At 40.7% G+C, this 57,714-nt stretch overlaps 4 protein-coding genes across 6 annotated transcripts; 3 read left to right on the top strand and 1 right to left on the bottom strand.

Moving 5' to 3' along the window:
* The first annotated feature begins 1,455 nt into the window (after positions 1-1,455).
* On the top strand, positions 1,456-7,556 carry LOC125378660 (heparanase-like). 2 transcript variants are annotated; one of them, XM_048394567.1, is made up of 10 exons: positions 1,456-1,528; positions 2,268-2,398; positions 3,698-3,871; positions 4,086-4,257; positions 4,631-4,681; positions 4,820-5,020; positions 6,030-6,144; positions 6,483-6,595; positions 6,950-7,090; positions 7,348-7,556. In XM_048394567.1, exons 1-10 carry the CDS (start codon positions 1,515-1,517, stop codon positions 7,499-7,501), a joined length of 1,266 nt encoding a protein of 421 aa, XP_048250524.1. In that variant the 5' UTR covers positions 1,456-1,514; the 3' UTR covers positions 7,502-7,556. The 2 variants fall into 2 exon arrangements, with proteins under 2 accessions (XP_048250524.1, XP_048250523.1); XM_048394566.1 differs by lacking the exon at positions 1,456-1,528 and adding an exon at positions 1,748-2,130.
* A 3,342-nt stretch (positions 7,557-10,898) lies between these two features.
* On the top strand, positions 10,899-17,226 carry LOC125378668 (heparanase-like). Of its 2 annotated transcripts, XM_048394591.1 has the most exons (10): positions 10,900-11,176; positions 11,325-11,455; positions 11,986-12,159; positions 12,363-12,534; positions 12,783-12,833; positions 13,116-13,316; positions 14,266-14,380; positions 15,863-15,975; positions 16,502-16,642; positions 17,016-17,226. In XM_048394591.1, exons 1-10 carry the CDS (start codon positions 10,992-10,994, stop codon positions 17,167-17,169), a joined length of 1,437 nt encoding a protein of 478 aa, XP_048250548.1. In that variant the 5' UTR covers positions 10,900-10,991; the 3' UTR covers positions 17,170-17,226. The 2 variants fall into 2 exon arrangements, with proteins under 2 accessions (XP_048250549.1, XP_048250548.1); XM_048394592.1 differs by lacking the exons at positions 15,863-15,975; positions 16,502-16,642; positions 17,016-17,226 and adding an exon at positions 15,650-15,838 and having other exon boundaries at positions 10,899-11,176.
* Positions 17,227-22,044: 4,818 nt separating this feature from the next.
* LOC125378748 (heparanase-like) lies at positions 22,045-41,443 on the top strand. The gene is made up of 10 exons (XM_048394707.1): positions 22,045-22,162; positions 22,388-22,567; positions 26,058-26,231; positions 26,492-26,663; positions 26,938-26,988; positions 27,145-27,345; positions 28,274-28,388; positions 40,470-40,582; positions 40,812-40,952; positions 41,273-41,443. Exons 1-10 carry the CDS (start codon positions 22,045-22,047, stop codon positions 41,424-41,426), a joined length of 1,419 nt encoding a protein of 472 aa, XP_048250664.1. The 3' UTR covers positions 41,427-41,443.
* A 2,945-nt stretch (positions 41,444-44,388) lies between these two features.
* Positions 44,389-52,281, bottom strand: LOC125378666 (heparanase-like). The gene is made up of 11 exons (XM_048394579.1): positions 52,221-52,281; positions 50,256-50,469; positions 49,651-49,781; positions 48,664-48,837; positions 48,261-48,432; positions 47,628-47,678; positions 47,069-47,269; positions 46,724-46,838; positions 45,467-45,582; positions 44,952-45,092; positions 44,389-44,629 (listed from the first exon to the last, which is right to left on the bottom strand). Exons 2-11 carry the CDS (start codon positions 50,444-50,446, stop codon positions 44,470-44,472), a joined length of 1,452 nt encoding a protein of 483 aa, XP_048250536.1. The 5' UTR covers positions 50,447-50,469; positions 52,221-52,281; the 3' UTR covers positions 44,389-44,469.
* Positions 52,282-57,714: the final 5,433 nt, after the last annotated feature.

The following is a 57,714-nucleotide window of genomic DNA, read 5'->3' as shown; positions in this document are numbered from 1 at the left end:
CGTGTAAAATGGTCATGGATAAAATATTGTTGATACATTCGGCATAAGTCATATGCCACTTTACTAGTTGACATGGTTTTGTTTGTTTATAGATTCACATCATGGCATCATTATATGAAATTATTCAGAAGGTACGCTTTAATTAGAAAAACATATCAAAACCCCTGATGTCTGTGACGAAACCATGAAAACGAATCATAATTTTTTAATTTTTTTTAAAAACAACAACAACAAGAGTGTACAACGTTCTGAATCGTGAAATAACATGAACGTAAAATTCAACCTCAGAAAAAAACAGTAGTTCGTCTAAACTAAGAAACTTAATTGATAAAATATTGTTGATACATTCTGGATACAGCAATTGTCACTTAACTAGTCGACATGTTTTTTTGTTTTTTTAATATGTGCATCGACATCATGGAAAATTATTAGGACTGCATACTATAATTATTAAGATAGACATTTCGATGCCCATGATGCCGGTAACGAGCCGAATTCAATAAGAAAACATTGTTCAATGTAAAAAGTTATTACTTCACGACTAAAAGTGACGTCGTAAAGTGAGTAATATATATTTTAGTTTGTTCGCTTAAAGCAGATTTAACAATATTCCACCTCTATGATGGCTTCTTGTTAATAATGCAGTTTGGATCTGACCCTCCAGCGAATGATATCATGAGCAACCATCCATGCAATTGGGATTGGGTTGCAATCAACCATGTCACCGAACCTGACCACGCGATCCATTTAGTAGCTTCTTTCGACCAACATAGGTTGCTTGGGACCTATTCGAATCCAGAGTCCGCACGGAGCGTACTTTCGACCAACATAGGTTGCTTGGGACCTATTCGAATCCAGAGTCCGCACGGAGCGTACTTTCGACCAACATAGGTTGCTTAGGACCTATTCGAATCCAGAGTCCGCACGGAGCGTACTTTCGACCAACATTGGTGTTAACACACAAAACAGCATCACAAATATTAAATATGTATCTTTCGAACAGTAAGATAAGGTATGCACACAATTACTGACCATGCGGCTCTTTACAATATAACATTCAATAAAAAAAGGTGATAGTTATGTCATGGCTTCATTGTTCTGTTGATTGTGAATGTTGTATACAAATATATACAATGATAAATGGTCGCATGTTGTTTTTTTTAAACCTGAATATGTTTAATTATGAAGACATTGTCATTTCTTCACCTTTTCAAGGCAGTATCATTGTACACTGTCAAACTTGATAAACTGGTACAATTAGCATAATACATAGGTTCATTACGTTATGTCAGATATATCTGGGTCCATAAAAGCATTTTATTATACTTTAAAAAAATCCATCATCGTACTGAAATAAGCAAGTTGTTTTATCTGTTCTGGCTTATCAGAGCTTTGCCATTGACACGAGGTCAGTCATTCACATTAAATGTTATACTTCTTTATATAGGTACTAACATGCAGTGCTGAGGACGCCATGACTGTGAGACGTGTGCTTGTTATACTCTGATCATTGCATGATTAATGTACAGTGAGTCAGTCTGTTCCGTTAGTGCAAGTAAATGTGATCTTATCTATTCAATTATATTCTTTTCAGCTACACATTTTATTTGACTAATATAAAATCTACAACATTCAACGATCGCCAGATATGCATGTACAATCCTTTATCATGTCATTTAAATAAGCTGAAATATCTTCATTTCAATATCGTCGTCTTTGAAGGTATAATAATGGAAACTCAAACTGATAAACTTGTGGAATGAGAAGACCAATGCAGCAATTAACATTAATTTACTCCCTTGTAAGACATATTTCTCATTTTAACTTCATTTTGCCATCCTCGAGAAAAGAACGCAGCTGTTTCTGGCATTCCTGGCTTATCAGAGTCAGTGCCCCAGATCAAAGGTCTTATTTCTATATCTCCATTTACTTTACTGCTGACACCATGACTGTGACACGTGTGCTCGTTATACTCTGCTCCTTACATGTGCAATGTACAGTGGGCCAGTCTGTTTCTGTCACTGTTGCTACAGACAAGGAAATAGCAACGATAGATGACCATTTCGTTGGAGTGACATTTGATTCCCAAATGCTACCAATATCTATTAATTGGATGGGGCTAGATTTCGGGTGAGTGTATCATTTCCTTATGTGTTTCAGTGTAACACTATTTTACATAAATATGATTAATAATCTTTCAAATTTGAACTAAAACAACTCTTTTTAGTTTGTGAGAATACATGTTATTGTAAGACTTGTTTTTCTAGTTCACCTAAAGTGCAGACGCTTGCGAAAGCATTGTCTCCGTGCTACTTGAGGATAGGAGGAACACCTGGAGACTTCATGACCTTTGACCCAACGGGTCATGGGGGTACAAGTCCAGACTCCACTTATACTGGTATGATTCTAGGCAGTGATGATCGAAGTTTATTCAATGCCACAATAGTCAAAACTAAATATTGTTGAACTGGTTCATAGCTGTCATTATTTCATAACGGTTGAGCTGGCAGGGATAATTACGATGACAGAATTGATTGAAAAGCTTGGCATGTTTACATGACATACACGTGACTCCTGGTTTGAAAGTATTCAATACCACAAGAATCATAACTGAATAATGTTGAATTGGTTCAAGACGTTTAATATTTCAAAGCGAACCTATTGCCTTCATTTAAACCGTGTGTTATTTTCCCTGAAGGAATAGAGCGCCTGTGAAAGTGTAATGTGGTTACAATATCACTGACACTTTCAATAGGGTACAGACAACTGCAACGTTCAAACCCATATATGTACATGTCAGCAATTAATTCTGCAATGCATTTCCTCACATGAATACACTAGAAAGATAAATAGATATAAATTTCGCGCAAGTGGGTTCTGGTTCTATTTGTATCGGGAATATACATGGTATTTAGCAAACGTTTGCGTGCTATGTTTGATTTATGTTTAAAACCGCACTCAGCAATATTCCAGCTTTATATACTGTGTTAATAATCGAGTCTGAACCAGACATTCAAGTGACTGACATCATGAGCATCAATCTACGCCATCAGGGTAAGATGACATGCACTAAGCCAGCGAGCCTGACCACCCGGTCCCGTTATTTGCCTCTAAGACAGGCATAGTCGCCTTTTATGGCAAGCATGGGTTGAAGACCTAACCTGGATCATCACGGGTTCGCGAGCTAATTAAGTACATAGTTTGTAATATCTTAGTACACACAAGTGTGTTAACCTGTTCGTCATATAATGTCATCATACATCTATCATCGTAATGCGTATTCTCATCTCTGTTCCAAAACAAGTGTTCCTGGAATGTGTGCATTGATACGATATTACATCATTTAGCCAGTGATTAGTTTGTCGGATGGTGCCAACTGGCAGTTAACATGTTTTCAGAGACTGGTGGACTATTATTTTGATAATGATTACAAACACGTTAGCAGTCTGTTCTTACGTGGTCTTGGTGGTGGTACGTACGTTAACCGATGTCTTTCCAACTGTCCTACATAATGATTTGACTTCTCTGGGACTGTAATTTATATATTGGGCGATGCCATGTTTTTTTTGTAAACACCGAAAGTAGCCCTTACGTGCAATTCTTCTCTTCGCATATTTATCCGGGCATAGCTATCCCTTGGCTTCATCATGCCGCGAACGGACACATTGTATGGTACATTTGGTTGATTATTTTTGAGGTGCTGAATGGGACAAACTTAATAACTTTCTGGAGACTGTGGGTTGGGACTTGGTGTTTGGCCTCAACGTGCTGAAGCGGAAAGACGGACAGTGGGACCCTGACAACGCCAAAGAACTGATGACCTATAGCAATGCCAGAAACTACAAGATACCCGCATTTGAACTCGGAAATGGTAGTGAACAGGGAAAGAGTTGTAATGCTCGAACAGCATAACATCTATCTATTTCACATTCTATTTCTCCAAGTGACAATATAACTTGTTTAAATCCCGTGCCATAAGAGTACATTGCAAATCTTAAATTGTACGTTGAAAATATCAAACTGTGTAGTTCAATGGGGAAAAAATGACATTCGTAATTCTGTACTCTACTTCGTTTGGTCTCTAGAACCTTCATATTTTCCCGAACCCTTCACCGATACAATATCTGGAGCACAGCTTGGGAGAGATTTTGCCCATCTTAGGGAAATACTCAAGTCTACTACTGGGTTCGAATCCACCCTGGTGATTGGACCAGACGTTACAGGTATCACAGGGAAGAAATCATTGGTGTTCCGAGAGTAAGTGGAAGTGAACGTGACAGCAATGTCAAGATTGGTAACAGCAACAAGAGCGTTGTTATTTGAATGTAAATGAAAACGTCAAAATCCTTCCATATTCATAAGAAATCTCTGCTACCAGCAGATTCGATTGTACGATTCCGACTATATCATGACCATGTGTTTATGAATCACTGTCAATTATGTCTCATAAGCATAGATAAATGTTCCCAATTGCTTTGTTACAGCAATATGTTAAATCAGATATTTTCAATATTTTGAAGTGTCTCTGACACTATCTCATTTCCTAAAATAAGAGTCACTGACAATACCCAATGTATAAAACAATTATAAAACGGCTCTGATTCTTGGATTTATTTTTACTGTTTTACAGTTTCTTCAAAGGAGAAGGAAGCAAAGCAGTTGATAGGATAACATTCCACCAGTGAGTCTTGAACTGGAATCATTCTCTATCCAATTATGTTCATTCCATCACTTACTTTTAAGTTCACTTTTTTATATGACTGTTTCTTAATCAGTATAGTGGAGACACTTTGTGGTCAGAAATCAATTTACTGTGCAGGTACTACGCCTACAAATCATTTGGTACACCGGACGCCTGTACAGACCCCAAGGTGATGGACAGTCTGATATCTGACATAGAAACCGCGCGTAACGTCACCACCCCCTCCAACCCCGACACGCCCCTTTGGCTTGGGGAGACATCGACATTCTATGGCGGGGGAACTCCTGGTGTATCTGACAGATATGTCGCAGGATTTTTGTGAGTATTGCCTGTCTTTTCAAGGTATCTTTTCTTTAACTTATAACGATTATATTGCATGAGTGAGTGTGTATGGTTTTACGATTCTCCTAGCACTATCCCATATCTCGGGTGGGGAGGGGGGGCTACAAGCAATTTACCCATGTGTGGAATCAGACCTGGGTCTACAGCGAGCTTTATCCACGAGTCTACCCAATCGCCTCGTTTGTTATAGATGAATGTTTTGTTATGATACAGTTAGATATAGTCCAGACATAGTGAAGCGGACTGTACATAAACTAGTCAGGCCAACCAGAGCTTGACAACACGGTTGGTTGGCAGGTTGGCTGTTTAACGCCGAGCTCAGCACTATTCCATATGACGGCGGTCTGTAAATAATCGAGTCTGGACCTGACAATCCAGTGATTAATATCATGAGCATCGATCCGCGCTTTTGGGATCGATGACATGCATCAACCAAGTCAGCGAGCCTCACCACCCGATCCCGTTATTCGCCTCTTACGACAAGCACAGTCGGCTTTTACGGCAAGCATGTGTTGTTGAAGATCTATTCTACCCCGGATCTTCACGGGTCTTGACTTCATGGACAATCAGGGTATGATGCCACACAATCAGCTGGACCCTGCATGGTAACCACCTGATCCTTATTCATATCGGGTTCTTATGCCGAGCATATCCCACAGAGGAATGTACTTGGCACATGCATCTCACGACCATACTGGAACTGGAGCAGAAGCAGCAAATAAACACAAAAATACTGATGACACTTGTCAGCTGTTGAGAAGTTATATTGTCTCGTCTTGTGTAAGCTGGTCTGGGAGTGTGTAGGTCGCAGGTATGATGCCTCTGGCTACATGACCATATATGTTGTAAAACCTGCTGGAATGAATGAATGTGAAACCGTACCTCGAAGCCATGGGTCGTCTACTGAACGTAAAATCAACGCCACCCTGTTACAGTATATGGACTAACCTTGATCTACGCCTACCTCAATGAAATGCTATTTCAGATGGTTAGACAAGCTCGGGATTGCTTCACGGATGGGACTTAAGGGTGTTTTAAGGCAGTCTTACTATGGAAAAAATTATTCTCTCATCGAGATGAACTCGTTTGAACCTTATCCGGTAAGTTCAAATAATATCTTATCTTTTGATCTAAAATTCATATTTTCTGTTCCTTAATCTGTATCTGTGTCTGATTCGAACTGTGAAGAACTCGTTGGATATCGTGAAAGTTTCAAAATGACTCATATCCCTACTCTTTAAGCGCATACATGTGAGTGATACACTGGATTTAATTGGAACCGTACAATCGACTCTGCTTTTAGAAGAGATTTCTTACGAAAAAGGTTTTGTTGCTTTTATTTGATGCGAGACCTTTTTCGTTCACAATCATTCATATCTATATTAAGCATACATGTGTGTATATGTATGTCCTTTGTGTGACAATGGCTACATTCCAGGACTACTGGCTGACTTTGCTCTACAAGAGACTGGTTGGGAATAAAGTGTTATCTGTGCAGACCAACTCAACCAACAGTTTCAGGGTCTACGCCCACTGTGCCAATCAGAACAGGTACACCGTTGGAATGTGTTACGTGGAACAGTCAGAGACGAGTACCGACTTTTTAAGCGCTCTCTTTTTACTTCTTTGAATGGCATTTAGAAGTTGTAGTACTAAGTATGGATAAGAATTTATGGATGAACAACTTCTTTATTACAATTAAGAGCGACGTTTTGGCGTAGGTTCTAATACCGTTATCAAGCATTCTTATCCTTACTTACTTCCATTTTACATTTTAACCGTCAACTTCTAGAACATAGATGTCTGCTTTGTAGTCACACATTTCCGTGACGTACTGGAATTTAATGACGTCTGATGTGTCTATATTAATCCTTGTGTCTCACACTTTCCCATATGTTTACATAGCGTATACAACTACAAGCCGGGAAGTGTTGTAGTCTACATCATCAACGTCAACATCTACACCACCGTCGTCACCTTCCCACAATTCCAAAAGAATATGGATCTCTTCTGGCTCAGACCAGAGTTCATTGACCTTACTTCAAGGCAAGTATGGGATACATGATCATTAATATGCTGTAGAGACTAATATGTAGCAGAACACCAATACTTCATGACAAAGGCTAATATATATGCAACGACTTTGCCGTCATATAACGTGCTACCTACTTAAACGTGACCTGTAATGTCACATACATTTCTATCGAACATCAAACTGACTGATGTGTTATCGGTGCTTTAGTCTGCGTCTTATTGGCACAAGAGGAAGCATTGATTCCAAGATACTAACGTTGTAATTTCAGGAATGTGACACTAAATGGTAAACGACTGGATTATGTGAACAACACCATCCCCGACATGCCCCCTCAAAAGGCCTATGGCGGGCTCCTCATGCTACCAGCAAGGACCTTCGGGTTTGCCGTGTTCCCTGATGCGGATGTTGATATCTGCAAATGATGCTGACGGTACTTATTGTAATGTGTTCGACATTAAACTAATATTACATTGCAAATATTTGCTTTCCTATCTTGTTAGAATGCTATACCTAGTCGTGTAACGTTCCTGTATATAATAGGCTGAGAGCATCGAAATTATCAAACATTGTTTCGGTGTTCTTATTGACAGAATGCCTATATATGTCAAAAGTATTTAGTAGTTGATTAGTTTCCAAATGAGGTTCAACCCAAGATGGAGGTTGAAAAGAGTGAGTGAGTGAGTATGGTTTTACGCCGCTTTTAACAAAATTCCAGCAATATCGCGTCGGGGGACACCAGAAATGGGCCTCACACAATGACAAGAAAGAGAATCATTCAAACCCTTAATATAACACTCTGGTGCCATCACATTAACATTAGATAACAATACACATCGCAGCTGTATCCGGTTAAGTATCAAGCTACAATAACAACAGATACTTTATCAATAAAATAATAACAGTCTGTTAAAGACGTAGGTCGAATGATCGCGTGGGTGGTCCAGGCGTGTTAGTGACAGATCTACCCTTGCTTACACTTTCAGGTTCGGGATTATATGATTCCAAATATGATGAAGAGGGCTGCTCCAAGCGTGCATGAAAGAATGCTCGTATAGAGTCAGATACTGATCTTAAAACGATGGACTTATTTAACACAAAATGCTAATCTGGTTTTAGCAAAAGCCTGATAAAAGGTATGGTTAATACAAGAATATCATTTTGAACACCATGGATCCTTTGTGTCACCTCTCTCCTGTTTTAAACAGGTGAGTCACCCTGATGATCTAGACATTTTCGACCTCCTCGAAACTGATGGAACATTCTCAATGCATTGGATTTGCGTTTTATAACACGTTTCTTAAAGAAGTTAACCCACATGGGAACCCTGAGTAGATAAGAATGTGTCCTCAGCACTACATTGCTGGTCGTAAGAGACCAGCGAATTGGGCTACCCGTTTGCCGTTGGTTGCGGCCCTTTGTTGATGGAGGACGGGATTCTGATGGTTGAGGGCACTGGAGCCAGGGAGAGGTGTCCCTTTTGCAAAACACATCACTTCCACCCTTACTTTACCTAGATTGGTGGTAATATTGGCCCGATTCTATCAATCAATCTTTATTTCTGGAGTAAAACACCCTTGTAGTCCTGGTGTTTGTAGTCAGATTCCACTTCAACACCGTCCTTGTTGACACTCCTTGGTGGGTGGGGAGTAGGGTTGTTGAATAAACTTCCTTTCATTACGGCTACATGACAGTTCATTGGTTCTCGTACAAAATCAAAGAAACGACGTATTGATACTGCTGTTTCTTCTGATGAGAAATCTATACTCAGTGTTGACTATTGGCCACGATTTCTGGTTGTTGAAGGCGTTGATGGAGAACCCCCCAACATTAACCCCTTCATCATTTCCAAGTCTATTCAGGGAATATGTGGTGCTGTCAAGAATGTTACTCGTCTCCGATCAGGTTCACTACTTGTGGAGTGTGCAAAGAGACAACAATCTCTAAATCTTCTCCAAGCGCATTATGTCGCAAATACTGAAATTTATGTCGAGGCGTTGTACGCCTTTAAGACATGTCAAAAGAGGAACCTTAAGTTGTAACATCTGTGAAGCAATTTATGAAAAAAAGATGGTGATAATCTTATTAAAACCCAAACTTACCTTTTTACATTTGCTTTAACAAAACTTCCTTCATCAATCAACTGGTTATATACCAAATCCACTCTGTCGTTTTAAATGTCAGCAATTCGCACATGGGGCTAAGTCCTGTCATAACTCATAATTTGTTCCCGCTGCAGTAAGCAGCATGACTGCACAGATAACAAACTGCAGCGGTGACCACATCTCGTCATCAAAATCATGCCCCTCTTTTGTGACACAGACAAATATCCTAAACCAGCCATTTCTGCTGCCAATATCAATCTTCAATATATAGCTCTAGCTCAGCATTTGTCATCTCGTCCATGGCAGTTGGTACAGATACAGGTTGACCTGTCATGAGCTAAACTTAAGAAATCTGAAACAAATCAATTGATTTATCAACAAGAATATAATCAATTAAGACACACTGATACTTACAAATGTATATTTACAGATGGATCCAAGTATGGTGACGCAGTTGCCAACGTCATCGTCATTGGATCCATGACTATATCATGAAGATAACCAGCTAACTGTTCCATGTTTATGGCCGAGTCAAAGGCAATCTTGACAGCACTAGAATATCAAACAATCAAACCATAAACAGTTCAATGTATTGTCAGACTCTCTATCCCGTCTTCAGGCAATTAAGAATCAGTCTTGCAAACATCCACTTTTATTAACAATTATTGAATTGTATAATGATCTTGTAACTGGCCAATACGACATTGTCTTTGGTTGGTTACCAAGCCGTGTTGGAATCATTGGTAACACAATGGCCGATGCTGCTGCAAAAGCAGCACTCAACAAATCTGATCTGATCTTTGAGTCTGCGAATGAGCTGGCTCGCATCAAATTAGGCTTCAGCAAACGCAGAAGATATAGAAGGATTATTCTTCTGATATTGACTCAGGAGGTAACGCCCTGGACACTGAGCGAAAACATTTTAACAGAAAGTCATCGAAAGATTTCCATTTCATTTCTAAGCCTAGTTGCCATTGTGCCAAAAGGTGAGAGCCAAAGAATAATAATTAAGCTTTCATTCTGTATACGCAGCTCAAGATGGAAGGCTTGCGCCTCCTGAGAGATTTGACTTCGATGTCAAAGAAGCATATCAATATTGTCTGAAACCTGAAGGATTATCTCCACTTTCACTGGGATGGTGTTTTTTACCAATTCTCGTGCATTCCATTCCGACAAGGTCCGGTCGGCCTCCTTGGTCTAATCGTAGAGCGTCCGCCCTGAGAGCGGAAGGTCCGGGGTTCGATCCCCGATCGCGTCATACCAAAAGACGTTAAAAGATGGTACTTGTTGTTACCCTGTCTGGCGCTCGACATTAAGGGGCTAAAACAAGGACAGGTTGGCTCAGAGTCAGTATACTGTGTCTGAGTGGGGTATTCATGTTAAACTGCGGCATGGTATCTCAGTGAGCTAGTACTAAAAATCGGCATCAGTCCAGACTAGTACAAGCAGCCACACACATACATACACGTGCATGCACGTCGCTATATAAGTGCAATAATCTTGGACGCGACGTTAAATCCCATTTCACCTCACCTCACCTCTGACGAGGTCCTGTTACTCGATAACGTCACGAAACAACCAAAACCAGCAGTCAGTCCAGGAATTCGAATAACGTATCGATAAGAAACTTATTCCTGGGCGACATTATTTGCCTTACAGAATCGTCCAACTTCAAATTTTTCCTTCACCAAGGTCGTAAACTAGTTGTTTTATCACTTCTGGCTAATCAGTAAAATGGCCTTGACTCGACATCAGTGATCCAGATTAAAGGTGATATTCATTTATCTGCATTTACTTTACCGCTGACACCATGTATGTGAGACGTTTGCTCGTTATTCTGTGTTCCTGGTTTGTGCAATGTACACTGAGTCAGTCTGTATCTGTCACTGTTGCTACAGACAAGGAAATAGGATCGATAGATGACCATTTCGTTGGAGTGACCTTTGATTCATCCATGCTTCCAATATCAATTGATTGGAAAGGACTTGATTTCGCGTGAGTGTACTATTCAAATAATGATAAATAGATTGTATTTGCTTCAGGTAACAGTATAATACATGAATATGGTGCAAATTATTTGAAGTTTTAAATAGCAACGCAACTATTTCCAGTTTCTGATGAATATACTTTATCTTAAAACTAGATCGCATAAAGTGCAAACACTTGCTAAAGCATTGTATCCGTGCTACCTGAGGATAGGAGGAACACCTGGAGACTTCATGACCTTTGACCCAACGGGTCATGGGGGAACAAGTGCAAACTCCACTTATACTGGTATGTTTATATGACTTATATATGTGACGTCAAATGCTGTTTTTGTTTTTGTTTGTTTGTTGTTTGTTTGTTTCTGTGGTTTTTTTTGGTTTTTTTTGTTGGTTTTGTCTTGTTTTGTTTTGTTGGTTTGTTGTTGTTTTTTGTTGGTTTGTTGTTGTTTTTTAGGGGGGGGGGGGGGGGGGAGAGCTGTACTCAATACCATGACAATCATAACTGAATAAGGTTCAACTGGTTAAAAAAGTCAAACGGTTTGAGCTGACAAGGACTTACATAGTCCGTTACAATTACAATTCGGTGAAGCCTGGTGGTAAAATTCCCATTCAATGATTCACAACGTAATATGTTTACAATCTTGACTTTATCTGCTGTGAAATCATCATACGCAAGCTCCTGTTTAAAAACGTGTTGTAATTTAAAATCCTTATACACAGCGACACAAATCAATCAATCAATTAAAATAACTGTTTACTATTTGCATAAATAAATATTACTTTCGTTGGAAGTACATGCTTCTTCTTTTTATCTTTGAGGTGCTATGTGGGACAATCTCAATGACTTTTTGAGGATCGTGGGGTGGGAATTGGTGTTTGGTCTCAACGTGTTGAAGCGGAAAGACGGACAGTGGGACCCTGAAAACGCCAAAGAACTGATGAGCTATAGCAATGCCAGGAACTACACGATACCGGCCTTTGAACTCGGAAATGGTAGTGTATAGTTATATAGGTCATAATTATACAGCCAAGCATTCTTGTAGACGATATACTTTTTTCCTGGCTTCTTCATCTGCGTGTGTTACTAAAACATATCGTGCTTGACTCAAAGTCAGCTATGGGTGCTTTATGAATTCATGTGTTTCGAATTCATGAGTCATTTCCTTGATTCAGTACTCTACTTGGTTGTTCTCTAGAACCTGCATATTTTCCCGAACCCTTCACCGATACAATATCTGGAGCACAGCTTGGGCGAGATTTTGTCCATCTTAGGGAAATAGTCAAGTCTACACCTGGCTTTGAATCCACCCTGGTGATTGGACCAGACGTAACAGCTATCTCAGGGCCAAAATCGATATTGTTTAAAACGTAAGTAGAAAAATACAAAACATATCTTCTCGTAATCAGCGCAATTGGTATAAGGGCCTTTATGACAACAGATGAAAGCAGCATTATTGTGATAAATAATTACTGATTACAGCAATATGGTATACTGATTTTACAGTAAAACTGACACCATGTATGCAGATACTTCCTTATGCCCGATGTTCTCGGTATGGATGAACCAGTATAAATAGAAGAGTCGTATTGTTAGATTCACATGTATTCCCTTACAGTTTCTTTAAAGGGGACGGACGAAAAGCGCTTGACAGGATAACTTTCCACCAGTGAGTAAGCTATTATAATTTTCTTATTTATATATTCAATTAAGTTTCATTTGACAACAGATACTATTAATCAGTAATGAACATTGAGATGCTTTGTAAAGGAGATATTTAATAATTTGTGCCAGGTTACATCCGTGGTCTAGTAGATGGAGTGCCTGCCCAGAGAGCAGAAATTCTGTGGTTTGATCCTCGGTTCTATCATGCTGCCCACGTTATCCTTGTATGTGACGTTAAACCACAGTTCACCTACTCTCACCTAATTTGGAATTATTGAATGTCTAGTTACTACGGCTTCGAAGGCAATGCTAAAGTGGACACCTTTATCGACCCCAAAGTGATGGACAGTCTCATCAGTTTCATTGACATTGTACGCAACGTCACCACCTCCGCCAACCCCGACACTCCCTTGTGGCTCGGGGAGACGTCTTCTTTCTCTGGAGGCGGAGCGCCTGGACTGTCGGATAGATATGTGGCCGGCTTTCTGTGAGTATTTGTCAAGAATGTCTACTATAGGTTAGCATTTCGTTTCTTATAACTCACAACAATGTCTGGTGAACAAATGTTACGTACACATGGAATTCATATACAGTAAACTACGTTTATAACGAACTGGCGGATTTAACGAACAGGTTTTTGGGCCAGGCCATTTGCTGTATATATGCTGTTTTATAACGAACTACGGTTATAACTGTGATCTATTTTTGTGTATTGGCCCTCAACTTCATATGAATTCTGTTGCAATTTTTTGGGACATGTGTATGCTTTGATACCTAATTAATTCAAAATCTGTTTCAAATAATTGTAAATCCCAATCGCGTAATCATCTGACGTTGCCTTTTCATATTTACAAACTTTGTTACCAAACGGTACATTTAATGTTCTCAGAAAACCCTTTGAAGAGAACAACTGAAACAATTCAATCTACACTTCTTTGGTGCACTTCTTTGATGTGTTTTTTTAATGTACATGCGATTGATAAGTGTTCCTTTAGTACACACACAATTGTTAAGAACCCTTACCATGAAAGATGAGTTAAAAAAAGAAGTGATATATTTGAAACTGGAGAACACACTCTTAACAGTGAACGGTTCATTTTCATAAACCTACAATTACTCGAAGTTCTCTCAGCCGAAATTTGTTTTGAACTTTGTAAGTTGCATGTGTGATAATTCAGATTAAAGGTTTAACAACTTTCGTGTGTCACAAGAGCCGCCACCAATATATGCAGTTGTACCTCGACATCGTTCGTTGATCATAGCATTATTATGGTCTCGGTAGTTGAGTATTTAAAGGCCACAGTGATGTATCTGGAATGCTGCAAATTGGAGTGTAATACATCACCTTTAGAGAGGTATACTGCTGAATCGAAATCAAAACGTGACTGTATTACTTTTACACCAACATGTACATTGTAATGATGTGAATATTTCAGATGGTTAGACAAGCTCGGTATTGCTTCACGGATCGGACTCAAAGGGGTTTTAAGGCAATCATTCTATGGACAAAATTATTCTCTCATTGAGATGAACACGTTTGAACCCTACCCGGTAGGTACATATAATATCTTATCAACATCGCACAATGTGTTTCTTTCGGGAATGTGTTGTGAACCACATTGTCAATTATACCAACTGTTTTCATTTACCTGGAACATTTTACTGTGTGAAGCGTTAAACAGGCAGCTAATACTGGAGAAACCGTGGAATATCAGCAAGAACAGAAAACACTAGATTACCTCGAGACCACAACTATTCGACTGCCTCCTTGTCCTGAGAGAAAAGTTGAGTGAATTGTTGTAACTCAATTAGTAACAACGACCAGAAGGTTAGTAAACAGCGAATTTACTATCCTGCCTGGTAGATTTCACGAGGCAACCGTGGAGAGAAGGATGCTTTCTGCTCACTTCCACCTTTGGCAGTGTCGCCACTTTAAGACATTGAGATGATTATGAATCAGAGTACAATCTATATATTGGCTTTGTAACGTTGTTAATGTTAATTTTTCATGACTGTCAAAATGATGAATTTTATAGCAAGGACTCATTAACGAAGGGATATTAGTTCAGTTTATTTTTTAAGTATTGTGTAACTAAACATGGCTTCCCTGTCTTTGACCAGCCGCTAACTGACTTAAACACCACTCCCTTGATGATAGAACAAGTTCACGAAAAATGTGTGTCGCCCACGGGATTCGAACCCGCGATGTCTACGCCGAAAGCAAACGGATGTAGTCCCCTGCCATGGCGACATGGAAGCCGCTTTGTGAAATGAACAACTGTACATTTACTTACTTACAAATTGTTGATCCGATTATGAACGGTGTCAGGTTTCTTTGAATGAATGTCAGCCACGGTGAAGGGGAACATTGCGAAGTGGCTTAAGACGTTGTATGGAATTCGCTGTGCCGACGTTCCTTAGTCGTGCAAGAAATCAATGGTCATGTGTACTTATCGCAGTTCGCTTTCATTATATTTCTAGGTTTGTGAAACCCATACGCGCACCCGGGTGATCGTGGCACGCTCTCACAAAATTGTAGTATTGTTCAAAGCAACCTCAAACCAAACTCACACGAGTTCAGAGTGTTATGTAGCAACAATTTGTAACTGGAGTACTGATAAAAAGAGGTCAATCCATACTTACTCACATATGTGTCAGCCATTAATCACAGACTAAATAATTCTTAACCTAATTACCACAGACCCATGCCCCTGACAGTGATACAAATATAGAAAACACATAATGCTATAATGTATTCAGGTTAACAGGTATTTGACGTTACATGTATATGACAATACGCTTGAATGTGTCACTTTCCAGGACTACTGGCTGACCTTGCTCTACAAGAGACTGGTTGGGAATAAAGTGTTATCTGTGCAGACCCATTCAACCAACAGTTTCAGGGTCTATGCCCACTGTGCCAAACAGAACAGGTACACAGTTGGAAGGTGATGCATGGGTTAGTCAGTAGTGCTTTTTATATTCAGATATGATTCAGACCTACGTGATGCAAAGACAATTGTCACTTTCCAGGACTACTGGCTGACCTTACTCTACAAGAGACTAGTGGGGAATAAAGTGTTATCCGTGCAGACCAACTCAACCAACAGTTTCAGGGTCTACGCCCACTGTGCCAAACAGGAAAGGTACAAAGTGGGTGTGTTAGATGGTGTGCTCAGTATACAGAAGAAAATATTGACGATTAAAACCAAATAGGAGGGACAGGTAAATTAATTATCATAATTTATTTCTTAATCATCAACATCTGTATTGGAATTACACCATATCTTCCCAGGCCGCGTCATACCAAAAGACGTCAAGAGATGGTACTACTTGTTACCCTGTCTGGCGCTCGGCATTACGGGGCTTAAACAAGGGCTGGTCGGCTCAGAGTCAGTGTATTGTGTCTGAATCTGGTATTTATGGTAAACTGTGGCATGGTATCTCATTGGGCTAGCACTGTAAAATCGGCACCAGTCCGGAATAGTACAAGCAGCCACACATGTACACACACACACAAACACGTGAATGTTCGTCGCTAGGTAAGTGCAATAATCTTGAATGCGACGTGAAACACAATTTCACCCCGACTCTCGTGAGGAAATGGGTGATTTCTGATGTCCTGGACAGCATTGTCCCTTCACTCACTATGGCCATCATGTATTGTTACAGCGTCTACAACTACAAGCCAGGTAGTGTTGTAGTCTACATAATCAACGTCAACACCTACACCACCGTCGTCACATTCCCTCAATTCCAGACCAATGTGGATGTCTTCTGGCTTAGGCCTGAGTTCATAGAACTTACTTCGAGGCGAGTGAATACACGCGTAATGGTTATTTATAGCAGAACAAGTTTACAAATTTCGCTAAAACCTGGTGCATCATTCATATAATTTTCACCACTATTTTGCCTTTTACATTCAGTGGAATCTGTATCGGCGGATAATCAAGACTGATAGTCAAGAACATATATAGAACACTTTGAACAATTTGCAACGAACACCAATGGAAAGTAATACATTCTGAAAAGTGATTTGTGCTGTAACATGCATTGTTTGATATTCTGATTCTGTCATCATTGTACAAACTGCATAACTGATAGGCTGTTGTTGATAGGACGTGGCTTTCTGTCGCATTGCGCGAGAGCTCACATTGATTCTTTGCCACTGATGATGTAATTTCAGGAATGTGACACTAAATGGTAAACGACTGGATTATGTGAACAACACCATCCCCGACATGCCCCCTCAAAAGGCCTATGGCGGGCTCCTCATGCTGTCAGCAAGGACATTCGGGTTTGCTGTGTTCCCTGATGCGGATGTTGATATTTGCAAGTGATGCTGACTGGTATTAGACGTCACGTGTAGCAAACTATAAACGGCGTTCCATTACAAACTTGGCTTTCTGTTCTTGTTTGACATTCCACAGTTATACGTGTGACATGTATAATGCTCAAAATACACATATAATTGTAATAATGGACAAGTACTGGAGGTAGATACAAATGAATGAATGAATGAATGAATGAATGAATGAATGAATGAATGAATGAATGAATGATACCTAGCGCCCAAGGCGATAATGTCCAAAGGAACTAATATTTGACTGTCAGCATTGCTTTCTACAATATGTGACTGCCTCCGTAGTCTAGTGGTAGAGTGTCTGCACGGAGAGCGGAAGGTCCGGGGTTTGATCCCATGTCGCGTCATATCAAAAAACGTGAAAAGATGGTACTTGTTGTTACCCTGCCTATCGCTCGGTATTGAGGGGCTATAACAAGTACTGGTCGGCCCGGGGTCAGCATACTGTGTCTAAGTGGGGTAATCATGTTTAACTGCGGCATGATATCTCAGTGGGCTGGAACTATAAAATCGGCACTAGTCCGGACTAGTACAAGCAGCAAGAAAATACCACACACACTTGTGCATGGACGTGGCTATGTAATTGCAATAATCTTGGACGCGACGTTAAGCAAGTTTTCTCCTAGCCTCAACTTTTACAATATGTTCTGTTGAACACTGTCACACTTGTTAGAAACAATTGTTGTGCCAAACAACGCCAAGGATTAATCAACATAGCAGTCTCAACTCAATGAAGTTTATTCTGCAACCATTAACATCGAGAGAAACTCCGGAAGGTCCGGTTCAACATAAAGTTGGAATAAACAAAGGCGAACGCGGACGCATGTAGTCGGGAAAACCAACACTTTGAAAAGCATTATAATCATTAGTGTTTTCGTTTCGTCAGGGCAGAGGCTATACTGTCACTGATAATACATAGCTTAAAAAGCACACAATTTCATTTAAGCCTTTCTTTGTTATATTCTATACGATAATCGATCTAATGATGTCCTTTTAAAGTATGAGACTATAGCTATACCGCTGACTGCATCGAAGAACTTGATCTAAAAATCGGAAAAGATCGGTTTTGCATATATACATGACGACTCGACCGATAACATGGTGATTCGAACTCGTACCTGCATATTTGATGCGTAACCATACAGGATTCTTTATGGAGATACTGGAAAGCATGGACGGAGTGTTGATGCCTGTGACTTGGTTGATTGAGTGTTTTCCTACACCGACAGCGTTGATCGTCCACCTTTTGTTTGTGTTAATATCTACTTACGCAGACATCAGGAGCAAATGCGAACAGTTCACGTCAGTGGCTTTCCTGTTTTTCGGACCGATGTTTTACTGTCGTTCAACAAATGTTCTAGTTGTTCTTTGATGATTTCCTGTAAACTTTCCATAAATGTTGTAAATAGTGTGTTATAAGTACGTAATCACTACATGTTGCATATTCCAATTTTACACCACATGTTCCTCTCTTCATCCAATAATTTTCATACCAATTTTGATGGCTTTTCGATTGGGAAAACCCAGTGATTGACATCATGAGCATCGATCCACGCAATTTGGGAATCGATGACACGCATCAATCAAGTCAGCGAGTGTGACCACCCGATCCCGTTAGTCGCCTCTTACGACGAGCATAGTTGCTTCCTACAGCAAGCATGGGTTGCTGAAGACCTATTCTAACCCTATTCGAACGGGTAGAAACAATAAGAATACTTGACAGAATTGCAAGATCTGGGTTTTAATAACTTGTGAATCAGCTTTAAAACAGATAAGATAGTAATGTCAGTTTGGTAATCCAGAAACATAGTAACACGGCCTCTGACCTCGTCTTACGATTCTGCTGTCTCATCTCATGTGCCAACCAGACAATGGCTGCCACAGACATTTTACTCTAGCGACGCTCAGTATCTTCAGTCTTGTTTGTAAATCTACGTCTTTGTCTGAAGACATCCGTACTGACTCGGTTCTTCATACATAAGACGACATTTTTGTTGGTGTCACGTTTGATGTCATTTTGACTTGGAATGGATTCCAACAAACTGTTCATTTTTGGCAAGATAAGAATGACTAAAAGCCATCCATGTCGTATACAGACGGGAACAGGTTACCGTGCTTCATGTAACGTTCGATAAAACTACATATATTCCCTTTCAATAGGCATATTCATGAAGACATCTCCTCGACTTTCAGGTCGTGATTCACAATGGATGTTTGCGAGTTTGTTGGGAGCATTATACTCATGCACGTAGGTTTGTATTGGAACATCACTCAATGATTGTATAGGTATCCGGTGCTTAAACACATTCTGTTTAATGGTAAATAACGCTGACGCAGTGCCACGGCTTGCTTAAAATCAACATCTACTCTGTGGATATGCTGCAAACAGGATTGGCGCAAAAAAGAAGTTGCGACACATTTTCATGTTCATGAAAACACAATGGTCTTTGGAGACTTAATCTACAGTGAGTAACACTCATGATATGCCACGAGCTGGATGTCCCCGTGTGACGTCACGTCAACAAGACAACCATATTCGGTTGGTGCATTTACGGAATCGTAATACCAAACTGCCACACTAACAGCACTACCTACGTTGAGGCCAATTAGTGGCAGGATCATATGCAACCGGATGATGGATCACAATATCAGGCCCTGATGTCCAGCGATACGCGCAATTTTCCTTCAACGTCAACGGCAGGCACGCCCGGCTTCGTGTAGACAGCATATGAGGTTCAGAAGACATGACTGGGACAGTATACTGCTCACCGCGCCAGGTTCCCCCTGGACAGCTCTGGTGGTCGTGCAGAGGTCTACATGCGCTTAGGACGCTTCAAAGCCGGAAACACTCATGATATGCCAGGAGCTGGTTGCCCACGTGTGACGGCACGTCAACAAGACAACCGTATTCGGCGTTGTTGGCTAGTTTTCATGATTAAGATAGCACGCGCTCACGTAGATGTTTGGATGTTGTCAAGTAGATTACAATTGGTCGATGCGTTGGGATTCGATTAGTCGTGTGACTTGATTTCAGACATTGTTGATATTGATGCCCAACTACGGAATCCGTGTTGACTCGAGCGTTTTCTCCCTGCCATCCCCATGAGGAACGGATACCCATGTGTGCAGGCACAGAATATATCTAACATTGTACTCACAGGTGAGTACTATATATACAATAACATAGTGTTTTCTGCATGCTGATACATGTTCAAATATTTGAGGTCACAATGATCTCTTGATTTGTAATGCAGAATCAATACGTAATTCAAAGAAGAAACACGGACGTACATCCTCGAATTCTCTGTATTACATCATTAAATGGCTATCATCCATGTTTGGTTGTAAGGTAATACACATGCATGTATGCAATTCACATTGCAGCTCATGTTTGGGACGAAATACGATAACATAATATTTGGTCATATTTACGTCTGATTAGTGTTTTATCATAACAAATTCATTGAAAAAATAGTAAGAGTAATATTCTCCTAGTAACAGGAGACAGTCACAACAGAGGTGGTGTAGCAATGTCAATATCGGGTGTGACCACCGTTTGCGTTGATACAGGGTCGGTAGCGGTGGTGCACGGAAGACACCAGATGACTGAAAATAGCATGAGGGCGGTTCTTCCGAGTGTCAACCAAAGATTGTCCCATCTGAGCTAGATTTACTGGTTGGTTCTTGTCCTGTCGTAGGCGTCCCTCTATCTCATCCCAGACAGGGGTCTTATCTTTGGGCTTAGGGTGCTTCAGCAGAAAGACTCTAGGACCTGAACAATGCAGATCAACTGCTCGACTACATCACCCAGAAAGGATATGACATACACGGCTTTGACCTGGACAACGGTATTGTGTTCTTTACAATACATGAAATAAAAAACTCACGAACTGAAATGCGTGATTCCCCACCGTGTAATAGGAACATGCGAAACTATTGTAAGACATTGGAATATCCCATCCCGTATAACATCTCGATTCATGATGTATGTAGTTTTTAGTTTGATTCAAGATATGATCGATAAACGAGATATGATTTTAAATAACATACAAGGGATGATATGATGAAATGAGGACCTATCATGTTTGTAAATGACGTGTTTGTATGTAGTACGTTTGTTTGTTGTTAAACACTGCATTCAGCAATTGTACAACTATACGGCGACAGTCTGTAAACAATTGAGTCTGCACCAGACAACCCAGTGGTGGATGTTGTGAACCACGATCCACTCTATCGAGTTTCGATGACACGCCATCAACTACGTCATCGAACATGACCACTTGATCTCATTGGTTGCCTCTAACGACCAGGAAAGTTTTCTGGGGACCAATTCTAATCCGAATGCGGTGAGGTGTCGATTCCAAAAATGAAACAATATGCTAACCCAGAAATCTGTATCAAGTCTTTGAATGGTTTTTAGAAGTGATTCACATAAATAAAGAATTTATGGATGTCAACTCCTATATTGTAACACAACGTTTCGGAGTATATACTTACTCCTTCATCAGGTGATGCTATGAAGCAGAGAACATATATATGTATCTGTAAGAACAACAAAAGTAATAAGATCACAAAGGTTGAAACTTAACAAGGGAAACCAACAGTTAATTGGCGCTGATAGGATGACAATTGGAAGCTAGGACTCAAATTATCACTGATTGTAATGGACACTGGGCAAACGGAAGGCAGGGGGCAATAAGCACTGATAGGTAGTAGCAATGGAAACGGACTAATGGAAGCCTGCTGGATAATTACCACAGACAATAATCAAAGTAAGACTCGTAAGTCCAAACCACTGGGCTGATAGGTTCCCTGGTCACTGTTCATGGCTGGCTGATGTCTCCTGGTGTAAATGGCTTCTTCGTTGTCGCCAGTTGCTGTTGATGGTAGACAGGACTTTGGCGGCTTCCAACATGATGTTATGGTCTTGGTTCTTGAGAGGTATTCGGAAATGGTGGACTTTGGGTCAAGTTTGTTGACAGAGGTCTGATGTTCCTTGAGTCTGGTGTTGAGGGATCTGAAGGGTCTACGATGTACTGGTGGCCACAGTTGCAGTAGATCTGGTTTATACATCCACTAGAGTAGGGACAACGCCCATGTCCTAGAAGCCAATCCAAGAACTACAAACAATAAGACAGTAATTGATTTGAGCAGCAAGACCCTCATATCTTCACAAATATCCCTCCTCGCCAAAGGCCTGAAGTATGCCCCAGTCAGTGCCAAGACCAACACAGATGCATTCTTCACCAGCGTCGAGGATGGCCTCCAACAACTGCCTCCAAACGACAATGTCGACTACCTCCTCCATCAAATTATAGACGCCATCAAGAATGCCACTAAACCACAGTGCAACAGTGGACTACTGTTTCTTGTCTGTAAATCCCTTTATAGCCAAAATCACACTGAATGCTCACTCACTCATTGATATATATGTTTGAAAAGTTTTCACTTAGTATTTTGTATGGGAATTTAGTTCATCGAGTGGTCATGTAATTATATTTTGTGAGATATTCAGTTAGGCATGTTTAGTTGTGGCATGTGTGAGACGTCCACACTGGGGTGTATATGTATCAATATCAGTAGGTGCTGGACAGGTAGGAAGACCCCATACAAAGTAGTATGATTGAAAACAAAGTGGAACACCAGTGACTCTCAACGTAAGTATTTGATAGATCTGACATTTCTTCGGGTAAAATTAAACTTCCTTTCAGATTTGTAACGGGCGCTTGATGTCATATGTTAATTCAACAGTAATATACACAGATGATTTCACTGTCTAAAAAAAAAATGGATGTCGACAATCTACTGACCTGAAAACTTCAGCGCTGTATGCCAAAACAGAACAGTAGAAATAGAATACTGTGAAAATGCAAGGGATTGATTTGAGCCGATTGGGGAGTGATTTGAACCTGGAGTGAGTGTTTCCTTTTAGTAGTGGGGCGTGACCTCATCCGAGGCTCAATCAATCTAGAATAAATCTGAATTCTTAATGAACTAATTTTTTTAAAATTGGTGGTCCCTTTGAGTTCGTTTTAACTGCAGTTGACTGTATGACAGAACAGAAGAGTAGAAGTAGAATACTGTGAAAATGTAAGGGATTGATTTAAGCCCAACGGGGAGTGATCTAAGCCTGGACTGAGAGTGTGGGGCCAAGTAGAGGGGAGTGACCTCAGTCTAGATGCAATGACATGAAGTTGTTCAGGGATTGATTTGTTATCGTCTGTTTTACGCTATTTTCCTATTGCAAATTTTTTTGATCAAGCATTTGTGATCCAATATGCCCTAGAGTATCAAAATCCGCAACGTTGCTGTGTTGAGTTTACTTGCTCTTTAAGTATTTGATTTGGCAATCACTTCTCAAACATCACAAGTACAAGGCAGGTACCTACCTGAGCTAGAAATAAAGGAAACCAGTAATCATGAGACCGTCTTATCTGTTAATTTAGATAAATGCATAAATATTCAGAGTGACAAAACACTCTTCACAAGACTGTTTGACAAGAAGGATGACTTTAACTTTCCAATAGTCAACTTTCCCTTCATGTCAAGCAATATTCGAGCACCTCCAGCCTTTCGTGTTTACATATTTCACTTCTGAGATACAATCGAACATGCTCTTTCAACCAAGATTTCAAAGAGTGTCATACGAGTCTTGTTTAGAAGTTGCTTGATCAAGGTTTCAACATTTAAGACCTAAGTAAAACTTTCAAAAAGCTTTATGGTGGACATGTGGAGGACATTTCCGAATTTGACGCATCAGTGCCAAAACTGATGTCCGAAGCAATTCCCAATTTTGACTTGTACAGGATGTTTCCGTGCTTTTTTCAGGTGATCATTTGACTTGCCTTTGCATGTGTTTGTGACGGGTGCCACCGTGGAGCAGGATACGCTCCCCCTTTCGCGAACACCTAGTATCTTAACTATTCGATAGTGATTCAAAAACACATGCTCATGATATAGTCGGAATCGTACAATTGACTCTGCCTTTTTGCATATGGAACGGATTTTGTCGCTTTATTTTCTGACATGAACTTCTATGTCCCTGAAATAAGCAAAGTAAACGAGTTGTTTTATCAGCTCTGGCTTATCATCACTTTGTCATTGACACGAGGTCACTCGTTCACATTAAATGGCATACTTCTTTATGTAGATACACATTAACATACACACGAGGTGCTGACACCATGAATTGGATACGTGTGCTCGTTATACTCTGCTCCTTACATGTGCAACGTACAGTGGGTCAGTCTGTTTCTGTCACTGTTTCTACAGACAAGGAAATAGCAACGATAGATGACCATTTCGTCGGGGTGACATTGGATTCGTCAATGCTAGCAATATCTGTTAACTGGGAAGGACTTGATTTAAGGTAAGTATATTGTGATTCACTGTAACACTATATCATATGAGCATGATAAATAATCTTTAAGTTTGAAAGAAAACAAATATTTTCAGTTTCTGCGAATATATTTCATCTAAAACAATGTTTTAGTTCACCTAAAGTGCAGACGCTTGCAAAAGCATTATCCCCGGGCTATCTGAGAATAGCGGAACACCTGGAGACTTCATGACCTTTGACCCAACAGGACATGGGGGTACAAGTGCAAACTCCACTTATACTGGTATGTTTACATGACATGACATGATATATATACATATGATACCTGGTTTTGGAGTATTTAGTATTTAGTACCCATGAGAATAATAACAGGAGAATCGTTTCAGGCATCGTTTTCGTCAAATTTGGAAACCTCCTCATGATTTCTACAAAAAAACTTTTAGAAACCTTTACCTAGGCTTTGAATGTTGTAACACTGATCAAATTACTTTTGAACAAAAGTCAAGTAAAGCTCTCTGGAGTCCTCGATTGTACCTAAAATCTGCAATGTTCAATATAATACCTCTGCCACATGTACATATGAATCAGTGACCTGCAATACATTGTTTTTATGAGAAGGATATATTGGGGTTATGACGCGAGTGAGTTTTGGGATGGTAAATATCCTCTACAAGGAATGAACATTGTACATAGGGTTTATTTTCCAAGCACACACAAGCGTGATGACATCTTTACCATATAATGTCATTCCTAAAACTATTACCGAAATATGTATTCTCATCTCTTACCAATGGTTCCTAAACATTGCAAGGTTTCCTGTTTTCCTATGACGTAACAATTTCAGTGATAATTCAGAAATAGAGTGACAGGAGGTTGATAAAACATTTGACACCTATCGTCGGCTTTATGGACATTATTGTACTTTGTTTGTTGTTTAACTCATAAATAGTCCAGTTGTATGACGGCGGTCTGTAACTAAACAAATCTGGACCAGACATTCTGATTGACATCATGAGCATCGATCCAACCAATTGGGATACAATTACAAGCTTTAACCATGTCAGCTATCCTTTTACGGCAAGCATTGGTTGCTGAAGACCTATTCTACCCCGAATCTTCACGGGTCGACCATTAGTTTTAGAAGTGATAACAAAAACATGATGTGACAACATGCTTGAATGAACATGTTGAAGTTGATCAACGTTATAGGAGATAGGAGATTATTGGTGGTGGAATCAAAGTAAGGCTCTATCGTTCACGTTCCCTTCAGGAACAGTTCTATTACTCAGAATCAAGAATGACTTATTTATAGAACTGTGATATAGTATCTCTCAAATAGTTCCAGATCCCTGATGTTCCCTTTTAACTCGATCGCCGATACACAAGGACGACGCCATGTCTGTTTCCAAACACTGAGTACTTACGTGACCTTATGTTTGTATGTTTATTCGACTTTTTATTCGTTGGCGTCATCCTGATGAGAATCTTACCCACTGTATGATAAACTTGAATATCTTATGTTTGAGATGCTAAATGGGACGAGCTTAATGCCTTTGTGAAGAACGTTGGGTGGGATTTGGTGTTTGCCCTCAATGTGTTGAAGCGGAAAGACGGACAGTGGGACCCTGACAACGCCAAAGAACTGATGACCTATAGCAATGCCAGGAATTACACCATACCTGCATTTGAACTCGGAAATGGTAGTGTATGGTTCTACAGCTCATTTCATATCATATACAACGTAGCATCTTTGTATACAATATAATACTTTACCAAGTATGTACAGTTATTACTTGATAATTCCTCCGCCTTTCTTGATCATTACTCCGTATTTATTACCGTCACATATGTGTACGGTGTAATTCGTACCAGTCGATATGTTTAGAGCATGACGAACATATGTACTGTAACGACCATAATCATATTCTTGATATAATACTCTAGTTTCTTTGGTCTCTAGAACCTGAATATTTCCCTGAACCCTTCACCAATACAATTTCTGGAGCACAGCTTGGGCGAGATTTTGTCCATCTTAGGGAAATCCTCAAGTCTACTCCTGGGTTCGAATCCACGCTGGTGATTGGACCAGATGTAACAGGTATCTCAGGACCGAAATCCATATTGTTTCAGAAGTAAGTGGAAACTTAGAACACATGTTTTCATGATTGGCACACATTGTCTTCTGGGTACCAGTAGCATGATACTGATGTGAAAGTAACAAATGATACCTCATGGACATGGTCAATCTTCTCAACTGTTTTAATGCGGTGATATGATAAGCGATATATAAATCATTGTAAAGTATCCATGACACTAATCCAGTAGCTCACACCATTCAATTACCGAAAACGGTATTCACAATTATGACCGAGTTTGATGCTAGAATTCCTATTGATGATTTTTCAGTTTCTTCGCAGGCGAAGGAAGCAAGGCCGTTGACAGAATCACCTTTCACCAGTGAGTCTTAAGCTATGTCATCTTCTGAAACATGTGTTGAATTAAGTTATTGTAACAACACATGTTACTACTCTACGCTTATTAATATATGCAGTAGGGACACTTAATAAACGAGCTTTCCTTAGCGTCACATTTGAAAATTCTTTAAATGTTTAGGTACTATGCCTTTGAAGGCGATGCGACAGTGAACACCTGCCTCGACCCCAAGGTGATGGACAGCCTGATATCTGACATCCACAGAGTGCGTAATGTCACCTCCCCCTCCAACCCCGACACTCCCCTTTGGCTTGGGGAGACATCGTCCTTCTACGGTGGGGGAACTCCAGCGTTATCTGATAGATATGTAGCGGGGTTTCTGTGAGTATTGTCTCTCTTTTTGAAAGTTTCTTTATTTTTATAAGTATAACAATTTATAGAGCGAGTATGTACTTACACCTATTTCATCAGTAGAACATACCAGAAACTGGCTTCACGGAACCTATCAGTGTGAGGAATGGAACCTGGGTCAACAGCGTGACGACCAAACGGTTAATAGTTGCCCCTGTTTATAGTGCATTGGTGTTCTTTTACGAGGTAGTTAGAAATAGTCAAGCTTTAGCGGCGCGTTTTGTAAATACACAATACTGGGTCTGGCAAACCAGAGTTTGACAGCAAGACCAGTCGGTGCATGGTGACACACAATCAGCCAGATCCTGCATGGAGACCTACTCACCCTAATGCTGCTGAGGATATACTTAGTAACCGGTTAGTTGACGATATGGACCTGGACCAAACAGAAACAACAAACACACATAAAACTACGGACAACATCTGTCAGCTGAAAAAAATGATATACAGCCTTGTTTAATCTGGTGAGTGTGAGTGAGTTGGGTTTAACACCGCTTTTAACAGTATTCCAGTTATATCACGGAGTGTCAGCTTAGTATGGGAGGAAAGCCCGATGTGATGCAGGTCTCAGGTTTAACCCACGAACACGGGTATGGTGCTGACAAACCTAGAAACATAATCGGGGCGAACGGGTATTCGAACCCACAATCATAGGTTTTTAGCGTGCCCAAGGGACGCAACTCTGCACAGCGAATCGCGGCGTCCTTGACGACTAGGCCGTCCGTGCCCCCTTTGAATGTAGCGAAGATGCGTGTAAGTTGAATGCGTGATTCCTCAGGTTTGAGGACTTTTATTGTTGTTGGTAGTGCCAGAATGAATGCGCAACCCTACCTCGACAAGCATGTGAGCAATTATTCATCCCGCATTTGATTCACCTAGCTTCAAATTAATATTTCAGATGGTTAGACAAGCTCGGGGTTGCCTCACGGATGGGACTTAAAGGGGTTTTAAGACAATCGTACTATGGACACAATTATTCTCTGATCGAGATGAACACATTTGAACCTTATTCGGTAAAATCCGTCTTTGCACAAGGTGTTTCTTTCGAAAATATATATTAAAAACATTTTGTCAGTTGTATCTGATGTCTCTGCTTTCTCTGATTCTGGAGGCAGTCAGTATATAATAACCTCATTACTTAATCAAATCCATACTCTCTAACTGCTTACATGTCAATGATACATATGACAACAGTAAAATTGCCCGTGTATGGTTCAGTGTGTCCAGTCTTTGATAATTACTTGTAAAGTGTCTCCCTTGTCACCCACTCAGCCCCTAACAGTAACTTTTATGAAGCAAACCTGAATACATTAGTGTTATGTGTTTGATAGCACAAGATTTAATTGAAAATGATTCAGACCTACTTGATGCATAGACAATTGTCACTTTCCAGGACTACTGGCTGACCTTGCTCTACAAGAGACTGGTTGGGAATAAAGTGTTATCCTTGCAGACGAACTCAACCAACAGCTTCAGGGTCTATGCCCACTGTGCAAAACAGAACAGGTACACAGTTGGAAGGTGTTGAATGGGATAGTCAGTGGTCCTTTTTATATTTGAACATCAACTTCTATAACATAAATGTCTCCTCTGTAGTCATCCATTTCCATAACGTGCATGTAATGTAATGACTTCGGATGTGCCAACATATTGTAACTTTTCGATCCAACATGTTTCCGTATGTTTTGAATAGTGTATACAACTACAAGCCGGGTAGTGTTGTAATCTACATCGTCAACGTCAACATCTACACCACCGTCGTCACCTTCCCACAATTCCAAAAGAATATGGATCTCTTCTGGCTCAGACCAGAGTTCACAGAACTTACATCAAGGCAAGTACAGGCATACATGATGATGGTCATATGGCAGAGACTAATACACAGAGGAACAAGAACACTTTATGATACAGGCTAATGAAACGCAGTGCGTTTTACTTTACATAATGTGATACATACTCAAACGTGATCACTCATATAACTAAAGAGATTATGGTTAATCGTCGCTAGTGTTGTCCTTAATTTCAGTTGACGTTATAATTTCAGGAATGTGACACTAAATGGTAAACGACTGGATTATGTGAACAACACCATCCCCGACATGCCCCCTCAAAAGGCCTATTGCGGGCTCCTCATGCTGCCAGCAAGGACCTTCGGGTTTGCCGTGTTCCCTGATGCGGATGTTGATATCTGCAGGTGATTGTTACAAGTGGAATGTGTAAAGCGTAATAAATTAAAGCAGTGTTCCATTACAAATATATGCATTTCTTTTGTTGGCATTGCGTTCTTCTTCTTGTAACGTCTTCAAGATGACAGACTTACGCCTCCTACGCTGCCTAGTAGGGCAGGACATGCTTACCCTTTTCGCGAAGACCATGTCATGACTGATTATCAGTTGTCAATTCATATAATTTACCCAGCTATTTTGCCCTTTATGCCAAATTGAATCTGCTTCGGGCATTGACACATAGAGGAAATATACGCAAATCGTGTTCTTGCATGCATTTCCTCCCATGTTTGCGTTTGTTTGGTGTAAAAACCGGTCCCGTGGGTGTAGAAAATCAATAAGTGTGTCAATTATATGGACACTTTATGAGATGGAAACATGACATTGCCATTGGCAACTTAGTCTGAAAACCCGTGCGCCTCTGACCTTGGTAAAGCTCATTTGTTCTGTTCATCGGGATCTGTTCCGCTGTGTAAATGAGACAACTGACAACATGTACATTTGACTGACCTCGGTCTCATTCAAACAAACTGTCTGTTACTGTGTCAATTTAACCAAGAGACATTTCTTCAGAGTTTCGTTTTCAGGGTTTCGTTTTCCACAACACAAACAAGCAGCCTAGCCATGTGTTCTACATGTACATATATACGTTTACTACACTGTCAAATTAACTGAATGTGTTGTTACTTCACATCTACTTACACTGGGCCTGTGATAACGTTCGATAAAATCGTAGGCCCCAAAACTTGGAAGAGACACGTTGTTGACGTATTACGGATGTCAAATCCCGAAGTAAATGTAGAACACATTACGCATCTACTTACACTGGGCCTGTGATAACGTTCGATAAAATCGTAGGCCACAAAACTTGGAAGAGACACGTTGTGGACGTGTTACGGATGTCAAATCCCGAAGTAAATGTAGAACACATTACGCATCTACTTACACTGGGCCTGTGATAACGTTCGATAAAATCGTAGGCCACAAAACTTGGAAGAGACACGTTGTGGACGTGTTACGGATGTCAAATCCCGAGTAAATGTAGAACACATTACTCTTCACAGCGCCTGGAATGGCACTGTAGTGCAGAGGAGTTTTAGGTGGCTAAATGTTATCAGGAAATTCTTGCTCCTGATTGATAACTCCAGACTCAAAGCTTATTATGCGTCTGCATATCTAACTGTTGTTAATGTTGTTAGCATCCCGATATGTGTCGTAAAGTGACTCAAGCATTGCGGTAGGCGTAGGTGACTCCCCTCGTCTTAACCGTATTACCAATCGTTAACACAGACAGTGCTTGTCGTAAGAGGCGACTATACTTGTCGTAAGAGGCGACTATGCTTGTCGTAAGAGGCGACTATGCTTGTCGTAAAAGGTGACTAACGGGATCGAGTGGTCCAGATCTCTGACTTGGCTGATGCAAGTCATCGATCCCAAGTGCGTGGATCGATGCTCATGATATCAATTACTGTATTGTCTGGTCCAGACTCGATTATTTACAGACCGCCGTCATATAGCTGGAATATTGCTGAGTACGGCGTTAAACAGCAAACCAACTAACACAGATAAATATGTCACTAGATAAGGGTGTCAAGGTAAAAAGTCATGAAAGTACAACATGATACACACATCTGGTACAAGATAATCTTTCTCTTTAATTATGTAACTTTTAACTTTTTATTTATTTATGTTTATAAGTTATTTGAATATGCATGCTCATTTGTAAATATATTTATACTTAAAGTACATTTGTGGTTTGTGTCACATTATGATGACTCGCGGGCCAGTCTGAAATCTGACCACTTTATGCGATCTAGTGGCCTCTAAAGACCAGGAATAGATTGCTAGGGACCTTGAAATAGTGACATATGCAGAATCACATTGTCCTACTTATGATAAATGTTGAATCATTAGCACAATATCATAGTTTAGACGTTATCTACAGTAGGGAAACACTCAGGGCTTGCAACAAGCTGGCCATCCAGGTCTGACGTCACGTCAACATAACAACCATATCCGGTTGGTGCATCTACGGAATCAATACCGAACCGCTCCGTTAACAATTCTTGTGTTGAGAATTAGTGGCAGAACATTACGCGACCGGTTGAGAAAGCACAAGATCCGGCCCCAGCGTCCAGCGATACGTCCAATTTTGCTTGGTGCAGACAGCATCTGAGTTTCCGAAGACACTACTGGGATAGTATACTGTTCAAAGATGAATAAGAGTTTTATCTGGACAGATCTGATGGTCCTGCAAGGGTCTAAAGACGTCCAGGAGAACTCTGCTAAGAGAAGAGACGTTTGTTCTATTCCGACCATATCATGAGCATGTGTTTATGCATAAATTTCAAACAGTGACGACAGAAAGTGTTTGCGAAGATGTTGCGCATCATGCCACGTGGATGGCACTAGTCACAAACTGGTCACATTGTCCACCTAAAAAGACACATGAACTTATGGTACAAATCAAAATAATGAATTGCATCGGGCATCTTTCTTGTACCGCTGCGTCAAATTTACACGTCCACCATAAAACCTTTTGAAAGCTTCCCGGAGGCCTTAAATGTTGTAATCTTGATCAAACAACTTCTAAGAATGAGTCGTGTGACACTTTTTGCAATCTTGGTATGAAGAGCATGCTCGATTGTACCTCAAACGTGACAAGGGCTGGAGCTGATGGAATATTTCAAGAGTATTGCTCGATATACACAGATACGTATATGATTTCATATTAATTCAGATTGCAAAACATGTTTGGGACGAAGTACATTTCACCAAGAAAGTAGGCTGGGTTCTCATATTTTGGCTCTGTGTGCTGCAGCGGAAAGATGGACACTGGGACCCGAGCAATGCAGACCAGCTGCTAGACTTCTCCAACAAGAAAGGATATGACATCAAAGGCTTTGAAGTGTGCAATGACATTATGTTCTCCACGTTACTTACACATGTAATTCACAAACTGAAATACGTGATTTCCCCCAAAAGTCCTTTTGGCTCCAAATGATAACGATGAATTGCAAAATGACTCAAAATCGGGAATAGTCTATTACATATCAAAGCAGTACACTTCAATGAATACTCTGTACCCAACAATATCTGCTGTTTGTTATCATTATTCCAATCACTGGACATGTAGGAAGCAGAAGTATCGTAAGTCCTCATGGTACCTAGTATGGTGACCTACCTTTGGCTATTGGTGATCTATAGGCCATTTTTATTGTGTACTGTTATGAATTGTTACAAATTTTATTATGATATGCTAGTTTTACAATCTACATCTGTGATAGTCTAGTGTTTTTACTGTCGTTTGTCGACAGATTATAATGTCTATTTTTATATATTATTGATTTACAACCTGATTTAGTCACGATATGGCTGAAATATTGCCGATGTGACTATGAAATCTTAACTCACTCACTCACTCACCTATCACTGGAAAAAGTTGTTCAGAAACTATCATATTGTTGTGTGTACACGTTGACATCTTGGACGTTGGGGACGCAACGGTAGGAGGAACAGCGAAAACACGTACTGAACGTGCTACATAGTAAACGTCGTTGTTGACTGACAGGATTCACTATTTGCTTGCTTGTTTGTTTGTTTGCTGTTTGACACTGCACTCAGCAATAGTCCAGCCAAATGACGGTAGTCTGTAAATAGTCGAGTCTGGACTAGACAATCCACTGATTGGCATCATGAACATCGATCCACGCAATTTGGATACGATGACATGCATTAACCAAGTCAGCTAGCCTGACCACCCAATCCCGTTGGTCAACTCTGAGGACAAGCATAGTCGCCTTTTACGGCAAGCATGGGTTGCTGAAGACCTATTCTACCCCGGACTCTTCACGGGTGTTGCGAAAAGGTGAGCATATCCTGCTCCACTAGTGGCATCCATCATGAGCAGTTCATTTCTGGTTTAAAAAATTCCATCATCGAACTGAAGTAAACCAGTTGTTTTATCAGTTTATCAGCAGTTTGTCGTTGACACGAGGTCAGTCGTTCACATTAAATGGTATACTTCTTTATATAGATACACATTAGCATACATGCAGTGCTGAGGACACCATGACTGTGACACGTGTGCTCGTTATACTCTGCTCCTTACATGTGCAATGCACACTGAGTCAGTCTGTTTCTGTCACTGTTGCTACAGACAAGGAAATAGCAACGATAGATGACCATTTCGTTGGAGTGACAATTGATTCAGCAGAGATACCAATAGCGTTTAACTGGGGAGGACTGGATTTACGGTGAGTGTATTAGTTTATTTATGTAGTTTACTGTAGAGAGGATATTTCATGTGTCAAGTGAAATATCACGGGTGAAAAGGAGATATCTCCTTTTTCCCCGTCACGCGACGAGAGAAACATAATATTTTACGAGACATATGGAATTTACTTTTTATTTGATACTTTTTGTGTAGTTGTCTACCGGTAAATATTTCATTACAAATGTAAAAACTTGAAACGTAAATTCTCTCTACCTAACACACAGAGATGGTTCACCACCCCTTGTATTTGCAACTGGAGAAGTAGTTTCGTGTTTGCATAATCTTTAAGAAATATGAAGAAAAGAAGCAAGGCATTTTTAGGGGCACGGAACTTCTCTTTCACACATATAGATATGGTTATATACAAAATCAACTTTAATCAAAAAATATACTTGAAAACTACCAAACCGGTGTTGGAAGCGAAAGAATACCCACTTGTCAAGAAACAAAACAGCGCTTTGCGAAACGAAAAGTCTCGATTGACGAGTTAAGTGAGAAATTTACAGTATACCAAACAGTCTTTAAGAGAATAACGAACGGCCTGAAGCGATATTAACTCCATAAATGGCAACAGTGAAATATGAATTGCTATGTTCACTGCAATGAAAATATCAAACTCAGTCTTTCACACTTAAGTATATGATAAAACATTATACACTCGTGCCTCGTTTATACGGACACTTGCGTCATTTCACAATTCGTCCGTATAAACGAATTTCCGTATAACTGAAACCTGCTTCTTACTGGAAGAGTTACTGGAAAAGCGGCATTGTCCATCAAAGGAATAACACGCCTACCTTGAAAACACTTCTGCCTGTCAAAGGGCTGCAACAAATCAGAAAAGAGTTCTAATGTCATCCACGCTTTTGTATTGTTGCGGTACCTAACATAAAGTTCGGGATTGTAACCACCACTGAAACATCGAGGTCGTCGAGCTTTTCCTATCACTAATGGCTTAACTTTCACAGAACCGTCTGCATTCGCACACAGAGCCACACTAACACGCTCCTTGGATCGTTTCGTACCACTAACAGGCTAGGACGCAAGTGTCTGATTTGGTCCCAACTTAAAAAACATGTATATCATACGAATATGGTGAATAATCGTTCGCGTTTGAAAAAGAACAAATCATTTTGATGATATTTTATTTGAAATTAATTTTCTAGTTCACCCAAAGTGCGGACGCTTGCTAAGGCGTTATCCCCGAGCTATCTGAGAATAGGCGGAACTGCTGGAGACTTCAATACCTTTGACCCAACGGGTCATGGGGGGACAAGTGCAAACTCCACTTTTACTGGTATGTTTATATGACGTATATAATAAATATGATACATCGTTTTGGGAGTATTCAATGCCAGAAAAATGAATGATGTTCAATTGGGTCATAACATTCATCAAGTGATAAGATTCCTTCGCCGTGACATCGTTTTGAGTCGTTAGGGATTTACACTGCTTATAATAATCCTGACGCCATCGAGAGTCTGTGAAATCTGCAGTTAAGGTAGAGCAGAGGTCTCAAGAATTGTCACATTCAATGATGAGGAATGTAATCTGTACTGAATCCTGCTTTAACTGCTGTAGTAAGATCATATGCAAACCCCTGACATTGATTCCGTCAGTAAGTATAAGGTAAAATATAGCTGAAAGCAGCAATGTCGGGCCCTGTTTACACAAAAGCACGGCCTTGGGATTTTGGTGGTATCTGGAACGCAACTTTCTACATACGCAAACAACATTTGAACATAATCGGGCGAATGAGTGGACGAGAAGCGGTGCTTACACAATGGTGTGGGCGTGAACGACACAAAACGACAGTTTCAATACCACTAGCGCTGAGCAAATGAGCTTCAGTAACTGCTTGAATGAAGGAAGGAATTGAGTTTACTGCCGTTCCTGCGGACGCTCAAACGTAGCCAAAGACGGGAACCCGAACCCCGCTAAGCAAGGGCTCTCCGACTCGGTTTGGGTTGACACGGGCGCTCGCCGACTCGGCTTATATAGCACACGGTGTAGAACACCAGGAACCGCCGCTATGAAATTGGCGTGTGCCAGTATGTCAAAGGTTGTTCTACAGAGTGTTCCTCCATGTTAGAACCCTCGAAGGGTTTGCTTGTACCAATGCTATCCAACGTAAGGCCCCGAAGCAAATGCCTATTTGAAAACGAATACATGCATCAACCAATGCAGCAAGAATGACCACACGATACCGATAGTCACCGCTTAGGACAAGACAAGCATGGGTTTGCTGAAGACCAGTTCTAACCCTGTTTTTCACGGGTAATACACATAAAACTGACGACATTTGCGACAAGATTGTGTATTGCTCTTGGCTCTCTAATTAGCCAGCGAACGGGGGTTAAACTATAATTGTGGGGCGCTTATTAGAAGTAGTACTCAATTAGAGTACTAACTTGAATCAAACATAACATAACATTTACAATGCAAACAAAAACAAAACAGATATGATATTTAAGGTAAAATTTATGAGAAATAAATTATCAAAATCAAAATCCAATATGTCAAAGATATCCAAAACCGGCAATCCATATTTGATGTGTCATGAATTGAGAAAATTCTCAGAGGGTTTGGAAGCTTTTTATGCAGTAGATTCAGAGAGTACGGATGTAAAGACATGTACCAAACCACACTGTGAAACCTTGAATCCAATATGGCTACTAAACCCCTTGACCGATGACCAAAGACAAAGAACAAAAAATGTCAAGCACATAAAGCAGCAAACACATTCAGAATGAATGAGTGAGTGAAATTTTACGTCACATCGGTAATCTTTTAGCCATATCGTGACAAAACAGTTATAATAATTATATTTAGATTAAAAAAGCTGTCAACGATGGACAGTAAGATAACTAGAGTATCACATTTTGTATTTTACAACTAGTTGAGAACAGTTAAAAGAATACATTTTAAATCAACAATACATTATAAAATTGGGGAATAGATCACCAGTAACCAAAGTTAGGCCACCTTACCTAGGACCGGGGGGAATTTCCCATTCAAGAGTGTAAGTAATCGGACCAGCGATTGCAGACAGTAGGGCGACATATATCATCAAAACCTACTTGTTTTTAGTTATCTGCACTTCGTCATTGGGCCTACGGATTTTGGCGGAAGCTAGTATCTTGTGGTAATTTTTTGCTATCCCTGGTCCAAAATCAGTTTACACTGATTACAATAGGCCAATGTTCAAAATTGTACTCCAAGTCAATCAATGATCTGCTTTACATTTGTTTAAATGAATATTTATTGTTTTCAAAAGAAGGACATATAGGGGTTATCACACGTGTGTTTTAGGATGGTAAATATGTTCTATGAGGAATGATCATTGTACTTCAAAAGTACATATTTTTTAACATCCAAGCTCAAACAACCACGATAGCCACTTTATTTTATAATGTTTTTCATGAATCTATATCGAAACTTTCCTTTGAATGTGCGCACTAAAATATTAGGTCGCAATGCCAGTGATTAGTCAGTCGAAACAGGCAGTGAAGATATTTGTTTTCTGACACTGATATTCGGCTTCGATAGCGACATGCTTCAAAAACCGTTTCTGTACGTGATCAATATCTTCGAAGAGAGGCATAGCCGGACGTTGGTTTGGTGGTGGTATCTAACTTAAACGAAGTCGTTCAATGTGTCTTTCGAGAACATTTCTTTTGAACTGAACCAAGAATGACTTAATATTAATTCTGACTCAAACGCCGATAAAAGAAGAGCGACGCCATGTTTGTTCGCAAACACTGAGTACCTATGTGTACGTTACATTATGTTGCTTGTTTATCCGAGTTAATTTATTGGCATTTCTCCAGCTGAGAAATGTACCCATAAAGATCTATTTTATCATTGAGGTGCCATATGGGACAATCTGAATGACTTCGTGAGGGCCGTGGGATGGGACTTGGTGTTTGGCCTCAATGTATTGAAGCGGAAAGACGGACAGTGGGACCCTGAAAACGCCAAAGAACTGATGAGCTATAGCTATGCCAGGAACTACAAGATGCCCGCATTTGAACTCGGAAATGGTAACAGTTCTACAGCTCATTGAATAGAACATACAACGTAACATCTTTGTGGATGATATTATACTTCACCAAGTATGTATAGTTGTACCTAGATCATTCCTCCGTGTTTACTACGTTAAGATATATATGTGCACGTTATTCTTCAATCTCAAAGTCAAAAGGTGTAGAGCATGACGAACATATGTACTGTAATCATAATCATATTCTTGATATAATACTCTAGTTTCTTTGGTCTCTAGAACCTGAATATTTCCCTGAACCCTTCACCAATACAATTTCTGGAGCACAGCTTGGGCGAGATTTTGTCCACCTTAGGGAAATCCTCAAGTCTACTCCTGGGTTCGAATCCACGCTGGTGATTGGACCAGATGTAACAGGTATCTCAGGACCGAGATCCATATTGTTCGAGAAGTAAGTAGAAACGTGCAAAACAGAAGTTCAAAATTTTTTCTGGGTTAGAGCATCATCATGGGGGTTGTTAAATTTAATTTAAATGTGAGGCCTCATGGTACCCAACTGCTATATTACAGCAATGTGATAAACGATATATAGAGGACCCATGCACCACTCCAGTACATCATATTCAGTCACATATTCCAGGTTCTATACCGAAATAGGATTTTGAAACGAGTTTGATGCTGGGATTCCTATTGACTATTTTACAGTTTCTTCAAAGGTGAAGGAAGCAAAGCTGTTGACAGAATCACCTTTCACCAGTGAGTTTTAAGCTATATCAGTTTCTTACTTATTTATCTAATTAGGTTTTTGTAACCACACATGTAACGGCACTACGTTTGTCAACCATTGCAGTAGGGACACTTAAAAACGAATTTTTCTTTGCGTTGAATTTGAAATGTTTATATGTTTAGGTACTATGCCTACGAAGTCGGTGTAACAGTGGACACCTGCCTCGACCCCAAGGTGCTGGACAGCCTGATATCTGACATCCATAGAGTGCGTAACGTCACCGCTCCCACCAACCCCGACACTCCCGTTTGGCTTGGGGAGACATCGTCCTTCTATGGCGGGGGAGCACCTGATATATCTGATAGATATGTAGCAGGCTTTCTGTGAGAATTGTCTGTCTACTTTATTTTTGTAGCGAAACAAATTTGTAGTGCGCGAGTTAGTGATTGAATGAGCTTTAAGCACTATTCCATCAATGTCACGGCAGGGGACACCAGAAATGGTCTTCATAGAAGTTTCCAATGTGAGGATTCGAACCTTGGTCTACACAGTGACGACCGAATGGTTTATCAATTGGCCAGTTTATAGTGCATTGATGTTCGCTTACGAGACAGTTATAAACTTTAGGAGTGCGGATTGTAAAGAAGGTATTCTAGGCAATCAGTCAATTACCTGAATGGCAACCACCTTATCCTCATGCGCATTGTATCCCAATTGCGTGGATCGATGCTCATGTCAATCACTGGATTGTCTGGTCCAGACTCGATTATTTACAGACCGCCATCACATAGCTGGAATATTGCTGTGTGCGAACTTGAACAACAAACAACCAAACCAAACTCATGCTGCTGAGGTTATATTTAGTACCAGCTTCCCTCCGGGTATTGACCATATGGACCTGGACATTGCAGAATACACAGACACACATAAAACACTGAGGATACAGTTGGTATACATTCTTGTCTTGTTAATGATGTTGAAGCAGGAGTAAGCTGAACGCCGCTCTCAGCAATATTCCAGCCATATGACGGCTTTCTGTAAATAATCGAGTCTGGACCTGATAGTGCAGTGACTGATATCATGAGCATCGATCCACGCAATTTGGATCGATGACATGCATCAACCAAGTCAGCAAGCCTGACCACTCAATCCCGATTGTCGCCTCTTACGACAAGCATAGTCGCCTTTTACGGCAAGCATGGGTTGCTGAAGACCTATTCTTCCCCGGATCTTCACGGGTGGGCTGAATGTGTGATTCCCCAGGTTAGAAGACCATATTTGTTTTCGGAGTTGCCAAAATGAATGAATGTGCACGACGACATGGATAGTCTATTGAACGTAAAATCGTCTCCTCCATTTCATTTGTTCAACTCGCTTTGAACATAAAACATAAATGTTTTGATTTACACTTACCTGGACTATTAATGATATGAATATTTCAGATGGTTAGACAACCTCGGGGTTGCTTCAAGGATGGGACTTAAAGGGGTTTTGAGACAATCGTACTATGGACAAAATTATTCTCTGATCGAACCGCACACGTTTGAACCTTATCCGGTAGGTACAAATATGATATCATCTCGTTCCATTAGGATTGACTAAAACTCATCTTTGCAAAATACGGTAATACAGAAAGAAATACGTTGTCAGTTTACCGAATGTCTCTGACTTTAACTGTAAAGACACCATTGGATATCGTGAAACTTTCTATCTATTTTTACGTAGGCAATTTATGGTTCAATGTTTCCAGTATTTGATCATTATTGGTAAACCTGCCACCCTGTCACCCGCTCATGACCCTATCTGTAACTTTCATGTGATAAATCTGAGTATGTTCTTTGCGTGACAATTGTCACTTTCCAGGACTACTGGCTGACCTTGCTCTACAAGAGACTGGTTGGGAATAAAGTGTTATCTGTGCAGACCAACTCAACCAACAGTTTCAGGGTCTACGCACACTGTGCCAAACAGAACAGGTACACAGTTGGGATGTGCTGATGGGGTAGTCAGTATGCAGGAGACAAATATTTATGTTTCAGTCACTTCCTCTCTATATTCAATCATCAGCATCTAGAACATCTAACATAACTGCACTGTCGTCACACATTTTCATGAGGTGCTTGTAATTTAAAGACTTCGAATTCTGATGTGCTTAACTATATAAACCATTTTTTGTCCAAAATGTTCCACATATTTTGTTCACAGCGTGTACAACTACAAGCCGGGTAGTGTTGTCGTCTACATCGTCAACGTCAACATCTACACCACCGTCGTCACCTTCCCACAATTCCAAAAGAATATGGATCTCTTCTGGCTTAGACCAGAGTTCATAGAGCTTACTTCAAGGCGAGTATACGGATACGTGATATCACAAAGAAACTATTTAGAACACTTTAAACACTTTGTAACAAAGGCTAACGTCGGTCGGGTTTGCCAATATTTCATGCCATAGAGATAAAAATAATAATAATAACACCTAACAATAACGCTTCGTCCTTGCCTTTACATTACGCGCTACATAGATAAACGTGACCTATAATGTCACGTTGATTTTATTAACCATTGTAATCCGAATAGCTGATGTGTTGTCGTCGTTTGGGAAGTGGTTGGCGTCTTATTGGCACAGATATACCGTTTGATATATGACACTGACATTGTAATTTCAGGAATGTGACACTAAATGGTAAACGACTGGATTATGTGAACAACAGCATCCCCTACATGCCCCCTCAAAAGGCCTATGGCGGGCTCCTCATGCTGCCAGCAAGGACCTTCGGGTTTGCTGTGTTTCCTGATGCGGATGTTGATATCTGCAAGTGATGCTGACTGGTATTAATTGTAATGTAGATTACATTAAACCAATGTTACATTACAAATCTTTCAAATTTTCCTTTGTAGTTAGCATTCCGCACTCGTGCACATTTTATATATAATGATTACAGTAATAGACAATACTAGACAAGTACTGAAGGCACATATGTTAAAAAACAACACATACACTTAAAGTATACAGAATCCGCTTTCAATAAATGCCACAGCCCCATGAACACAATGTCCGCTTTGAATTGGATGCAAGGAAGAGTGGTCCTGGAGAATGACACCTTACGTCCTAGGTTTGTTTGTTGTTTAACGCCGCACTCAGCAGTATTCCAGGTATATGACGGCGGCCTGTAAATAATCGAGTCCGGACCAGACAATCCAGTGATTGACATCATGAACATCGATCCATGCAATTGGGATCGATGACATGTTTCAACCAAGTCAGTGAGCCTGACCACCCGATTCCGTTAGTCTTACGGCAAGCAAAGTCGCCTTTCACGTCAGGCATGGGTTGCTGAAGACCTATTCTACCCCGGATCATCACGGGTCATGCGAAAAGGTCAGCGTATCCTGCTCCACTGGTGGCATCCATCATGAGCAGTTCAATCTGATTTAAAAAATCCCATCATTGAACTGAAGTAAACCAGTTGTTTTATCAGGTTATCAGCAGTTTGTCATTGACACGAGGTCAGTCGTTGCTAAAGACCTATTCTAACCCGGATCTTCACGGGTTAACGTCCTAGGTGATAATGTCCAAAGGTATCAATGCCAGATCGTAGGAATTGATATCTGACTATAATTTTTGCTTTCTACAATGGTTTCTGGTACACACAGTCCTACCCGTTAGGAACATGTGCCTTCGCCATGTAGCCAACACTTAAATTATTACGCATCTATCTCATGGCAGAGAATTGCCTATCACAGCTAAATATTTACATTCAGTACTGTTTATTATTACCCTAATATATGCACTGTGATCATTGCATGTGTTATGCACACGGTCGTATTTACAATATCTCTGTTTTAACCCCCTGATCTATAGGTAATGTATCTAATAATGTTCGTTGAAATTACTAGATATAGCTATACCTGTTACTGCATCGATAGCCGGGAAGATCCGGGATAGAATAGATCTTCAGAAACCCATGCTTGCCGTAAAAGGCGACTATGCTTGTCGTAAAAGGCGGCTACCAGGATTAGTGGTTAGGCTCGCTGATTTGGTTGATGCATGTCATCGTATCCCAATTGCGTGGATCGATGCTCATGACATCAATCACTGGATTGTCTGGTTCAGACTCGATTATTTACAGACCGCCGCCGCATGACATAATGGTGGGTTCTGACGTCAAGCTGAGACGCCATGATATAACTGTAATATTGTTCAAATACCCGTTAAACCAATCTGACCGACGTTATGATAAACGTAGCATGAGCTTAGATTTATGTTTTGTTGTGGCGGGATGGGGTGGATAGTGTAAGTGTGACATGCTTTCAGGCATTTTTCATATTGATGACCTGATGTGTTTCTACTACAGATTCCATTTGACATTCAGGTCGCCACAGTTAAAGACCCTTGCTCGAGCATTTTCTCCCTGCATACTCCGCATCGGGGGCACGGATGCAAATGGCGTAACGCTCACCCAGAGTCTGCAGGCACCAAATGTATCTAACATTGTACTTACAGGTGACAAGTGCACGTAATTACATACTGTTTTGTAAATACTGATACATGTAGACTATTTGGGGGTAAAATGGTCAGTGAATGTACCTTTTTATCACAGCATCAATACTCAATCCAAAGAAGAAATACGGACGTACACACTCAAATACTCAGTATCAAATAATTTAATAGCTAACAGTCATGTTTGGTTGTTGGGTAATACTCTGCAAAAAATAGAAACAGAAAAGCAATAAAATTGAAAATATAAATCATTCCGACATCCATAAAAAATTAATACGTAAAACGAAATAGTCATTTCTGCATGGATTGGGACTGATTTGTGTTTGAAGGAATGAGGTATTGAAGAAATTTGGTGAAAATATTGAAAACACAACCACGTAAGAGCCTGGCGCCGAAACACAATAACATGACGAACACGTGCAACATCACTTGTTGGGCGAAAAAACCGTTGGGTTTTCATTTACATGCCATCACCATCTTACAGCAAGTGAACAGCGAACAGCCACGACTGACGGAAGTCCAACGTCATCGTCCGACTACAGACAGGTAAATCATCTTTGGTTGTAGCCAGGCTTTTCCACGTAGTATATGGCACCATTGCAAGAATGTGGAACCGTTATCAGACACACGTGACAACATGTGACCTTCCCAGATCTGGTCAACCACATATCACTACTGGAGGTCAGGACAGATTCATACAGCTACGTCACTTACGTGAAGGAACCATGACGACCGCCCCTAAAAACTATCCTTAATACCAGGACAGTGACAGTGAGGAAACGTTGAAGGTCTTCCCGCTAGACGGACCAGTTCGAGGTGTCATTGTGACGGGCCTGCATCGTCGGCTTGGACGTCGATGATGTCAATATAGCCACAACGGCGATGGTGACAAGTTTGGTTAAGTGACGAGTCGTTTTTATGCTTCGCCGTGAGGATAGAAGACGTCGTGTTTACAGGCGTCGCGGGGAACACTATGCACGAAACTGCATGCAGAAAGTGGACAGATATTGGTGGTGGTTGTGGGAAGTCTTCTCCTACACTGGTGGAACAGACTTGGTGCAAGTCCTAGGGAATTTAACGACACAAAGTTACATGGTGGAGTTTCGTGCAACAAGCGAACGTCATTTTCCAACAAGGCAACGCCTCACACAGCATCAGCCTTTTTCACAAATCACAACATCCAAGTTCTCCCTTGGCCCTCTAGGTCTCCAGATTTAAACCCAATCGAAGATTAAAACAAAGTACAAGATCTATGCAATGATTTAGTCGGACAGAAACAGATAAGTGAATCAATAATATTAAGATTTATTTCCATAGCAAGCGCAGACAATACAGGTTTGTTCTCTCATTCTCTGAACGTCATTACTGGCTACTGCAGGAGGCTACGTTAGCCTCAGGGAAGACGAGGAACCCGAATGACTTCCCGGGGAAGGTGATGGTGTTTTCTTCTGTCCTGTAAGGTTTCAGCTCCGGCAGCGAATTATTGACAAGGTCAAGCTGCTTGTTGTTCAAGGCCACCTTCCTAACATGGTAAAAACAGAGAACTGAACATGAGCTGACATGCTACTTTGTGAACGATTATAGTTTGTAACGTTCATGTATCACATGTGTATGTTATAGTAAACCAATACATATATGATAATTTCACGAATGGTTTTCTGTGGTTTTCAAGAAGAAAGTACCTACTTACTCTTACAACCTGCAACTCATTCATATATTAGTGTAAAAGTTAGTTTGGGAAATTACATACTAGTGACATCGATTGGTGTGAACCAGAGGACGTCTGGTGAGTCCAAGGACAAGTGTGAACTAGACGACTTCTATACCTTCGCTGGGAATCTTACCTGCTAGTGAGTCCATCCACTGGCGTCAACCAGAACACATCTATAGGTTGGTCGGGAAACTGGGGGAACGTTATGGAGGTGTTGTTGTCTGTGGTCAGCAGGAAATACATCGTCACACCGCCGGGCATGTAGCCATAGGAACTAAAACACAACACGAAGTATTACCGGACTAATTCACTTTGCATGTAAATGAACTCATTTGATATCGTGATTTCGGACGGAAGGAGAACTATGTTACCACGTGAATTACAAATAAAGGATAATGAGGACCAATGGTCATCAATAATGTTGCCCTTTCCATCCGTTCCCCGGCCGCGTCATGTCAGAAGACGTCAAAAGATGGCACTTGTTGTTACCCTGTAACCCGCAATAATCTTATGTTAAACCCTGTTTTATGGTATTTCACCTCACATAACCTTCATCTCATTCGAAAGTTTGTTATTATGAATGTTCGTGTTTGCAGCCTGATGCATTACGATGTCTGGTTACAGTTGTGATTTTGGTTGTCAAGTTACATGGAAGGCTTTGTGCAGTGGGCGTAGGCCCTGATGGTGCTGTTGTCCACGGTCGCCTCTACTGAAAACACGGCGCCTCCCACGAGTCTCTTATACAGGACGGTTAACCAGTAGTCCTGCAGTAAAAAAAACAGATTGAATAAAACTAACTCATCATTTGTCATTAATATCGATGTAGAAAAAAAAATGCACTGCAACTACATTTCGCTATGTTAAACATTCATTTTTTCTTAAGGTACTTAGGTTGTGACATATACAGAAGAGTGCGTCTTGGAAGAGGAAAGGCTTTATCACACTGACTAAGCTGAAATATTGATTATTGTAACATGTTTTCAATATTTCAGCTCAGTCATTTTTATTCTCTTTCTCCACTCATATTTGGTCATGTTTTCAACTTGAGAAAATGATTATTTTTCATCGATACATGAGATGATAGTGAAGATAATGGTTTGCTAATATAGACGTCTATATGTCCAAGAAGGTCATAACATGATAACATCAATCGAGTGAGTGATTCTTGCGTCGAGCCGCATGAGCAATCTTGCAGCAATTAGTGAGTGAGTGAATATGGTTTTACCCCGCAATATTCCAGCAATATCACGGCGGGGGACACCAGGAATGGGCTTCACACATTGTACCCATGTCGGAAATCGAACCCGGGTCTTCGGCGTGACGAGCGAACGCTTTAACCACTAGGCTACCCGACCGCCCCAGCAGCAATTAGGCTTCATCATCCTTACAAGGTGGATAATGATTTCATTCCATGAGATAAATGCATAACACTCAACCCACTTTGACCAATTGTGTCACAACCTGTTGCAGAATTATCAGTCAGATTACATGGTCGTGATTCACTCATACGATAATTATACAACGCCAATGCTAGAGAATAACCAGTCTCGATTTGGCTTGAAGGCAACATAACGGTGAATCTATATTCATGCAGTACTGAAAATCAGTGATTGTTTTTTATAGATGCTACATATATGTCTGATATTCCAAGTGTACCTCCATCATAACAGGAGGATGTCTCCCCAAGAAAGAGTAGGTTGGCTGGTACGTCTTGACACATCCATAGCTGTCTCTATATAACTGACCAGGTGATCCGTTAACATGGAAACGGTAAAATCAGAGTGTGCAGTATGATAACTGAAATTCAGTAAGGAACCCAAGAGGAAAGAACTGTCCAGAAGTTGTGACGTCGTGTAAATGTATATTCAAGAAAGACATAAGAAATCTGGTCGGTCCTGTACTTACAGGCAATGGCTCAAACGTATCATTGTCAATAAGTCCATAGCTTGCTGCGTAGAAATCCTGTCTGAGAACTGCTTTCAATCCCATCCGAGCAGCAACACCAAGCTTGTCCAGCCACCTGAACAGTGTACACTTTCAACAGGCGGTGTATATGGTGCATCTAAACACACACGTCTATTCTATTACATCACAACCGACCTTACATCCGAAGACAAATCTTATCTTTGTCTCATCTCGTCATATCTACAATATTTCAGCCCTAGATAGACGAGATGAACCAATATTCATTATCAGTATGCGAGTATAGTTGACCAAGGTAGGAAGTGTATATGCTAAAGTTGTACGCACAGAAACCCAGCGGCATATCTGTCTGAGATTCCCGGGGCACCGCCATGATAACAGGAGGATGTTTCTCCCAACCAGACTGGGGTAAGGGGGTTGGTGCGTCTTGTCACATCCAACACCGTCTCTATATAAGTGACCAGGTTATCCATTAACTTGGAATCAGTAAAATCTGTGAGGTTTGCAGTTTCGCCACTGGTGTAGTATCTGCGAGAAACATCGATAGGTTTGATGACCATGGTTCATCTTCTTTGGTTGGTAGGAAATGTCACAAACAGGTAAAACATGTACATATACTTGGTGGCATGGCCTACGTTATTCAATCAGTTAATGTGATAATAAACAGAGATGGTTGACTTTTTTAGAGCAGAAAGTAAACTTCCTGTGTAATATTGCATTTGTGGACTTTCCTAGATTTGACTTGGGCGACGTGTCAGTATTCCATGAACTTTATACAAAGCATTTTAATTACTACAAACATAATATTTGACCATTCACTTAATGAAAAACCGGTACAGGTTAAGTAGTCTAGAACAATACAAATATTCTAAAGTAAACAACCTACTGGTGAAAAGTTATCCTGTCCACGGCCTTGTCTCCCCCTCCTGTGAAGAAACTGAGGAAACAAAGTGGGCATTGTTGTGTGAGTTGCTGTAATCTGTTATGTCTTCAAACAGCGATTGTGCATGTATGTTACTTCAAACCATAAATCGAACTCTACGTGACAAACTGACGAATACGAAGGTAGGTTTTGTCTCTTCACAACACAACAGATATTTCTACAGGAACCACGTGAGATAAACCAGTACTAAACGTATTTCAGAACAAAAGGGACTACGATTCTACATCCATAATTCTCCAAATTGATATATCACATTGACTGGGTGGCTACAAAAAGCATCAGTTTATTATAATATATTAATTATTTAGGTATTATGTTTTCTACTAGGTTGTCGTGGTGTTTCTTTCTAATTGCCATCGGCGGTTGTAACAATGGGTCCACCATCGTGTTCCACGTGCAGGTGGTGCTTTTGTTTGTGTTCGGGTGTTATGTTTTGCGACCAGGATTGAGGTTTACTCTTTTGTCAAACTTTACACAAAGATTGTAAATGGCATAACGCGACATGGTTCATGTAAACTGTATGGCCACGACCCTTACGTAAATTCATTGACAACATTGTCAGTTCAGTCTACTTACTCAGCAAAGAACTGTGATTTTGCGCCAGTTATAGAGGCCATGTCAGGTCCGATAACTGGTGTCACCTCATACCCTGGTGGCGATCGGAGCAGCTTCTTGAAGGTATAGAAGTCCCTACCTAACTGACTGCCGCTCACAGTGATGTTATATTGCCCAGGGAATAAGTCAGGTTCTGTAACCAATTACACTTCTGAATAAATGTCACGAGATGTTATTGGCAAGTCATAAATCTTGTAAAATTGTGAGATTTTCCTTGACTTTTTTGTATGAAATTAAGGGGCAAAAGGTAATTTATCAGATTCATGAAAGAAACGTTTTGGCACATTTAATTTTATTTCCTTATTAGTTGTATATTGAATTCATATTCAATCATATATATCCGTGTATTTAGTTATATACATACCGTTTCCGAGTTCAAAACCTGCCAGCTGGTACCCCTTCGCACTGTTGTATTGCAGCAGTTCCTTTGCGTTAGTGGGATCCCACTGTCCCTCCTTCCTCTTAAGGGCGTTCAGACCGAATATAAACTTCCAGTTCACGTCCTGGGCAAATGTATTTACAGCATCCCATGTAGCTCCTGCAGATAGAACTGTAGTAACAGCACCCAAACACATCAGGTAGCTCCTGCAGATACAACTGTAGTAACAACACCCAAACACATCAGGTAGCTCCTGCAGAAACAACTGTAGTAACAACACCCAAACACATCAGGTAGCTCCTGCAGATACAACTGTAGTAACAGCACCCAAACACATCAGGTAGCTCCTGCAGATACAACTGTAGTAACAGCACCCAAACACATCAGGTAGCTCCTGCAGATACAACTGTAGTAACAGCAGTAAACACATCAGGTAGCTCCTGCAGATACAACTGTAGTAACAGCACCCAAACACATCAGGTAGCTCCTGCAGATACAACTGTAGTAACAGCACCCAAACACATCAGGTAGCTCCTGCAGATACAACTGTAGTAACAACACCCAAGCACATCAGGTAGCTCCTGCAGATACAACTGTAGTAACAGCAGTAAACACATCAGGTAGCTCCTGCAGATACAACTGTAGTAACAGCACCCAAACACATCAGGTAGCTCCTGCAGATACAACTGTAGTAACAGCACCCAAACACATCAGGTAGCTCCTGCAGATACAACTGTAGTAACAGCACCCAAACACATCAGGTAGCTCCTGCAGATACAACTGTAGTAACAGCACCCAAACACATCAGGTAGCTCCTGCAGATACAACTGTAGTAACAGCACCAAAACACATCTGATGCTCTAATATTTGAACCACCTCTTATCCTAACTCAGTGACAATCAAATCAAAGGTTTATCCATCCGCAATACAACAACAAGACAAACTATATATATCTTTAGTAGATGTACGCACCTGTTAATGAACGATTGACATCTACTGTGCCATTACCGGTAGGGTCAAAGGTCAGGCTGTCACCTTCAGTTCCTCCAATCCTCAGATAGCATGGAGACAAGCCTTTAGCCAGTGCCTGAACTTTTTGAGAGCTGGAGGTAAAGCAATAGCGTGTGATACACGACATACGTCATAAATAATTGAGCAGGTTTATATGTGCTATACCGCATGCCTTGTTTACCTATCCAAAGAGAATACCATTTATCTAAATACATTAACGAACAACAGAAGTAGCATCATGCATTTATTATATATTTATATTTTTTTTTCTGTGATAAAGGCTTGGAAATCATTATTATTGTAGACATCTGCTTTGCTAGTTTGAACTATGCCGTTACAAAAATACAAGAATACAAAATATCAATTTCAAATGAATGGAATCTTTAATAGCTCGATTAAAACAATTCTGTCTGTTTCATATCAATTATGTGCATGAATAAAACTAAGAGTATGATGTGTCCAAATCTCAGCTATAAGTGTGAATACAATTGATGGATTTCAAATCAAGGAATCTTCAATAACTTGATATCTATTGACATCTATGGCAATGACCTTCACTGACTTACTTGAAGTCCAATCCTTTCCAGTGTTGTGGGGTCGGCAGGAGACTGGAGTCAAGTGTGACGCCCACAAATAGTTCATCAATAAATGACACTGCTTGTGTTGTGGACACCGTGACACTGACATTGACTGCTCCCGATGATGTGGAGGACATGAAGGTGGTGACCAGGAGTAGCGCTGACAGTGTTACCTTCATTGTCTCTGGCTTGTCTTATCTGACTGAATGTCACACATAGTCTATATTCATGTGAGGTGGTCTCATATAGACTGTGTTGTGTCTTTATTGAGGCATATCGTGTTGTGTAAAAAAAATATACACATTATGTTGTGTCATCATTGACATATATTCTGTTGTAACGTCAAAAAAACATATCGTGTTGTGTCGTCATTGATAAATATTGTGTTGTGTTGACATTGAGGCTTATCGTGTTGTGTCGCCATTGATACAAATGTTTTGGGTCGACATTGATACAACTTGTGTGCATATATTAAATCATATTGTGTCCGTGTCGACAAATATGTCTTCGAAATTGATGTCCGAACGAATTACCAGTATGGCATGATAGTAAGTGACAACAGTGCTTGGAAACACCTGCATAAGTGCTTAAGTACACACTTGCGTCCCCTACATTACATGATCATGCGACCCGTGAAGATCCGGGGTAGAATAGGTCTTCAGCATCCCATGCTTGCCGTAAAAGGGGACTATGCTTGTCGTAAAAGGCGACCAACGTGATCGGGTGGACTCGAATAATGCTGAGTGCGGCGTTTAACAACAAACCAAACAACATGAACATGCATTAATGTGTCGTTTGTCGTTCTTTACAATGAAGAGCAAATTGCAAGTTTTAGTTCTAGTTCATTAGTTCTATGCATACTTCGAGCAACAACGGTGCACAAACAGACATGTAAGGGAAAATGTCATTATATTTTATGCATGAATTGGTTCAGCAAATAGATTGTACAGATGCGCGTGTGGATATTAATGTGCACTATCATTTATGGACTGCAATTTTACATCAAATCTGTCACTAATTATCTCTTTTAAAGGTCAAGAATAATATATAATATTTAGACATAACATACACTATATTTTAATGATGGTTTATGTAACTCTGTGTTCTTATCTCAATTACTGATAGCAATGTTGGCTGGTTAATCCCACTTTAAACAGCTTGTGAGTAAAGGCATGATGATGCCTTCAGTTATCGGTCTTTAATATTGCTGCTGAGGACGGCGTTAAAGAACAGACAACAGCAACAATATTACATCAGTGTTTTTTTAAAGTGAGCAATACACAAGATGAGTATTCAGCTTAGACATTGTCAAATGCTGCAGTATCTATCATTTTACGTGCCGTCCTGTGACAACTTTTTTGTCCTATACACGGCATTGCCATTACGCCTCATATAATGTACACGTAGCTGTCTGAATGGCCAGTCTCTGTCATTCAGGACCCATAAAAGACGGCTGGTTAGCCTGTACGGATATCATGACGTCATACATTGACTCTCTTCATAATTCCTGTAACCATACATATAGTATGACGGTGGTTGCAAGATAGATTTTATTGTGACACACACAAATTTCACCAGGTGGTCAGCCAGGTTTGAGACCTTGATCGTACGATAACAGTTTATCCACTCTATCGAAAATGATAAGACACTGGGGACATGTTTTGACCCAAATTCGGACAGAGGTTATCTTGCATAATATTGCTTACAAACACGGATGCCAATGTCGTGTCAAATGACAGGAGTTCTATTTACCTTAAGGACAGTCGTTTTACTAAAAGGTTTACAAAATTACCAGTGAAAGACTGATTGTAACATACATGCATGAATTTATCTGAGAACATATTGTAAATTTAGTTCATGAGTTCCAAACACACAGGAGTAAGTAATAGATTGCTGGCAGTTGTATAACATACATGTTGTATAACAGTTGTTAATAGCAGTTGTATAACATACGTGTGTCGACCTTGTTGTGTCTGGTTTTCTTGACATGGATTTCTGCTTTGTCTACAGAACGTGTGAAGTTGACTATCGAATTAGGTCAACAACTTTTCTGTTATCGTTGGTTGTAAATGGTATTTGCTGAAAGCGCTGTTTCTCTGTGCTGGAGACTAGGACGGAACAATGGAAGTCCGTGATGACAATGCTCCGCCATCTTGTATACTCAATCTTCTTATTCACTGTCCTTCATGGTGCAGATGCTGACATCTACATCAACACACAGGCTGCCGTCAATAAAGTTCATGATAAATATGTGGGTGTGACACTCGACTCCAGTGTTCTTGGTTTTGTTGTAAGTGGACTTAACCTGACGCGAGGATTTGTAAGGGAAACCATTGTATTTGTATATTGTGTCATTTCTTACAAAATCAATAGCTAAATAATAAATTGAAAACGACACAGTTTCACATGTTTGAAGGTACGCGTAAACTTTAATTTTTTAGTTGGTTGATAGGTCTGTTTGTAGATATGTCTGTAGGTCTGTAGGAAGAGAGGTAGGTAGGTGGTTTGCCACATGTAATATTCCATCAATACAAAATCACGGAACAGCGATGGTAGGATTTTCATATTTTACCAATGAAGGAACAGAAACCTAATACTGAACATTACTATTCATATGGTTCTCAGGAAGCAGGACGAAAGAAATCATACCTATAGAATAGACATTTATGACGTCATGCTCGTGTGAACTGTCAACGTAATGCAAATACTAATTGTTGAAATAATGATGTCATGATGGGATCCTACCAATGCTGAGGTGTTCTTAGACTACACCTCAAAGAAAGGATATCAACTGTATGGCCTGGAGCTTGGTGACGGTATGCAGTAAAGAATGAATAGTAACAATCCGTTATGAATTTCAGCAGTGAGTGGCAATGAAAGGGTTCTTATCACCACTGTCAACTGAGTTTTGTTTATTTGTATGTTTGTTTGTTTTTAATGCCGCACACAACAATATTCCACCTGTAAATTATCGGCATTGCTGTGATCGATATCAAAAGGGTATACAGAAATATACGCTGAAATCATTACACATTTGTTGAAAGCAAACCATATGCATTCTACTTGTAACATTCAATAAAAGAGACAAAAGTGACATTGCACATTCCGACTATTCCAAAAGCATGTGTTGATTAATCAATATGAAGAGTTAGCGAAAAGCTGAACATGTCCTGCCAAGGCACGTCCATTGTTTACCAGACAAAAACACGGGAATACACGTCAAAATGCCGATATGTTCTCTACACGTGACCACCGATGAAAGCTTTTTAATGGCGTTGAAGATCATAACTTTTGAACACCTTTTGAGCAACAGTCGTATGTATTGCTCTCTTACTACTGTTTGTGGGAAGAGCATTTTACAACACATACCAGATAACAGACGGAAGCTGGGAACTATACAACCGATTCTCTCATTTACATGGTCACATTGTTACACCTTTGGAAAGTCATTAATGTTGGTACATGCGGCAACACAATACGTTACACAGCAGTGTAACGGCAGGCTGACTAACTCTCGCCCCGCATGCGGGTTACACAGCAGTGTAATGACAGGCAGACTAAACATCGCCCCGCACGCGGGTTACACAGCAGTTCAACGGCAGGCAGACTAACTCTCGCCCCGCACGCGGGTTACACAGCATTGTAACGGCAGGCAGACTAACCGTCGCCCCGCTAAGGGTCACACAGCAGTGTTACGGCAGGCAGACTAACCCTCGCCCCGCATGCGGGTTACACAGCAGTGTAACGGCAGGCAGACTAACTCTCGCCCCGCATGCGGGTTACACAGCAATGTACCGGCAGGCTGACCAATCCTCGCCCCGCATGCGGGTTACACAGCAATGTACCGGCAGGCAGACTAACCCTCACCCCGCACGCGGGTTACACAGCAGTGTAACGGCAGGCAGACTAACTCTCGCCCCGGATGCGGGTTACACAGCAATGTACCGGCAGGCTGACCAATCCTCGCCCCGCACGCGGGTTACACAACACTGTAACGGCAGGCAGACTAACCCTCGCCCCGCATGGGGGTTGATTGTATTTCCTCAAGCCGACGTCAGTGTTTGTAGAACTGCTGTTTGATCAAACTCTGTTCATCTCATTGATGAGTCATGAAATATTACCCAGGAACAGTTACGTGGGGACAGATGAACTGATATGTCTTCAACCTCCCCATTCTCTCCTAAATGGTTTGCTTATTCCTTATCACTTGTTAGTCGTAGGTAGAGCGTCTGTCCTGAGATCTGGTTGTCCGTGGTTCGATCTCCAGGCCGTGTCGTGCCAAAACATATTGAAAGATGGTATTTGTTGTTACCGTGTCTGGCGCTCGGCAAAGTACATGGTACATGTATGTTAATTTCGTCTGTATTCTCTTATTACGGGACATGTTTGTGTTCTTTGAAACATATGAGAGCTGTTAATGTTTACGACTTCGGTGAAACCCACGAGCACGGGTATGGTGCTGACAAACCTAGAAACATAATTGGGGTGAACCGGGACTGGAACCCACAATCATAGGTGTCTGGCGTGCCCAAGGGACGCAACTCTGCACAGCGAATCGCGGCGCCTTAGACGACTGGGCCACACGTCCCGTCAAATCTCATACAAAATGTCACTGGAAGTCGTCCAACAGGCAGTTAATGTCATATCAGATGAATCATTCAATGACAACAACATTTTCTCGGATCATGTATTCTCTTAACACCATCACGAACAATCATTTAGGGGCCAAACGTCGCAAGAAATACAACGATCTGGACATATTTATAGATAGTAAAGATAGCAAATTAGCGAATACAGTCCTACTTTTTTATTTTCATGATAAGTTTATTATCTAGGCACGCTACAGCCAGTTCCAGACAGTCAGCGCTATAGCCGTAGCAGGTCAAGCTCACAACTCTAAATATGGTACAGGTGTTTAGTCCGATTCGGTTCCTCGGACACCATCTCAGGTTAGATATATGTCCCGCGTTATATATAGCTGACCCTACGTGACTTTCACAAACAAGCATAGGTTCTGTTTCCAAAATCAATCTGCTTTACTGTTGTAAACATCGTTGATCATGGCAGTCGTTGAGACCAGGGTCATAGTTGTGTCGCTAAGATAAATACATGTATCATGTGTGAATGGGTATGTTTGATTTTACGCCGCAATTTACAGTATTTCAGTGATACAACGGCGTGTGAGTTTAATGTGGGAGGAAAGCCCGAAGTGATGCAGGTCTCAGACGTTTACCACTTTGGTGCAACCCACGAGCACAGGTATGGTGCTGACAAACCTAGAAACATAATCGGGGCGAACCAGGATTCGAACCCACAATCATAGGTTTCTGGCGTACCGAAGGGACGCAACTCTGCACAGCGAATCGCGGCGCCTCAGACGACTGGGCCACCCTATCCCCCAGTAAAGAAACGAACACGAATTAAATTATCACAGCCGATCCCACCTGGAATCCAAGTTTATGGCGCACCCAAGGGAGGCAACTATGTACAGCGAATTGGGACGAACAAGGCCTCCAAACATATAATCAGAAATCTGTATAATAAACTGTTTTTAAGATTGCTTTATCAATATCACTGAGTGAGGGGTGCTTCGGGCCACATGCACGTTATATTATGAACGCATTATACAAAAGTCATCATTGGCAGACCTTCGAAACAGTACCAGTACCAAGCATGATAGGAGAGTGAGTATGGTTTTACGTCGGTTTCAGCAACATTACAGAAATATCAGGGCTTCACACATTGACCCCATGTGGAGAATCGAACCTGGGTCTTCGGCGTGACGATGGTCCGCTTTATGGTACGGGTTGTCATCTCACTAGTGATCCACTGATCTTCAAGTGTGATATACCACTGGAAGCCATATATAAGTACCTCTCCAATGAGGTATCAATAGTTGGTATTGAGTGAATATGGACCAACCCATTGCAAATCGAACGTCATATATCCCGACAAAACCAAATTCTTCTCGCAGAAACCTTTAATCCGGTATATGTTCTAGGTACGTGTGCCTGATTCCACTATAATCGTCTAACACATGTTCCGCGTGATTCCGTACTTCTTAACATGTAATGTTGCCAGGTGAAAATCTTTTGCATAATTTGGAACAAATTTACTCTTTTAATATCAGAGTAGGATACCCAATATTGCATTCTCGGCTTAGCTACATCGGAACAACGCTTGGATGTATGCTCAGGATTTGGCTTGTCATCTTGTGTGTTATTCACCGACCTCGATGTGTTATATACCACAGGAAACCATATATAAACACCATAATTTAATGTAGGCTGATTATTGATCTACTTGTGGACAATCATACAGAATACTTCTTGACAACTCTGATTTCACTCACTTTTGTATGCATATAAGAGGTTCACAGCATAATGCTCGAGTCGATTTCAGAAATTTGAATGAAATGGACCTATGTGTAACATATTCAAGATGGCAACCATAATGCTGTGCAAAAAAACTGATCATAATGTTAATGTAATTTCAACAAATATACAAATCAATTTCTTGGACGCTGGCTTGATATTTTGACAAATTTTGCCATTTCAAGTTGAGTTTCAGATTCTTTAGTACAGCTACTAGTTAAGGTGAATTTGCAGGGGGAACCATCGAAGGTGAAAGACGAATTCACTTACTAACATATAATTCATACATAACTTAGCTATGGGGGGGGGGGGGGGTAAGGGGTGCTCGTGGGTCATACCTAGCCCACGGCCTAATTCCTAAGTGTGTGTTCTCAGGTCCCTCTCTACTACTTACATTATGATAAGGGGCGGTCGAGTAGCCTTGTGGTTAAAGCGTTCGCTCGTCACGGCGAAGACCCGGGTTCGATTCCCGACACAGGTGCATTGTGTGAAGCAAATTTCTCGTGTTCCCCGCCTGCTATTGCTGGAATATTTCTAAAAGCGGCGTAAAGCCATACTCACTCACTACATTATGATTATCTTCCTTCTTTTTTTAAACAAAATTCGTTTAACGCCACACAGCAATTTTCCAGCTATATGACGGCGGTCTGTAATTAACCGAGTCTGGACCAGACATCCAGTGATTGACATCGTGAACATCGAACTGCACAGTGTGGATACAATTACATGTATCAATCAAGTCAGCATGTCTCACCCACTCGATCCCATCACAGGTATGAAACACGATAAGATTAGATGACTGTATATTTTTCTTAGCTTTTACCTCTCAGCAAACACGCCTGATATAATTTACATCTGTATCATTGTACAGTTCACCAAATCTCCAGAAGCTTGTGAAAGAACTCGTTCCCTCATATCTGAGGGTCGGGGGAACCTCGGCTGACCATGTCGTGTTTGATCCCCATGCCACACAGCATAGCTCCGACGCAGCATCGCCGTTCAAACTATTGGGTGAGTAACCTGTAGCTGTTTAAGAATGGTCGGCCTCAAAAGTTCTGAAGAAATGAGTAAGA

This window comes from Haliotis rufescens, unplaced genomic scaffold, assembly GCF_023055435.1.
Source record: "Haliotis rufescens isolate VD_foot unplaced genomic scaffold, xgHalRufe1.0.p SCAF_13, whole genome shotgun sequence".
NCBI classification, from domain to species: domain Eukaryota; kingdom Metazoa; phylum Mollusca; class Gastropoda; order Lepetellida; family Haliotidae; genus Haliotis; species Haliotis rufescens.
This window is presented reverse-complemented; position numbering and strand designations above follow the sequence as displayed.

Excerpts from the sequence above, each read along its gene's own strand:
- LOC125378660 (XM_048394566.1), top strand. The coding sequence starts at position 1,760 with ATGAGAAGACCAATGCAGCAATTAACATTAATTTACTCCCTTGTAAGA. Across the intron at positions 2,399-3,697 it reads TCCAGACTCCACTTATACTG|GTGCTGAATGGGACAAACTT; the intron begins GTATGATTCTAG and ends ATTATTTTTGAG. Across the intron at positions 4,682-4,819 it reads GATAGGATAACATTCCACCA|GTACTACGCCTACAAATCAT; the intron begins GTGAGTCTTGAA and ends TTTACTGTGCAG.
- LOC125378668 (XM_048394591.1), top strand. The coding sequence starts at position 10,992 with ATGTATGTGAGACGTTTGCTCGTTATTCTGTGTTCCTGGTTTGTGCAA. Across the intron at positions 12,535-12,782 it reads AAATCGATATTGTTTAAAAC|TTTCTTTAAAGGGGACGGAC; the intron begins GTAAGTAGAAAA and ends ATTCCCTTACAG. Across the intron at positions 15,976-16,501 it reads CACTGTGCCAAACAGGAAAG|CGTCTACAACTACAAGCCAG; the intron begins GTACAAAGTGGG and ends GTATTGTTACAG.
- LOC125378748 (XM_048394707.1), top strand. The coding sequence starts at position 22,045 with ATGGCTTCTTCGTTGTCGCCAGTTGCTGTTGATGGTAGACAGGACTTT. Across the intron at positions 40,583-40,811 it reads CACTGTGCCAAACAGAACAG|CGTGTACAACTACAAGCCGG; the intron begins GTACACAGTTGG and ends TTTTGTTCACAG. Across the intron at positions 40,953-41,272 it reads TTCATAGAGCTTACTTCAAG|GAATGTGACACTAAATGGTA; the intron begins GCGAGTATACGG and ends TTGTAATTTCAG.
- LOC125378666 (XM_048394579.1), bottom strand. The coding sequence starts at position 50,446 with ATGAAGGTAACACTGTCAGCGCTACTCCTGGTCACCACCTTCATGTCC. Across the intron at positions 49,782-50,255 it reads TGGAAAGGATTGGACTTCAA|CTCTCAAAAAGTTCAGGCAC; the intron begins GTAAGTCAGTGA and ends CTTTACCTCCAG. Across the intron at positions 46,839-47,068 it reads AGATATGCCGCTGGGTTTCT|GTGGCTGGACAAGCTTGGTG; the intron begins GTGCGTACAACT and ends TACACTGTTCAG.